Source organism: Salmo trutta, chromosome 23, assembly GCF_901001165.1.
Source record: "Salmo trutta chromosome 23, fSalTru1.1, whole genome shotgun sequence".
NCBI lineage: Eukaryota > Metazoa > Chordata > Actinopteri > Salmoniformes > Salmonidae > Salmo > Salmo trutta.
Window position 1 is genome coordinate 40,669,285 of NC_042979.1, and position 72,089 is coordinate 40,741,373.

The window sequence follows — 72,089 nt, forward strand, 5'->3', positions numbered from 1 at the left end:
TACTGAACAGTACAGCTTGGGCTGGTCTACTATTATCCTACTGAACAGTACAGCTTGGGCTGGTCTGACTGTGAAAGACCCATATGAACAGTACAGCTTGGGTTGGCCAGACTGTGAAAGACCAATATGAACAGTACAGCTTGGGTTGGCCTGACTGTGAAAGACCAATATGAACAGTACAGCTTGGGCTGGTCTGACTGTGAAAGACCAATATGAACAGTACAGCTTGGGTTGGCCAGACTGTGAAAGACCAATATGAACAGTACAGCTTGGGCTGGTCTGACTGTGAAAGACCAATATGAACAGTACAGCTTGGGCTGGTCTGACTGTGAAAGACCAATATGGAATTCATCGTTTTAGGTCATTCAGAGTGTATGTCACTGTTTGTCATAGAATTTTTCACACAGGGTGCCTTTCCTTCGCCGGGTGGGTCGTTTGGGAAGTGTATACCCAGGCACCACTACACCACACTTGTCTCAAAGCAACTGTAAGGTTCTGTATTTATTTTCTTAGTCAACCTTGTGTTCTGTTTCGTTGTGTTCTTGAACGTAGCCCTGTCTTTCATTTTTGTTCATTGATTTCACCTGTGTTAGTTAATCACCTGGTCTCATCAGCTCCTTATTCTGTGAAGGCGAAATAAACACCTGCCGCGCTCTGCGCGTGAATATACACTTTTTCTTCCTGAGTATTCATTACAGCAACGTAATAACGCTGTCCCAATCATAACGGTGCTGAAATTATGGTTGACCACACACGGCTATTGCTTAAAAGTATTTAAAATGGTTGAATGACTTTGGGAGTTTCAGTAAGGGTTGTTCACAATTTACAGAACGGTTACCTGGAGGGAAATGGGTGAAGGATCATGCTTAGGGTTTAGTTATTTTTTTAAATGTAGTCCAGGGAAGGGTCATGTAATTTGTTATTGATGAAATGTCAATATTTCTCAGTGTTTTAGAATTTGTTGCTAATATTGATGTGTTCCCGATGCCCCTCTCATCTTTGATTCTCTGCTGGGCACACAATATCAAATGTGCCTATAGGCTATTTAGTGTGGTCTCAATCAAATGATCCATAGCCTATGTTTAGAACTGCCACGAGGATGGTAACAGCCTAGTAATGGGCGCTGCATAGCAACCATCATTATGAAGCCTCAAATCTCATGAAAGGGAAAGCGGGTACCTGTGAACGCATATTGCTTACATCGGACTTAGCAACGACTAGTCTTATTTTTGGTTGGTGCAACAGGTGTAAATTCTGATTCTAAAATCGGACATAACTACGCCTGACCTAGCAATTAAGACTAAATGTTTTCCGCCCAACTGGTGCAAACGATCGTTGATTGTTAAAGGAAGGATTGGAGAAGGGTAAGCTGATCCTAGATCTCTGCCTATAGGATCACTTTCTACCCAGAGCCCATACTAAAGGGCTGCAGGTAGGCTATCTGCGTGGGATGTGATGAAGTTGCCTATAAGTGCTGATCTAAGGTCAGATTTGTGTGTGACTTCATAATGATTACCTCTATCTCTGATCTAGTATCTCTATTACGTGAATAACTCATTTTTCTACCAATATTTCAGACAGACTTACCAAACAAAGTGAAGGCCAGGCTGTTTAAATGACAGATTTCGCATTACAAACATAAAGTGATGAGGGGACATTGGACACTTCAGAAGAGATCGAAAGATCCCTACAGAACCCCAAATTATTACTCTCATTCTCCTCTCTCTCATTCTGCCCATAAAATATATCTGAGATGACTCTCTGCAGTGCCGTGTGTGTGTCAGGATTTCTGATAGCCGGTAATAGCCAGATTTTTAAAAAACGAAGAAAAGAAAAGCATATAAATAAAATTGTCGTTGGCCAAAATCCCGTTGCGAAATAATGCTTTTTAGTCTATTCATTGATTATAACACCAGTCGATGTAATGTGAGAGCCGCTGCTACAGCTCATCAAACCGCTGTTCGTTGCTGCTGGAGTGAAACATGCTTTTATAAGCCCAATCATTGTGCAACAAATTCTAAATACAATGACGTGTTAAAAACAATGTCCATGATTAAAAAGTGCTACTATTTTCAGTGGCGTGTATTCATTGATGCCATGGGAAGCCAGGCTTCCACAAAACACTTACCAAGAAAAAAAAATTTGATTTAACTATTTATCTTTCGTCTCTCTGTGTTTCATAATTTTCCATAAAGTCGCAAGAGGCTGAATATATCTCACCGTAGAAAGCATCCAAGTGAGCGAAACAGCACCCCTCTGTCTCTGCATGTATAGCCAATCTATTTGATGCTGGCTCTCTGGTCAAAAAGAGTATGATATTGTTGTAGCCTGTAGCATTGAATGCAAAGGAAGCCAATGAGCATTTGGTCTCTCTTGATACAATAATAGCCAATCAGCGTTGAGCTCAACTGAGTGAGCTCAACTGTGAATGGTCCTGGTGCACCAAAAAAAGTGTCAAGGGCAGCCAGTTTGGATTTGGCATCACAATCACACAGAACAATGAGCTTTGCCAATCGCATTACATCAAAACCCAACTTCATTTACTTCATTGACAGAAAAAAACTTCATTGACAGAAAAAAACTTGAATTGTTACATCTCGTTGTGTTGTTGTCCTCCGGCGGCTAGCTAGCTAGCTACATTTAGCCATTTCCTAAATTAGCCATGGGTGGAGACAGGGATTTGGACATAATTCTCCATACTGGCCAATGATTATAATGACAATTCTGATCCAAATGTAAATTCAAACATTGTGCCTCTGGCCTGAGAGGATAGAAGTTCAATATGTAGCTAGATGTAGTAGGTTAATGTTAACAAGCTGGTTAATCGTTGCCCATGAAAATGAGCCTAGTACAACAAAAAACAAAAAATGTCATAAACCATTTCAGCAACATGAAAGAAAGGAGGATGACATTGGTGTTTCTCTACAAGTAGGATGAGTCGACAAGTTTTTTCTACTTACGCACACACACACACACACACACACACACACACACACACACACACACACACACACACACACACACACACACACACACACACACACACACACACACACACACACACACACACACACAAAAAAAAATCAGTACCATTGAAATGGTGAAATGGTGCTGGAATAGTGGAGGCAGCTCCTGTTTTCTTTGCAATTTGCCATAACTCTCCGGTGACCTAAATCAATAGTTGTTAAGTAGTCAGAAAATGTCAGAAACATTAACTTGTTTGACCATGCTGTATGTCATGTAACTGTTTACTACATGTAATATGCTTTGTGGACTTCACTGGACAGAGGTTGCTCTCCGGTTTTGTGATAAAACAAAGGTGCTGTTGAATATATTCTGCCATTGTCTCAACCTTAGCCCTATATACCACAGAGGCAAGGTATATAAATTACAAGTTACAGAGCAAACAACACAATTATCACAACACATATGTTGTAATATGTTTTACTTCCTGGCTTGGTTTCCCCAGTGATTTTACCCACACACTGCCACTGACTATTCTTTATTTCTCAACTGGTAATTGAAGCGCACTTCCCATTTGCCATTCAAGTGCATAAGCATCTAGGCAGGCTTTAGTGAGTCACACACCACTTTGCAATGAGCTGGTTTTTATATTTTTTAAATGTATTTTAATTTAACCAGGCAAGTCAGTTACATTTTTTTATTTACAATGACGGCCTACCCCGGCCAAACCCTAACCCGGACGACGCTGGGCCAATTGTGTGCCGTCCTATGGGACTCCCAATCACGGCCGGTTGTGATACAGCTTGGAATCGAACCAGGGTCTGTAGTGACACATTTACCACTGAGATGCAGTGCCTTAGACCGCTGCGCCACTCGGGAGCTGATGATCTGGAGGCAGTATGCATTTTTTAAATATATACTTAATATCTTTGAAACCTGAAAGTTTTACTACATATTATGAGGCATGTCTTACCTTGCTTCAAAGTATCCTAGCCAAAATCCAACCAAACGTGCAGGCCATTATTTTATAAAGACATGTTCTATCGGTATTCAAATCAACTTTCTTTCATTGTCCAGTCGCCAAAGGCACAATCCTAGTCATAATAGCATCCAATGCTAGTTGTTGCATCTTTAGATCTCCCGCCTTTCTACATTTTTATCTCTGTTTCATGAAATCGCTCGCATGTGCGGTGCGCTTTTGACAACAGTGTTTTCCGGCTAATTGCATTATGGAACAAAGCCTACTGCCTTGTGCGCATTGCTGCACATTTTAAGCTAAACATTCTTTTCTGTTGCATGAGCCTCCTTGTTTTTTAACGTTTATTTTTTATGTGGCCTAGGCCTACTGGTTGAATGAATTTGGGATCTATCGTCCCACAACTGTCCCAAGAGCCTGTTTGGAATAGGCTAGCTTATTTCTTTCTCGAACAGAACGACAAGCTGACCAATAGAATAGGTAAACGTTTCTACTACGGGGGATAGTAGATTGACATAGGCTAGGGATTTTTCTGTTTGTTACTCATCTTGTTGGCTGAGGAAAAGTTCATGTGGACAGTTATTCTAACATCTTCAAATTGTACATAGGAATTTGGTAAGGATGCATAGCGCACTGCATATGGAGCTGGTAAATTAAAATGCTGCCGGTCAAATGTCCAGAGCCACATTTTCCTAACAGAAACCCTGGTGTGTGTGTGTGTGTGTGTGTTTGTGTGTGCATTTCATCAGAGCTGAGATGCTATTAGCTGATCAAAGCGTCATCTGATCCCAGGGATGTGCCCTTTGAGCAGACGCTGTGTTTGTCTACATAACTCACTATGACTAACCCACCAGCATGACCCAGTCTCCCAGCTCTTCTCAGACAAGATTGGCCTTGATGGACCCCATTGCAACAAATAATCTTCCAATTAACTGATCCATTTGATTAAATTGTTGCAACTTCTCTCAAGTGGGCCCCAAAATAAACGGATTTATGTAATGTGTTGCCCAGATATTCACCCACATGTAGCTTAACTTGGTGTTTACACGACTGTCCCTTCAGGTCAATTACTTTGACCTTGTCACCCAACAAGGTCAGATCCCAGTAGGTTACATGAGCTGTACGAAGACAATTTGATTGACTGATTGATTGATTGATTGGTTGGTTTAATTTCCTTCCAATGTAACATATGGGCATTGTCATGCCTGCTCCTGCTCTTCCCCCCTGGCGCTCGAGGGCACCAGGCTCCCCAGCACTACGCACTCCTGCCACCATCATAACGCACACCTGCCTTCCGCCCGTCACGTGCATCAGTGATTATTGGACTCACCTGGACTCTATCACCTCTGTCATTACCATACCTATATATGTCTGGTTCCTCGCTCTGTTCCCGGCTTCAGTATTGATTGTCGTATGTCCTTGTTTACCCATGTGCCGACGCTGTGCCTGTCTTGTTAGCTGTTTGTTCCTGATTAAATGGTCCTTACAGAATGCTGAAGCCACCATACGAAGCATCGGGGAGTGCTGGCGTTCCGGTTGGTGGTGACGTCGGGTCCGGGGGCCGACACCGATGGAACCGAGGGTGCCTAAGCCAGCTCGTCGGGATGTCACACCCTATATGGCTCAAAAGGTTCTTGCCCCGGTTGGCTCCGAAGGCACCTTTCCCACGTCGGGCCTCAGCCGGATCGTCAGGTTTTTACGCCTAGCCGGCTTGTCAGACTGCTACGTCTCTGCCAGTTCATCGGGCTACCACGCCGCAGTGGGATCGACAGCCATTCACGCCTCAGCTGGATTGTCAGGATTCTATGCCTCAGTCATCTCACCAGGCTCCCATGCCTCTGCCGGTTCGTCGGGAGTTTACGCCCAGCCGGCTTGCCCAGCGCCTGTGCCTTGGCTTGCCCGTCAGGCTCGCCCAGGTGGGACGCCGGGTGGCGCCCCTAGAGAGGGCGGGGGTACTGTCACACCTGCACCCGCTCTTCCCCCCTGGGGCTCGAGGGCACCAGGCTCCCAAGCATTGCGCACTCCTGCCACCATCATTACACACACCTGCCTTCCCCCTGTCACGTGCATCAATGATTATTGGACTCACCTGGACTCAATCACCTCTGTCATTACCTTCCCTATATATGTCTGGTTCCTCGCTCTGTTCCCGGCTTCAGCATTGTCATATGTCCTTGTTTGCCCATCTGCCGATGCTGTGCCTGTCTTGTTAACTGTTTGTTCCTGATTAAATGTTGACTCCCCGTAACTGCTTCTCATCTCCGGCGTCAGTCCTTACAGGCATACTTATGTTTCATATCCCTTAAATTTTCCTTCACGGAACTGACCCAAACTTGGCGAGAGAGAAAGAGGTTCATAGAGCGTTCACAACAACTAATAATGGCAGGCTACATCAAGGGTTTACAGAAATGCTATTGACTACAGGAGGTTGGTGGCAACTTAATTGGGGAGGGCAGGCTCGTGGTAATAGCTGGAGCGGAATGATTGGAATGATATCAAACATGGTTTCTATTCCATTTGCACCGTTCCAGGCATTATTATGAGCCGTCCTCCCTTCAGCAGGCTCCACCGCTATTGACGTAGACTGTAACTAAACAAATCATCAAAACCACAACATTTTCCAGATTTGTGAGGCGGCTGGAAGAGCTCCCCCTTTAAACAAACCCTCAGAGAGTTGGGAAATGACAATAATCCATCACCAAACTCTATGGGGGGTTAATCTATGAATAATGGGCATCTGGTTTGGGCTCTGTCTACCACATGATGTCCTGAATGCCAAAAACAATAATCAGTCTGTTTAGGGGTGTAAGGGGCTTTAGATAGACTTAAATATTCTAAACACCACAACATTGAGACCCCCTGGTGAGTAAGGTCACTTCCACCATAGAAATAGTGTAGTTTACAATTGAGGTATTCTATCGGTGCTGTCTGGGGTAACACTGGTACATGTAAAGCATTGAATGGAGCATGCAAGACCTCAGTTGGGTATGCAATTCATACTGAAATGCGGTGTATTTCGAGACAGTTTTCAAATCAACTTTGTTTTTGTAAGTAAAGTTACAACAGACCTGCTCTGACATGATCATCATTGGCTAGCAACATCATGTACAGTATGTTACCCAGCAGGAAATGCTGTATTCACCATGAGCAGTATGTTACCCAGCAGGAGATGCTGTATTCACCATATGCAGTATGTTACCCAGCAGGAGATGCTGTATTCACCATATGCAGTATGTTACCCAGCAGGAGATGCTGTATTCACCATATAAAGTATGTTACCCAGTAGGAGATGCTGTATTCACTATGAGCAGTATGTTACCAAGTAGGAGATGCTGTATTCACCACATAAAGTATATTACCAAGCAGGAGATGCTGTATTCACCATATAAAGTATGTTACCCAGCATTAGATGCTGTATTCACCATATAAAGTATGTTACCAAGCAGGAGATGCTGTATTCACCATATGCAGTATGTTACCCAGCATTAGATGCTGTATTCCAGGTCAATACCAAAGACCTGACTGTGATAGATCTTGAGCTAGTGGAGGAACCTGCCGAGATGAATGACCTATTGATTATGTGTTGGAGAGAGCGAGAGAGAGTGTGTGTGTGTGTGTGTGTGTGTGTGTGTGTGTGTGTGTGTGTGTGTGTGTGTGTCGTACCGATGGATTCCATTCAGAAGTTGATCTGCTTAGCAGGCTCTTTTTCGCCTGTATTTCTGTCTCCTTCTCTTCGTCGGCCCAGGGGTGTATAGGAGGCTGATGGGCACAGCAGTCATAGACAAGGAGCAGGGCGCATTAATAATTCATGGACAGGGCTGAGCGTTAGCTGAGCATCAGGACTGCAGAGCGCTCATGATTTGGGGAAACCCTCTCCCACAGAGCAGAGTGGGATGAATGCTAATAGGCTAATGTGCTAAGTTGTTAGCAACGCGCTAAGCTATGCCACGCTAGCTAGGCGTGCATTGGTTTTTCCCTCCATTTTGGTTGTATTTATCAAACCTGCCAATCAAATGATAGAATGTAAATTATGTAAGAAAGAACATTTCTCTACGTGAAATATACTAGCTGCCCGTCTCGTGATATGAAGGCATGTGGGTGTTGTCAAGTTGCACATTTTCCCTGCAGAGTCCAATCAATACTTTGCTTCTCCAGATCCTGCTGTAGCTTCCTACATTATGCGTGTTGCTGTGGGTCTGGGGGAATCGTATATCCATATGAGCGCTTGTGGGAATTAACGTGGCCAATGTGTGCATTCATTCCAAGGTCATTGGCGATTTTGATGCCAGATAGTATGTCTAGACTATGTTGTAGTTTTTTCTGTCCGGAAACGATTTCATCGAAGGGGGTATATAAGACCTTTACAGAATTGCTTCAGTAGTGTTAAATGATACACAGTAGATATCAATTAACTTTGAGGAGCACAAGCAGAAATGTGACCTGTTACTTACCACGTGTACATGGTCGCAGGAAGTAGTTTGGGGGTGGGGGTGGCTGTATCAGACCACTAATACAGGTCTAGTAAAACCCTAGGGCACAACTTCCGTGAGATTGTTTGTTGTTGTCCCTCTCAAAGAATATTGTTGAATTAATATATTTTTGAAATGAAGATTTTTCAGCCTCAGCACCCTTACATCCCGTGGCACGTATAGCTTATCTTAGCCTAGCTACAATGGGCCAAAAGCTCTTGTCTTTAGTCAATATCTACTAAAGTGTTCTCCTCCTATTGCAAAAAGCAAGTTTTGTTTAGTAATGGTAGACTAGTAGCCTAGCACGAGTAATACACTGTATAGAATATCATTGCTGTCAATTGTTGCATGTAAAAAACGGGGTGGATATTCATCATACATCACATACTGTACTGTGCATGCAGGTATATGATCCGAGCCCATTACTCTTCATATTGATTGAAACTAGTTAATGTAATCAATGTTATTGGGATTTTCACCACCCACCTACCAACAACCCCTCCCCCCAAATAATACTATCTGTCTGGGAGGCATGCATGTTTGTCCCCTATGATAATCATTGATTAAACTATACTCTGCAAATCCCTGCATAATCCTATTTGAGGCAGATTATGCTCTTTGGTCCTGCCAGCGCTAGATTGACTGATAGTTCCTGAGAGGCCTCTTCATCAAGGCAGGCCGAATGGAAGAGGGGCATTGATCCTGTCCTGCAGCCGCCTCCATGTTACGCACTGATAGCTCGGTGAATGCACAGCTGGCTTGCGCTAATGTTACTGGTGTACAGCGCATTAAGAATCCATCTGCGCTAAGGCTAGGCTAGTGGAGTGCAAACATGTTAATTATCTATTTACAGGGATGCTATCTATCACTAATGCTAGCATGAAGCGTATTTTATTTATTTATTTATTTATTTAACTAGGCAAGTCAGTTAAGAACAAATTCTTATTTACAATGACAGCCTACCAAAAGGCAAAAGGCCTCCAGTGGGGACAGGGGCCTGGGATTAAAAATAAAAACAATATAAATATAGGACAAAACACACATCACGACAAGGGAGACAACACAACACTACATAAAGAGAGACCTAAGACAACAACATAGCAAGGCAGCAACACATGACAGCACAGCATGGTAGCAACACAAAATAACAACAGAATGGTAGCAACACAACATGGTAGCAGCACAAAACATGGTGCAAACATTATTGAGCACAGACAACAGAACAAAGGGCAAGAAGGTAGAGACAACAATACATCACACAAAGCAGCCCCAACTGTCAGTTAAGAGTGCCCATGATTGAGTCTTTGAATGAAGAGATTGAGATAAAACTGTCCAGTTTGAGTGTTTGTTGCAGCTCGTTCCAGTCGCTAACTGCAGCGAACTGAAAAGAGGAGTGACCCAGGGATGTGTGTGCTTTGGGAACCTTTAACAGAATGTGACTGGCAGAATGGGTGTTGTATGTGGAGGATGAGGGCTGCAGTAGATGTCTCAGATAGGGGGGAGTGAGGCCTAAGAGGGTTTAATAAATAAACATCAACAAGTGTATACAGAGATGACCAGTTTACAGAGTATAGAGTGCAGTGATATGTCCTATAAGGAGCATTGGTGGCAAATCTGATGGCCGAATGGTAAAGGACATCTAGCCGCTCGAAAGCACCCTTACGTGCCGATCTATAAATTATGTCTCCGTAATCTAGAATGGGTAGGATGGTCATCTGAATCAGGGTTAGTTTGGCAGCTGGGGTGAAAGAGGAGCGATTACGATAGAGGAAACCAAGTCTAAATTTAACTTTAGCCTGCAGCTTTGATATGTGCTGAGAGAAGGACAGTTCACTGTCTAGCCATACTCCTAAGTACTTGTATGAGGTGACTACCTCAAGCTCTAAACCCTCAAAGGTAGTAATAACACCTGTGGGAAGAGGGGCATTCTTCTTACCAAACCACATGACCTTTGTTTTGGAGATGTTCAGAACAAGGTTAAGGGTAGAGAAAGCTTGTTGGACACTAAGAAAGCTTTGTTGTAGAGCGTTTAACACAAAATCCGGGGAGGGGCCAGCTGAGTATAAGACTGTATCATCTGCATATAAATGGATGAGAGAGCTTCCTACTGCCTGAGCTATTTTGTTGATGTAAATTTAGAAGAGCGTGGGGCCTAGGATCGAGCCTTGGGGTACTCCCTTGGTGACAGGCAGCAGCAGAGACAGCAGATTTTCTGTCTTTATACACTGAACTCTTTGAGAGAGGTAGTTAGCAAACCAGGCCAAAGACCCCTCAGAGACACCAATACTCCTTAGCCAGATGATTTTTTTGGGGCCAAGTTTAAGGAGCTCCTTTAGCACCTCGGACTCAGTGACTGCCTGCAGGGAGAAACTTTGTAGTGGGACAGGGGAAAAAGAGGGAGAAGCATCGGGGATAGTCACATTAGAAGGGGTGGGAGATGAGGAAATGTTGGACAGGCAAGGAGGCATGGCTGAGTCAAATAGGAATCCTGACTTAATGAAATAGTGATTAAAAAGCTCAGCCATGTGCTTCTTGTCAGTAACAACCACATCATCAACATTAAGGGACATGGGCAGCTGTGAGGAGGAGGGTTTATTCTCCAGGTCTTTAACCGTTTTCCAGAACTTCTTGGGATTAGACCCACAGAGAGATAACTGCTCCTTAAAGTAACTAACTTTGGCCTTCCAGATAGCCTGAATGCACTTATTTCTCATTTGCCTGAATGAGAGCCAGTCAGCCTGAGTATGTGTGTGCCGAGCCTTTCGCCAAATGCAATTCTTGAGGTGGAGTAACTCTGCAAGATCACGGTCGACCAGGGGCTGAACCTGTTTTTAATTCTAATTTTCTTTATGGTTGTGTGTTTAACTGAAAATATCAAAAAAGAAGGTCCAAGCATCTTCGACAGAGGGGATCAAGCTGATTCTATACCATTTTGCAGAGGCCAGTTCATGAAGGAAGGCTTGCTCATTAAAGTTTTTTAGCAAGCGTCTATGACAAATCAGGACAGGTCGTTTCACTGAGCAGCCATTATGAACACAGGCTGTAAAACAGTGATCACTAAGATCATTACAGAAAACACCAGACTGATACCTATCAGGATTATTTGTGAGGATAACATCAAGGAGAGTAGCCTTTTCTGGGTGTTTGGAGTCATACCCTGTGGGATTGGTAATAATCTGAGAAAGATTTAGGGAGTCCCATTGCTTTAGGACTTGGTCAGGTGGTTTAAGCATGTCCCAGTTTAGGTCACCTAGCGGGACAGATTCAGACTTAGTTTAGTGTAAGGGGCCAGGAGAGAGTTTAGGGCAGGTAGGGTACAGGCCGATGCTGATGGAGGACGATAGCACCCAGCAACAGTCAACAAAGAGCTATTTGAAAGTTTAGTGCTTAAAACCAGCAAATCAAATTATTTGGGGACAGACTTGGTGGAGACAACCGAGCACTGAAGGTGATCCTTGGTAAATATTGCCACTCCCCCACCTTTGGAAGATCTGTCTTGTCGTAAAAGGTTATAACCAGAAAGGTTGACATCAGTATTCAAACAACTCTTCGTTAACCACGTCTCAGTAATGACCAACACATCTGGATTGAAGCTGTGAAATCACACTTTCAATTGATCCATTTTAGGTAATAAGCTTCTACTGTTAACGAATAAGCTTCTACTGTTAGCGTGCAGAAAACCCAGGCTTTTACGAGAGCAGAAATCAGTGAAGCAGATATCAGAGCACAAGTCAGAATTGGGGCTAGCAACAGTAGGTGGGCCAGGGTGTACATGCACATTTCCAGATATCATCAACAGTAATACAATCAAGGCACGGCATAGTACAGGGAGAGCTCTGTAGTGCTGATTTATGACATCTGAATGTGCATCAGATGGCAAAAAGATCATATTGTACAGCAATTTCATCAGGTAACATGAATACAAAGCCGGCGAGAGGTGGTTACAATAAGATGGGAGGCCAAAAGTCTGTGTAACCAATAGAGAGTCAGAGTCCCGAGTGTGGGAACAAACAATGTCTGTTCCACGGTTGGGTAAAGAAAGTTTGTAGTCAACAAGGTATGCAGGATTCATGAGGCAAATAGCAAAATAGCAAAATGCACAATATTTGTTTTATATATATAACGCCTTGGGGCTAGCCATTGTAAGCTCAGTCACTCGCCCCAACAGTGCGTGTGTGCTGGAGGCGAGCGAAAGCAACGCAGCAGGCAACGGGAGTAGGTGTCACACCCACTTGGGAGAAGCTTTTATTTCTGGAGGCAGATTTCTTGTAGAATATGCCAGTGAATGGTCTTTGAACAGCAGGTGGGGGCTTCCAGAGGACGCTTCAAAAGCTCCTGCCACTTGTTGGGCCAAAAAGCCTCGACACTTTTTACTTCACACCTTAGTGCTAATTGAAGTTGTATCTGGTCTGTCCTTGCAAGCCTGGCAGGCTTAATTCAGCATTCGGTCCGCATAAAGTAAAATATATAATTGTAATGTCCTTTTTTTATTTGTATTATTCTTGACCTTCAAAATAGCATCAGACTAAACACTACTCACTGAGTTCCAGGTTGGATGGTGTCCTCAGGTCTCTGCTGTTTGTTTTGTCTAGTGCACCCTCCTTATAGCTTGGAAAAAGGAAACCTTGGAAGCAGTAATCTTTCCGGTTAATTTTGGTCAAAATTAGGTTGTAGGTTTGGAGTATGATACCCCGATAGGATTATATCTGCATGGCGACATGCAGGGGACTGCAATATTAGGTCAAATATAGTTTATGGGTTTAAGAAAACATTGGGATAAGTTTGATATGATGCGTTTATCGCATATTGTTGAACAACGATAAGGTAGGAAACCAACAGTCTACATGTATTGTCGTGTACACTCATGATCAATTCCATATTTGTATTTTCCATGCAAAATAAAGAATCTATTGCATCATGACTGTGGAGATTGCTCCCTTGTTCAATGGAAGGCGTCAGGCAATAGTGTAGCTGGTACAGGCTGAGAGACTACAAAATAATCACATTACTGTACAATGAGAGCCCTGAAGGCCTTGGCAAATCCATGTAATCTCCACAAAACCCAGCAAACATGGGAGAAATTCTCCCTAGGAATTTGAGAAGTCAATACTAGCAATAGGTAGACATGAACTCACTGGCATAGCAACTGATAAACCAGCATAGCAACTGATAAACCAGCATAGCAACTGATAAGCCAGCATAGCAACTGATAAGCCAGCTCTTAAATTGAAGTATCTACCACCCACTTAGAACCCTGAAATTCTTGTGATTTGAATTGAAGAGAGATTCAACGCAGCATGAAGTCATCCACATTTCATAAATTACGTTGTCATAAATAATTCAATTTGAACCGCAAAATGCATTTTAGAGTGTTACATTTAAAAGCACAATTTTTTCCCTCCTTTTTTGAATGAAAGAGAGAGCATGAAAATTGGAAACCCTAAGGCCATTCTATTCAAACAGTAGTGAGTGATCGGGATACAGTAGTACACACACACACACACACACATTACCCATCCCAAGGACGGGAGGCAATCTTCTTCCATTGTAGACATGCACACACACTCTCTCTCTTTCTCGCTCTCTCTTTCTCTCTAGCTCTCTCTGTCTCTCACACACACATACACACACACACTCGCACACACACACACACGCACGCACGCACGCACGCACGCACGCACACACACACACACACACACACACACACACGACCCATCCCACTGTGGTAGACCCTCAGTCAAACAGACACAAATCACTTGTTTAATGGCCTGTTAAAGGAGGTGCTCTCCTGTTTGTGTTTCTCCTAGGCGTTGTAAACCTGGAGCGTCCAACCATCTAAAGATCTACTATCACAGCACTTTGAGATACTTCACACTTGAATCAAATAAGGAGACGCTAAAGGAAATCACAAACAAAATCACAAACAACAGGTAGCTGGGGACCGGTTACATCATGTGTCACGACTTCCACCGAAGGTGGTTCCTCTCCCTGTTCGGGAGACGCTCGGCAGTCGGTGTTGCCGGCCTACTAGCCATCACCGATCCTTTTTTCCTTTTCCGTTTGTTTTGTCTGTGGGTTCTTCACACCTGTTTTCATTTGCCTTGATTTCTGTGTGTATAATTACCCCTGTTGCCTGCCTAGTTTTGTGCGGGATTATTTTCATGTGAGGTTGCTCGTTTAGGTTGTGCCTTATTTTGTTTTTGCGTGTTATACAAAGTGTGTATAAGTTTAGGAGCGTTGGGTTCTTTCCCTCCTTCCGTGAGTAACTGGTTTCACTGTTGTCAAGGGCGTTAATTTTTGGTATTGTACCTGACCTGTATGTTTGTTGGACTTGCCTATTAAAATACGCATCTCGGACATCTCTGCTCTCCTGTGCTTGACTCCTTCACCTACCTCCAACCACAATCTCGTCACAGAATCCCGCAACCTCATGATGCGCTCCCAACATCTATGGAGGAGCGCGTTCAACACCACACAGCAGTCTTTCACCGTATGGGGACCGCGATGGATCAGGTGATGGCGACGATGGAAAGATGGGAGAGAGGTGGCCTTCCTACACCTCCACCAGCCACACTCCAACCAGTCCCACAACCCTCTTCTTCATCGCCTGGTCCCAGTGGAATTCGGCTCGCGCTCCCGAGGGAGTACGATGGGACGGCGGCTGGGTCCCAGGGGTTCTTACTCCATACCTGGCAACCGTTCACCCGGCTCCTTCGGGAGGTGAGAGCGTGAAAGCCCTCGTCTCCTGCCTCTCAGGCAAAGCCCTGGAGTGGGCCAACGCGGTGTGGAACGATCCAGACTTGGCGAGGGACCACTACCTACAGTTCACCCGCCGCTTCCGGGCCGTGTTCGACCACCCACCTGAGGGTCGAGCGGCGGGTAAACGTCTGTTCCATCTAAGGCAGGAGACGAGGAGCGCACAGGACTTCGCCCTAGAGTTCCGGACCTTGGCCGCCGGCGCGGGATGGAACGACAGGGCCCTGATCGATCACTATAGGTGCAGTTTGTGCGAGGACGTCCGTAGGGAGCTAGCCTGTCGAGACAATACCCTCACCTTGGACCAGCTGGTAGACATGTCCATTCGGCTGGATATCTTGCTGGCGACCCGCGGACGTCCGGATCGGGCCCTGTCAGTTTTATCCCCCAGCCCCTCCGCTCCAACGCCAATGGAGCTAGGAGGTGCTGCAGCGAGGGCAACCGGAGGAGGAGCCCTTTCCTGTACCAGCTGTGGTCGTAGAGGACACACTGCTGACCGGTGCTGGAGGGGCTTTTCTGGGAGACGAGACGCCAGGCCGAGCACTGTTCAGACACCCCAGGTGAGTTGGCACCAGGCTCACCCAGAGTCCCCTGTTGGTCACATGTATGTGTTGATTTCTTTTCCTGAGTTTTCCCCTCATTCCCGGCATAAGACGCTAGTAGATTCAGGCGCAGCAGGGAATTTTATTGACCGTGGTTTTGCGCATAGGTTAGGGATCCCTCTTGTTCAGATTGATAAACCCTTCCCAGTGCATGCCTTAGATAGCCAACCATTAGGGTCAGGGCTAGTCAGGGAGGCCACGGCTCCACTGGGCATGGTTATGCAGGAGGGTCATGAGGAGAGAATTAGTCTCCTCCTCATTGATTCTCCTGCGTTTCCGGTGGTGCTGGGGATCCCCTGGTTGGCCTGTCACAACCCTAAAATTTTGTGGCAACAGAGGGCTCTAAAGGGGTGGTCAGAGGAGTGCTCAGGCAGGTGTGTAGGGGTTTCCATTGGTGCAACGACGGTGGAGAGTCCAGACCAAATCTCCACCGTGCGCATTACCTCAGAATATACTGATTTGGCAATCGCCTTCTGTAAAAAGAATGACCAATTACCACGTCATCGACGAGGGGATAGTGAGATAAATCTCCAGGTAGACGCTGCACTTCCCAGGAGTCATGTGTATCCCCTGTCACAGGAGGAGACGGTGGCTATGGAGACATATGTATCTGAATCTCTGGGGCAGGGGTACAATCGGCCCTCCACATCACCTGCCTCCTCGAGTTTCTTTTTTGTGAAGAAGGAGGGAGGTCTGTGTCCGTGCATTGACTAGAGAGGTCTAAATTCCATCACAGTGGGGTACAGTTACCCGCTACCTCTCATCACCACGGCGATTGAGTCATTTCACGGGGCACGCTTCTGCACAAAACTGGATCTCAGGAGCGAGTATAACTTGGTGCATATCCGGGAGGGAGATGAGTGGAAGACAGCGTTTAGTACCACATCCGCCCATTATGAGTACCTCGTCATGCCGTACGGGTTGAAGAATGCTCCTGCAGTCTTCCAATCCTTTGTAGACGAGATTCTCAGGGACCTGCACGGGCAGGGTGTGGTGGTTTATATCGATGACATTCTGGTCTATTCCGCTACACGCGCCGCGCATGTGTCTCTGGTGCGCAAGGTACTTGGCGACTGTTGGAGCATGACCTGTATGTCAACGCTGAGAAATGCTTATTCTTCAAACAGGCTGTCTCCTTCCTAGGGTATCGCATTTCCACATCAGGGTTGGTGGTGGAGTGTGACCGCCATGCAGCCATGCGTAATTGGCCAACTCCAACCACGGTAAAGGAGGTGCAGCGGTTTTTAGGGTTTGCCAACTACTACCGGAGGTTTATCCTGGGTTTTGGGCAGGTGGCTGCTTCCATTACATCACTGCTGAAGGGGGGACCGGTGCATCTGCGGTGGTCGGCTGAGGCGGACAGAGCTTTTGATCGCCTGAAGGCTATGTTTACCTCGGCTCCCGTGCTGGCTCATCTGGATCCCTCTTTGGCATTCATAGTGGAGGTGGACGCGTCCGAGGCTGGGATTGGAGTCGTGCTCTCACGGCGCTCGGGTACGCCACTGAAGCTCCGCCCCTGTGCTTTCTTTTCGAGGAAGCTCAGCCCGGCGGAGCGAAACTATGACGTGGGGGATCGGGAGTTGTTGGCTGTCGTCAAAGCTCTGAAGGTGTGGAGACATTGGCTTGAGGGGGCTCAACACCCTTTGCTCATCTGGACTGACCACCATAATCTGGAGTACATCCGGGCGGCGAGGAGACTGAACCCTCGCCAGGCAAGGTGGGCTATGTTTTTCACCCAATTTAGATTTACTATATCATATAGACCAGGTTCCCAGAATACTAAGGCAGATGCACTGTCCTGACTGTATGATACGGAGGAGCAGTCCATCGATCCTACTCCCATACTTCCGGCCTCTTGTCTGGTGGCACCGGTGAGGTGGGAGGTGGACGCGGACATCGAGCGGGCGTCGCGTGTAGAGCCTACTCCACCACAGTGTCCAGCTGGACGGGTGAACGTTCCACTTGAGGTTCGTGACAGGTTGATCTGGTGGGCTCACACGTCCCCCTCCTCTGGTCATCCGGGCATCGGTAGGACGGTGCGATGTCTTAGTGGGAAGTACTGGTGGTCCACTTTGGCCAAGGACGTGAGGGTTTATGTGTCCTCCTGCTCGGTGTGCGCTCAGTGCAAGGCTCCTAGGCACCTGCCCAGAGGGAAGTTACAACCCCTTCCCGTTCCACGGCGGCCTTGGTCACACCTGTCGGTGGACTTCCTGACCGATCTGCCTCCATCACAGGGCAACACCACGATCCTGGTCATTGTGGATCGGTTTTTTAAGTCCTGTCGCCTCCTCCCTTTGCCCGGTCTCCCTACGGCCCTACAGACTGCGGAGGCCCTGTATACTCACGTCTTCCGGCACTACGGGGTGCCTGAGGACATCGTTTCTGATCGGGGTCCCCAGTTCACGTCCAGGGTGTGGAAGGCGTTCATGGAACGTCTGGGGGTCTCGGTCAGCCTTACCTCGGGTTTTCACCCCAAGAGTAATGGGAAGGTGGAGAGAGTGAACCAGGATGTGGGTAGGTTTCTGTGGTCGTATTGCCAGGACCTGGCCAGGGGAGTGGGCGAAGTTCATCCCATGGGCAGAGATGGCCCAGAAATCACTCCGCCACTCCTCTACGAACGTGTCGCCCTTCCAGAGCGTGTTGGGTTATCAGCCAGTCCTGGTACCATGGCATCAGAGCCAGACCGAGGCTGCTGTGGTGGACGATTGGGTGAGGCGCTCGAGGGAGACCTGGGAGGCCACCCAAGAGTACCTTAAACGGGCCGAAGGGCGGCAGAAGGCAAGCGCTGACCGCCACCACAGCGAGGCCCCGGTGTTCACACCGGGGGACCGGGTCTGGCTCTCGACCCGAAACCTGCCCCTCGGCCTGCCCTGCCGGAAGCTAGGTCCGCGGTTTGTGGGGCCATTTAAAGTCCTGAGGAGAATAAATGAGGTGTGTTATAGGTTACAGCTCCCCCTTTATTACTGTATTAACCCCTTGTTTCATTTGTCTCTCCTCAGGCCGGTGGTGGCTGGTCCGCTTCAAGAAGCTGAGGTGTGGGAGGTCCCTCCGTCCCCCCTGGACATCGAGGAGGCCCCGGCGTATGCAGTTCGGTCCATACTGGACTCGAGGCGTCATCGGGTGAGGGGCCTTTCAGTACCTCGTGGATTGGGAGGGGTACGGCCCGGAGGAGAGATGCTGGGTGCCGGTGGAGGACGTATTAGACCCATCTATGCTGAGGGAGTTTCACCGCCTCCATCCGGATCGCCCTGCGCCTCGTCCTCCGGGTCGTCCTCGAGGCCGGCGTCGGCGCGCTGCAGGAGCCGCGCGTCAGCGGGGGGTACTGTCACGGCTTCCACCAAAGGTGGTTCCTCTCCCTGTTCGGGCAGCGCTCGGCGGTCGGCGTCGGCGGCCTACTAGCCATCACCGATCCTTTTTTCCTTTTCCGTTTGTTTTGTCTGTGGGTTCTTCACACCTGTTTTCATTTGCCTTGATTTCTGTGTGTATAATTACCTCTGTTGCCTGCCTAGTTTTGTGTGGGATTATTTTAATGTGAGGTTGCTCGTTTAGGTTGTGACTTATTTTGTTTTCGCGTGTTATACCAAGTGTGTATACGTTTAGGAGCGTTGGGTTTTTTCCCTCCTTCCGTGAGTAACTGGTTTCACTGTTGTCAAGGGCGTTTATTTTTGGTATTGTACTTGACCTGTATGTTTGTTGGACTTGCCTATTAAAATACGCATCTCGGACATCTCTGCTCTCCTGCGCTTGACTCCTTCACCTACCTCCAACCACAATCTCATCACATCATGTAACAGAGAGTACAACATATACTGATCAAAGAATATAAACGCAACATGTAAAGTGTTGGTCCCATGTTTCATGAGCTGAAATTAAAGATCCCAGATATGTTCCATATGCACAAAAAAACGTATTTCTCTCAAATGTTGTGAACACATTTCTTTACATCCCTGATAATCCATCCACCTGACAGGTGTGGCATATCAAGAAGCTGATTAAACAGCATGATCATTACACAGATGCACCTTGTGCTGGGGTCAGTAAAAGGCCACTCTAAAATGAGCAGGTTTGTCACACAACACAATGCCACAGATGTCTCAAGTTTTGAGGGAGCGTGCAATTGTCATGCTGACCGCAGGAATGTCCACCAGAGCTGCTGCCAGAGAATTGCATTTTAATTTCTATACCATATGCCGCCTCCAACATCATTTTAGAAATGTTGGCAGTACGTCCAACCAGCCTCACAACCGCAGACCAAGTGTATGTTCAGTATAGATGGCAGTGTCACAGACTTCTGAATTGTCTACCACAGAAGGACAGGATCAAAGTTGTGAATCTAAAGGGGTGAGTTTACCTTTGTGCCTCTGCCATATCATGCTAATACATGTTGCCTAATGTGTGACGTTCCAGCCAAGTACCAACTAATTACTGTGACTAAAGGATACAAGCATATCTTAAACCTCACCCTAAATCTCATCAGGTATAAAGTACATTCGGAAAATATTCAGATCCCTTGCCTTTTTCCACATTTTGTTATGTTACAGCCTTATTATAAAATGGATTCAATTGGTTTATTTCCATATCAATCTACACACAATACCACGTAATGACAAATCAAAAATAGGTTTGTAGATTTTATTGCACATATATAAAAAAATAAAAAACTGAAATAATACATTTACATAAGTATTCAGACCCTTTACTCAGTACTTTGTTGAAGCACATTTGGCAAAGATTACAGCCTCGAGTCTTGGGTTTGACGCTACAAGCTTGGCACATCTGTATTTGGGGAGGTTCTCCCATTGTTCTCTGCAGATCCTCTCAAGCTCTGTCAGGTTGGATGGGGGGGGGGGTGGGGGGCGTTGCTGCACAGTTATTTTCAAGTTTCTCCAGAGATGTTCGATCGGGTTCAAGTCCGGGCTCTGGCTGGGCTACTCAAGGACATTCAGAGACGTGTCCCGAAGCCACTCCTGTGTTGTCTTGGCTGTGTGCTTAGGGTTGTTGTCCTGTTGGAAGGTGAATCTTCACCCCAGTCTGAGGGCCTGAGTGCTCTGGAGCAGGTTTTCATCTGTACTTTGCTCCGTTCATCTTTCCCTCGATCCTGACTAGTCTCCCAGTCCCAGCCGCTGAAAAACATCCCCACAGCATGATGCTGCCACCTTGCTTCATCGTAGGGATGGTGCCAGGTTTCTTTGAGATGTGACGCTTGGCATTCATGCCAAAGAGTTCAATCTTGGTTTCATCAGACCAGAGAATCTTGTTTATCATGATCAGAGTCCTTTAGGTGCCTTTTGGCAAACTCCAAGCATGATGTCATGTACATTTTACTGAGGAGTGGCTTCTTTTATGGCCACTCTACCATAAAGGCCTGATTGTTGGAGTGCTGCAGAGATGGTTGTCCTTCTGGAAGGTTCTCCGATCTCCAAAGAGGAACTCTGGAGCTCTGTCAGAGTGACCATCGGGTTCTTGGTCACCTCCCTGACGAAGGCCCTTCTCCCACGATTGCTCAGTTTGGCTGGGCGGCCAGCTCTAGGAAGAGTCTTGGTGGTTCCAAACTTCTTCCATTTAAGAATAATGGAGGCCACTGTGTTCTTTGGGACCTTCAATGCTGCAGAAATGTTTTGGTACCCTTCCCCAGATCTGTGCCTCGACACAATCCTGTCTCGGAGCTCTACGGACAATTTATTCGACCTCATGGCTTGGTTTTTGCTCTGACATGCACTCTCAACTGTGGGTCCTTATATAGACAGGTGTGTGCCTTTCCAAATCATGTCCAATCAATTTACTTTACCACAGGTAGACTCCAATCAAGTTGTAGAAACATCACAAGGATGATTAATGGAAACAGGATGCACCTGAGCTCATTCTGATAGCAAAGGGTCTGAATGCTTATGTAAATAAGGTATTTCTGTTTTTTATTTTTAGTAAATGTGCAAACATTTCTAAAAACCTGTTTTCAATTTGTCATTATGGGGTATTGTGTGTAGATTGATAAGGGAGAAAAGTTATTGTATCCATTTAAGAATAAGGCTGTAATGTAACAAAATGTGGAAAAAGTCAAGAGGTCTGAATACTTTCCGAATGCACTGTATATAGAGGTTAAACAGCTACAGTAAAATAGATTGTTGGACATCTTCAACATTATTTATGGTGAAACCTCAGAGTATGGACATAACTATGTTTCAGCATCCTACTACTGGACTTCTGAGGAAGAATCGGAAGCCTGGTTTACAATTACAACCACAGTTCCCGGAAGCATGCAGGACAATATAAAAGGACAATAACAGGGCCAACGCGGTACAGTTTGGGTCGGCGCTAGTCTGAATCAGGTATGCGAGTCAGCATGTTAACTATTGTCCCAACAGTTACACAAACCCCAGAGAGGGATTACTCATCCCAATGACTTTTCTTACTAATAGAGTAGCCTACTGGCACAGTGGTGTGTGTCCTTGACTAGATGGACAGGCAGAGGCTAAGTAATACATAACTAGAGTTAACCAAGTCTTTGCTGTTGATAAGATGGGAACGTTTCTCGATCCTCCTGACCTAACTACAAGTCTGGTCTTGTTCATGATAAGGTCCCTACTTCCAAAAATATCCCCCCAGGGTTCGTACTGAGAGTTAATCTCAAAGCATATCCAGCCCACTTGAGACAGCAAGTCCCGCCTCCACAATTCCAGATACACATTACTTATGAATATTAATTATGTAGTAATGAGTTTCCATTTCTAAAAACCCATATCTAAACAGAATCAGAAGGCAGACACTTTTTATTGTAAGCTGTGGAACAGTGAGCTCAGATTTCATCGTTGATTCCCTTTGTGTTAATGTTGGTAACATTGTTGACATTGTTGAAATTAGGCATAATGTTGTTTTGGAGTCTAGACATAAAAATGTGACATTTAATTTGCTTTGTTTTATCAGGAAATATCACTTATTTCAACAAATACTCTTGAACAGGGAATTTTCAGTTCAATTGTTTGCAATCAGAACATACCACGTGTCTCTTTAAGGTCAAGGCTACAAACCACTGTACTAGTCGACACTTTACACTGCTGTTAGTAACCATGCTGCAGAAAAAACATAGTCCATTGGGATAAACTCCAAGTTGACACTCCATGACCAGCAGTAAGCTCATCAATCACAATAACCCTTTACATCTTGCTCTCTTAGGTAAGAAGTAAAGTCATTGTAACTATCTTCAACTCCACTATGGATGTTGTTGAACAAACACCAAGAACAAAACACACTTAAAGGAATATAGTTTGCTTTACCATGCCAATGACTGCACCTCTTCTTCCTTGGCTTTATATTCAAAGACCCTCCCCCTTAGACTCAGTCCTCCAAAAAATGTAGAGTGATACTTTAAAAGAAAGGGAATATAATGTATGCTTGTACCTTTAAGTAATTAATCAAGTTCAATAATGAAATTGATGAGCGAGATTATGAGGCAATCATTATAAATGTAACCATGTACAAATGTGGACTACAGTCCTGTCCTAATAAATATTTATTATGAAGGCTATATAATACATCTACGAAATTCATGCCTAGAATTAGAAAATGGTACTAGTTGTTATATAGATAGGCCTTGGATGAGCAGTAATAATGTAGTGCGTCAGTGTAGCGGTAGCCTAGCGTGTAGTCTGCTGTGGTCGCTCTCTCTCTCTCTCTCTCTCTTTTGCACACGCACACACACACGCACACACACACACACACACACACACACACACACGAATCGGCACGCCCCTTTTAAATGCATATTAGACGCATTGGAAGCCCCGGGTGCAGGTAGTGTGTAGTCAGTCATCCAATGTAGGCTAGATGGTGCAGAGCATACGCAGAAATCCACTAGCAGTTGAGAAAGAAGGAAGAGTTGTACATGGTTCACCGATAAGGCGGATTACAGTTCTACCTCTAAAGATGCTCGATGTCGTCATTGTGTAGCAGCATTGCGTCCCTGTCAAATATGGACAAGCATTCGCTTGGAATATGGACTAAAGCGGTAAGAGTCACGTTATTGGTACTTCACGGTTCTTTCAACAGATATCGACATAAGGAAATACATTTCAGGGGATGTAACATTCTATAGTAGTCTATCCTAAACTATCGTTTGCATCTCAAGCGTCCTCTGTCCTCGCATCCCCATGTTCTAGCGTTCATCTACTCATTGGCAAACTATGGATGCATGCTTAAGCTAATCACGGGAAGGACAGATCATCATGCAATGATTTTGAGCGCACTTCACATAGCGACTGCGTCCATACTCCATACTGGATCGATTACAATTCATTTACGTTTTAAAAGCAATTTTACACTTCGGTAGCCTAACGCAATTTGGATGTGCTTAAAATGCGCATCAAATGTGTTTGAACTCTACCATCATAACCTATAAGACCATCATTAATAGTCAGCATCTGTCCTATTCACAACCATATAGACTACCAACTCATCTGTTTTCACCGAATAGGCTACTGCTTACTGCTGCATTTTGCATTCTTATGGAGAGGTCAAATATCCTTAAATATAGCGTTCTTCATCCGCAATAAAACCATCTGGTTCCCGTCATAGCCTGTTTCACATCTGGAATTGATAACGTGGGACCTCACACCTCGACGAATTCAAAGCATGTGCAGTCATGGTAATAACCTTATCATCCCCCAAGCACGTAGCTTTACTACACTGTTACTACACAGTAACCACGTGACTGAGGGAGGAAAAAAAACAAGCTTCATGGGTTTCCCAACTGAGATTAACCTCCAGCTAAGCATGATGAAATGGCCTGCACAGGTCACGTTGTGCTGGATGCTGAGACTCAATGCATGCCTTGCCTTGCAACAAGAACAGAGTGTTATAGGGCATAATGCATTACTGGGTGCAGTCAATGAAGCATAAAACTCCAGGAGGTATGATGCCTTTTTCTTGGCTCAATGGCCCATCACTGTTGAGTATAAATTATTCCATGTTTAGGCTACAATTGAGAGATCAGTTTTAAGGATAGGTTTGTAGAAAAGGTGTGTAGCCGCCATGGTCGTAATACATCCACAGGCAGTATTGCTGTTGACCGTGAAATGATATTCGCATAAAATATGCAATATGAATAAGTACACTCAATGCCATGATTAAGGATATCGAATGGATGGACTGTGGTATTTAAGAAAGGGCCAGGCCAGCTTGCATCAGTGGCAGTGGACTAGCCTGGTCCCAGATCTTCTTGTGCTGTCTTTGCAACTCCAATGGTCATTGTTTGGCCTGGCAATAACCATAGGAGTTGGCAAGACAGCACAAACGGATCTGTGACCAGGCTAACAGTGAACAACCAGCAATGTGAAGTGACAAATGGCACAGGGCCAACATTGCAATGGACCTTTCTAGAGTAAGTGAAGTCCTACTATCGATCACTAATGGCATTTTTAGCAGATGTTCTTATGAATTAAGTGATACTTAGTCACACACACACACCACAGCCAGCATGCTTTTTTGTAGGGTGCCGTGCACACCTTTCACCATGGATGAAGAGTAGATTTCATTTGTCTTGAGCAGGGACGGATAACCGAATGGGCACGCAGGGCTGGGGCCCCCCTGGAAGTCTGGGGGGCCCTCAGAGAGCATATGGAATTACAGGAAATTAGCTTTTAAACTGCAACATTTTCTCTCAGCCTCATGGCAAAATGTGTATAACAGCAGGAAATGTGCGTATTTCCAAAAATAATAGTGAAAAACAAACAAAATATTAAATTATTTTTTGGGGGGTGGGGGAGGTCGGTGTCAGGGGGCCCCAAATGCGGTAGTCCAGCCCTGGTCTTGAGTTCTTTTTGTAAAGTTTGTTAAAATTCTTAAGTAATATTTTTATCATAATATGCCTAAGTGGTAGATGGTATTATTAGTGTGTTTCTCTGGACTCAAAGTGTCCCTTGAGGTCAGCATGTGAAAAATGATTGTTCTTCATGTACACTACACATTGACCATCCATGCCCACATGAACTCACACGTGGCATGTGACGGACAAACGCACGCACACACACACACACACCCTGCTTTTGAGTGATTCCTTATGAAACCCAAACAAAAAAAGGCCATGATTTTGGGGATTTTCATCAAATGTAATCCATAGAATAGTCCTTTGGAGGAAGGATTGTTGACACGTTTGACATTTGTATCTAAAAGCATAATTGAGAAATAATAAAAGTTGGCATATTAATTACATTTTAGCCTGACCTAGGCCTCTTTTAAGACTCCATAATGTTTCATCTGTTGATGCTACAAAGAAAAAATTGGTGTCATAAGATGCTTTACCGCTTGCTCTGTAAAATGATTTAGTATTTGGATTTAAATAAAACAATTTGTACATTAGTTTATGAATAGGAAAATATAAAAATGAATATAAACTCAGCAAAAAAAGAAACGTCTCTTTTTCAGGACCCTGTCTTTCAAAGATAATTCGTAAAAATCCAAATTATTTCACAGATCTTCATTGTAAAGGGTTTAAACACTGTTTCCCATGCTTGTTCAATGAACCATAAACAATTAATGAACATGCACCTGTGGAACGGTTGTTAAGACACTAACAGCTTTCAGACGGTAGGCAATTAAGGTCACAGTTATGAACATTTAGGACACTAAAGAGGCCTTTCTACTGACTCTGAAAAACACCAAAAGAAAGATTCCCAGGGTCCCTGCTCATCTGCGTGAACGTGCCTTAGGCATGCTGCAAGGTGGCATGAGGACTGCAGATGTGGCCAGGGCAATAAATTGCAATGCCCGTTCTGTGAGACACCTAAGACAGCGCTACAGGGAGACAAGAAGGACAGCTGATCGTCCTCGCAGTGGCAGACCACGTGTAACAACACCTGCACAGGATCAGTACATCCGAACATCACACCTGCGGGACAGGTACAGGATGGCAACAACAACTGCCCAAGTTACACCAGGAATGCACAATCCCTCCATCAGTGCTCAGACTGTCCACAATAGGCTGAAAGAGGCTGGACTGAGGGCTTGTAGGCCTGTTGTAAGGCAGGTCCTCACCAGACATCACCGGCAACAACGTTGCCTATGGGCACAAACCCACCGTCGCAGGACCAGGCAGGACTGGCAAAAGGTGCTCTTCACTGACGAGTCGCGGTTTTGTCTCACTTGGGGTGATGGTCGGATTCGCGTTTATCGTTGAAGGAATGAGCGTTACACCGAGGCCTGTACTCTGGAGTGGGATCGATTTGGAGGTGGAGGGTCCATCGTGGTCTGGGGCGGTGTATCACAGCATCATTGGACTGAGCTTGTTGCAGGCAATCTCAACGCTGTGCGTTACAGGGAAAACATCCTCCTCTCTCATGTGGTACCGTTCCTGCAGGCTCATCCTGACATGACCCTCCAGCATGACAATGCCACCAGCCATACTGCTCGTTCTGTGCGTGATTTCCTGCAAGACAGGAATTTCAGTGTTCTGCCATGGCCAGCGAAGAGCCCGAACCTCAATCACATTGAGCACGTCTGGGACCTGTTGGATCGGAGGGTGAGGGCTAGGGCCATTCCCCACAGAAATGTCCGGGAACTTGCAGGTGCCTTGGTGGAAGAGTGGGGTAACATCTCACAGCAAGAACTGGCAAATCTGGTGCAGTCCATGAGGAGGAGATGCACTGCAGTACTTAATGCAGCTGGTGGCCACACCAGATACTGACTGATACTTTTGATTTTGACCCCCCCTTTGTTCAGGGACACATTATTCAATTTCTGTTAGTCACATGTCTGTGGAATTTGTTCAGTTTATGTCTCAGTTGTTGAATCTTATGTTCATATAAATATTTACAAATTTTAAGTTTGCTGAAAATAAACGCAGTTGACAGTGAGAGGACGTTTGTTGTTTTGCTGAGTTCATGAATACACAAATATGAAATTGTTAATTTGGCAAATTTTCCAATATATCGTTGAACATAATGTACTCTATGGGCATATCAAAGTTCTCAATCCTTCTCAACTCATAACCAGTAATACATGATGTACTCTAACACCTTAGAATTAACATAGGCCTAACCTCTTGGAAACCCACGAAGACCATGTGATCTTGAACATAGCCTCACTGTACAGCTGTGATGATTTATTTTTCAGTCATTCATTCCTTCATCCATGTTGGCCTAGATATCACTGTCTCACACATAACCCAGTACATGAAAGCCCTGATATTTTCCCCTGTAGCTGGCCATGTCTTTATGTTCAGCTCTAAGGATCATGGAGCACTGGCGATGTTTGGTTGACTGCATGGCTAAATTAAAATGGGCTCCATGTTGCTAAGTATCCGTACCATTTATTTGAGTACAGCTCAGTTGCTAATGGTTAGCCGCTAGCCTGACTCACTAGGCCAGCTGAACTGCCTTGTGGGCTGGAGTATGCCATGTAATGTGTGTTTCTACAAAGTGAAAAACATGGCCTTCTGTGTCCTTCGACCCTACCCTGCTGTGGCTTAATAACAATGACACATCCCCACTGTTTACAAGCTTTATCACTGGGCAAAATGTTTCCATATCAGGGGATATCTTTACATGACACATTTTTGATATTCTACAGAATACAGACCATTTCCAATGCATATTTTACATTTGTGGATTTGCACCATTTCCTGACAAATTCTGACTCCAGATGTGTCTTTTAGACATATATGATATTGGGATTACTCTGAATATCACACATGGACATTTCCTGTGGCCGGATATAGACTCATTCAATATCCTGAGATATGAGACATCCTATGTTCTCTCTTCATGTTGACAAATACTGACTGTATACATCGCATATCTTGGTTTTCTCAACACATTCAAGATATGAAGCTAGATTGATTCCAGATATGCTTCTCTTGGTTGAGGTCCATATCTGGATATTGATATGCTTTTTGATATGCTGAAAATAAGGAACATTTCTGATGCATTTCTGAGTTTTCAGCACATGCTCAATCCATATTTTTGCACAAATTAGTTTTAAATTCCCGTTGGATATCATACATGGTATGGACGGATATTGACTTATTAGATATCTTCTGATAGGCCTATGTGGACATTTTATTACTGACAGTAAGCCTACAAATACTGACAGTAGGTCTACATAGTATATTTTCTCAGCACATACAATACATATGCTCTTGACTGAGGTCCATATCAGGGTCTTGATATGCATTTTGATTAGCTAAATAAGGACAAATTAATTTGACCAATATGACATTCATATAATTCTTTCAGACACTAGCTGTAATGTTTGTTTTCCCTCTGGATAAAGACGTGTACAAACCACAAGCTAAAAGCATTGTAACTGGTAGCCTAGCAACAAGAATCACATATTTTCTGCTGTGGAGTTCCAACTGTCATTTTTTTTATTTGGGTGCCACAAATCAGTGTGTAAAGAGTGTGTGCTCAAACTGACGACTGGAGAAGAAACAAAGAAGTGAGAAGCTGTTCAGAAAATACCTCAAAGAGGTTAACGCTAAAGTGAGTAGCTAATGTGAGATGTTTTATTTATCTTAGTAACTAGAATCAAGAAATGTAGCTAATTTGGCCAGCAGCCAGTAGGGATAGCTAGCTATCTAGACTTGTTTGGGAAGTAAAAGCTAACTGGTAGCCTAGCTAGCTAACAAATAATGAAATTGCCTTCCCTTCAGGGAAAACCATTTTTACGTGACAGCTAACATTTTAAAAAGTTTAGGCGTATTTTTGTATTGCTAGTTAATATAAGATAGCTAGCTAGCTTGTTCCAGTTAGTTTCTCGTCATGAGAAAGCAGGTAGATAATGGTTATGTGAAATGACAATATTTTCTTGCAATATCGACACAATTTGGATTCATGTTTTATGCATTGACAGTTTGGAGCGGATCACAGACCAACACTACCACCACGTTGGATCTGGACTGCGAGGGACCATCGCTGACGACCCATTCAGCATCCATCGTCCATAACAAACAGGGCAGGCAGGGGGATTGAGGCTGTGCAACTTGTATTTTCTGTTAAATAAATAAAATACAATTTTAGCAAAGATTGGCCTACGTTTGCATCTTTACAGAAAACGTGTTGTGATTGGAGCTCAGGATTTGCTATGCTGCATTTTTTAAACACAAATAGTGGTACTTTGGAAATATTTACTTAGATTAAATATGACGATGTTTGCCTTTCTGTGCCTTGTATAGTCTACTACTGAATATGGTGCAAATGTATGCTCAGATATATCACCTTCATGTGAAGAAGGACTATGATTTTTGGCACCTGAACAGGTCAAATAATTTGATGCGGATGAATAGTACATATCATGTAAGGATATCTGTAGAAATTATTATTTTGGGGGGTGGGGGGGTTTCCAATACTTAAATGATCAGGTAATGATACATTTCTGAAAATATGTGGATTTGTTCATGCCTAAGTGTAAAGGCTTATATATGCATCTAGTGGCGCAGCGGTCTAAGGCACTGCATCTCAGTGCAAGAGTCATCACTATAGTCCCTGGTTTGAATCCAGGCTGTATCACATCCGGTCGAGTCCCATAGGGCGGTGCACAATTGGCACAGTGTTGTCCAGGTTTGGCTGGGGTAGGCCGTCATTGTGAATTAGAATTTGTTCTGATTTGCCTAGTGAAATAAAGGTTAAATTGTCAGGCGGTGGGTGGAGCTGGTGCATGAAGTCAGGCGCAGGAGAGCAGAGATGAGTGAACAACGCACTTTACTATAGAAAATAGCACAAAGTAACACAACCAATGTGCGAACAATGCCATATAACACAGGTGAACACAGCACCCGGAACAAACCAGCCGGAAACGTACCAACCCTAACAATAAACAAACATACACAAAGACATGGGGGAAACAGAGGGTTAAATACATGACCAGTAATTGGGAAATGAAAACCAGGTGTGTGGGAAACATAGACAAAACCAATGGAAAATGAAAAGTGGATCGGCGATGGCTAGAAGACCGGCGACGTCGCCAGCCGAGTGCCGCCTGAACAAAGAGCGGAACCGACTTCGGCGGAAGTCGTGACAGTACCCCCCTTGAGCAGCGCGCCGACGTCGGCCTCGGGGACGACCCGGAGGGCGAGGCGCAGGGCGATCCGGATGGAGACGGTGGAACTCCCGCAACATTGAAGGGTCCATCACGTCCTCCACCGGAACCCAGCATCTCTCCTCCGCACCGTACCCCTCCCACTCCACGAGGTACTGAAGGCCCCTCGCCCGACGCCTCGAGTCCAGTATAGATCGAACTGAATACGCCGGGGCCCCCTCGATGTCCAGAGGGGGCGGAGGAACCTCCCGCACCTCAGACTCCTGGAGCTGACCAGCCACCACCGGCCTTAGGAGAGACACATGGAACGAGGGGTTAATACGTTAATCGGGGGGAAGCTGTAACCTGTAACATACCTCGTTCAGTCTCCTCAGGACTTTAAATGGCCCCACAGGACCTCAGAAACCTACCCACATCCTGGTTCACTCTCTCCACCTGCCCGTTACTCTCGGGGTGAAAACTCGAGGTAAGGCTGACCGAGACCCCCAGATGTTCCATGAATGCCCTCCAGACCCTCGACGTGAACTGGGGGGCCCGATCAGACACTATATCCTCAGGCACACCGTAATGCTGGAAGACATGTGTAAACAGAGCCTCCGCAGTCTGTAGGGCCGTAGGGAGACCGGGCAAAGGGAGGAGATGGCAGGACTTAGAAAAATGATCCACAACAACCAGGATCGTGGCGTCACTCTGTGAGGAAGGAAGATCGGTCAGGAATCTACCGACAGGTGCGACCATGGCCGTTGTGGAACGGGTAAGGGTTGTAACTTACCTCTGGGCAGGTGCCTAGGAGCCTTGCACTGGGCGCACACCGAGCAGGAGGACACATAAACCCTCACGTCCTTGGCCAAAGTGGACCACCAGTACTTCCCACTAAGACAGCGCACCGTCCGACCGATACCAGGATGACCAGAGGAGGGTGACGTGTGGGCCCAATAGATCAGCTGGTCGCGGACAGCAGATGGAACGTACAGATGCCCAGCTGGACACTGGAGGGGAGCGGGCTCTGTACGTAACGGCTGCTCAATGTCCGCGTCCAGCTCCCACCTCACCGGCACTACCAGGCAGGAGGCCGGTAGTATGGGAGTCTGATCCATGGGCCGCTCCTCTGTGTCATACAGCCGGGACAGTGGGTCTGCCTTTACATTCTGGGAACCTGGTTTGTAGGACAGGGTAAACACAAAGCGGGTAAAGAACATGGCCCACCTTGCCTAACGGGGATTCCGTCTCCTTGCTGCCCGGATGTACTCCAGGTTACGGTGGTCAGTCCAGATGAGGAAAGGGTGTTTAGCCCCCTCAAGACAATGTCTCCATGCCTTCAAGGCTTTAACCACAGCCAACAGCTCCCGGTCCCCCACATCATAGTTCCGCTCCGCCGGGCTGAGCTTCTTCGAGAAGAAAGCACAGGGGCGGAGCTTCAGTGGCGTGCCCGAGCGCTGAGAGAGCACTGCTCCTATCCCAGCCTCGTACGCATCCACCTCCACTATGAACGCCAAAGAGGGATCCGAGCCGAGGTAAACAGAGCCATTAGGTGCCCAAAAGCCCTGTCCGCCTCAGCCGACCACTGCAAACGTACAGGACCCCCCCTTCAGCAGTGAGGTAATGGGAGCAGCCACCTGGCCAAACACCCGGATAAATTTCCGGTAGTCTTTGGCAAACCCTAAAAACCGCTGCACCTCCTTTACCGTGGTGGGAGTCGGCCAATTACACGGCTGAAATGCGGTCACTCTCCATCTCCTCCCCTAATGAGGAAATGCGTTACCCTAGGAAGGAGACGACCTGCTGAAAGAACAGGCATTTCTCAGTCTTGACGTACAGGTCATGCTCCAACAGTCGTCCAAGTACCCTGCGCACCAGGGACACATGCTCGGCGTGTGTAGCAGAGTATATCAGAATGTCATCGATATACACTACTACACCCTGCATGTGCAGGTCCCTAAAAATCTCGTCAACAAAGGATTGGAAGACTGATGGAGCATTCATCAACCCGTACGGCATGACGAGGTACTCATAATGCCCTGAGGTGGTACTAAACACCGTCTTCCACTCGTCTCCCTCCCGGGTATGCACCGGGTTGTACACGCTCCTGAGATCCAGTTTAGTGAAGAAGCTCGCCCAGTGCATTGACTCAATCGCCGTGGCGATGAGAGGTAGCGGGTAACTGTACCTCACCGTGATTTGATTGAGACCTCGATAGTCAATGCACGGGCGCAGACCTCCCTCCTTCTTCTTCACAAAAAAGAAACTCGAGGAGGCGGGTGAAGTGGAGGAACGAATGTACCCCTGACGCAGGGATTCAGAGATATATGTCTCCATAGCCTCCGTCTCCGCTTGCGACAGGGGATACACGTGACTCCTGGGAAGTGCAGCGTCCACCAGGAGATTTATTGCACAATCCCCCCATCGATGGGGTGGTAATTGAGTCCGCTACACACGCCGAGCATGTGTCCCTTTGTATACCCCCCGAATATGCCAAATGGGCATATTCGTTGGGAATGCGCATGGTGGAGACCTGTAGTAGTGTATATCGATGACATTCTGATATACTCCGCTACACACGCCGAGCATGTGTCCCTTTGTATACCCCCCGAATATGCCACGACTGTCTAGGGCGCGAACTGGGAAGGGCATATCCACTGGAACAATGGGGATCCCTAATCTATGGGCAAATGATCTGTCAATGAAATTCCCAGCTGCGCCTGAATCGACGAGCGCCTTATGCTGGGAATGCGGGGAAAACTCAGGAAAAGTAACGTTCAAACACATGTGGGCAACAGAGAGCTCTGGTTGAGCAAGGTGCCGGCTCACCTGGGTTGACGCGAGAGCGCCCTGCCTGCTGCCTCGACTCCTAGAGGAACCTCCCCAGCACCGACCGGCAGCATGCCCTCTGCAGCCACAGATGGTGCATGAAACGGAACCTCCTCCGGTCTCCCTAAGCGCAGCACCTCCCAGCTCCATGGGCGTTGGAGCGGTGGTGCTGGGGGATGGAATCGACAGACTCCGATCTGGACGTCCGCGGGTAGCCAGCAGGTTATCCAACCGAATGGACAGGTCCACCAGCTGATCGAAAGTGAGGGTGGTGTCCCTGCAGGCCAACTCCCGACGGATGTCCTCGCGCAAACTGCAAACCTCGCGCTGTCGTTCCATCCCACACCAGCGGCCAGGGTCCGGAAGTCCGAAATGCCACAAAGCAGGACTACATGTATTTTTAGATCTCGCCCCCCCCCCCCCCCATCAATGCACCGGAAGCCGTCATAGGGTGTATCATTCAGCGTGCAAATCCCTGACCTGCCTTCCTCCTGGGCAATTATATGTGAAACACATCTCACTGTCCTAGAAATGCCTCAGATATGATGAAAACAAGCCCAGATTCCCCCAGGGTGAAATTCCCCTTGAAGTGGGGTTATGGGTATCTGAACTCCAAACATTTTGTACAACATTTAATAACTGAACAAACTGATTTGAGCTCTTTTGAACATATAGAAAATGACACATATGCCAATAAAAGGCCCATCTGGAATGTACAGTGCATTCAGAAAGTATTCAGACCCCTTTTCCAGATTTTGTTACATTACAACCTTATTAAATAAAAACATTTCCCTCATCAATCTACACACAATACCCCATAATGACAAAGCGAAAACAGGTTTTTAGAAATGTTTGCAAATTAAAAAAATGAAGGGAAAAAAAGGAAGTATCACATTTACGTAAGTTTTCAGACCCTTTACTCAGTACTTTGTTGAAGCACCTTTGGCAGCGATTACAGCCTCGAGTCTTCTTGGGTATGACGCTACAAGCTTGGCACACCTACAAGATTGATAAAGGGGAAAGCTTGTAGATTGATAAAGGGGGAAAAACCAATTTAATCCATTTTATAATAAGGCTATAATGTAACAAAATGTGGAAAAAGTCAATGGATCTGAATACTTTCCGAATACACTGTATAATTCTGAACTCCTTTCGAGGACAAGTCCATTGACGCAGTCAGCATGAGTGATCACTAGGACAACCAGATGTAAAACTGATGCATTGCACCTTTGAGGATGGGAAACTCTGGAACAGAAGCATGGCTGAGGCCGCCACACGCCACGCTTTGGAATAAAAACTATGTGGTGGTTAAAGTAAGAAGATGATTGGATCATGAGCTTGCAAACCTATACAGATGGAGAGAATATGAGATTACGTCAAGGTTGCGCCCATTAATATGTTGTCCCTTTGTAAGAGATGTACCATTTGTATACCCCCCACATAGCTTCCACTGTAGTACACAGCACAACAGCTTGTGCTATCCAGCTCTCACAGATAGAAAGGCTGAAACACACTTGTATTGTTGGGCCGCATATCTACATACCTGGATTATCACTGCTAATATATAAAAAATGTATTATCACTTGACTATAAAGAAGGTCCAAGCCTTAAATTGGCCATTGAAATGCTTTCAATGGATATACCGTACATTGCCACAGTATGACAAACCTGGCGCCATAGTGATATTCTGTAACGAAGAACCCGGTTTTGGTGCTATTGATTTTACAATGAAGTGTGGTTCAATCTCAATATCTGACTGTTCTATTTATACACTTTCAGTGTTTCCTCAACCACTCTGTTGCAACTTGCCATCCACCTAAAAGAGCTCGGATGTTGCATTGGGGTGTCTTTGCGCCACGCCTGGAAAGCAATGTTAGGGGAAAGACTGGAGTGGCGTTGGGTGCCTTTGCTCGGCGTTCTTAGTGGGTTTGTTTAGATGAATTCATGCAGTACCCGGGGCCTCTGGCTGGATTAGACAGATTAGAAAGTGGAGGGGTGGATTGAGTGACAGGGCAAATATTTGGATGGGACGAGCCTCCGACGGGGCAGATAGAACGCTGTCAGGGAGTCTGATTGCGATGGAATTAACAAGACCAGTTATGGGCTGCAGAAATGGGGCAACTGGGGAATGAGATGGGGGGATAGATAAAGAGAGAAAGAGGGGGGCAGAGAAAGACAGGGATATGGTGATGGAAAGAGAGAGTGAAAGAGAGAGAGGCCTTTGGCAATGCATGGACTGTTAGGCCACGAATGACATCTCCACAGATGACGCTTTCGTAGAAAGACCATCCAGTGTGTCCTCTGCGTGCTTAGCCCCAAAATCAACGTTAATCACTCATTCTCATCTGTTGTTACCCAGCCAGCGGTGACACAAAGCTGTAGCTCTTGTGATGAAGACAAGACAGGCATTAGCTAATGCCTTAGATGTCTCAGAGTATCAAGACGACGAGATGATGAATGCGTTGCATTGCTGTTCTGACGCATCCATTCACTAACAAAGGTGATAAGGGGGTTGAGGTTGATGTACTGCTTATAATAGAGCATCTCTACTCCAAGCTAAAAGTTCTCTATCAAGAGATCTCTATGTGGGTGATTCTCATGAAACACAAAACATGTTTGTCCATAAATCATAAAAATGGTATACTAGTTGAAGTTTACGTTAAACTATAATATTTATTATATACAAACACAGTGTCTGTGGACATGTATGTCATTAACGTAATACTTTTTCAAGTTCCTGTAAAAACCAATCAGTTTTTAAATAAAGTTTTGTTTACCCACGATGCATCATCTAGTGGAGTAGTAGAAGCTAAGTTAGTTTATTTATATGCCTTCAGAATTAGGTTATTATTCTCAAACACCCCCTTCACCCCACTTCTCATTACCGAAACAGCTAAAAAGTCAAATTTGGAAGAAAAAAAAGTCTGATTTCATTTTATTAGAATTTCATTTGAAAAATGTATATTTTCAGTGTTATGTTTAACTCAGGCCTTTTCATTAGGGAAACAATGTTAAAAAATACAAAACATGTATTTGTTTTTAACTTTTTTGGACTGTTACATTAATGCAATTATTTGGGAAATTGTGATAGGACATTTTTTTTTAAATGAGACCTCAGAATGATAGTAGCCTTGCATGTTAGACTAGTCAACAAACTACTGATATCATGTAAGTTTTGATAAATTAGAACACTGTGTGTGTGTGTGTGGTGGGGGGGGGGTGTTGAGACAGCAGATGTCTTTTCGATTACAAGTCATGCTTCACAAATACACTTTAGAGTGACTGCCCACTAGGCCCCCTGGACAGCTGTCGCAGTTAAGTGACATATTAAGCTCTGGTGATTGAACATTTCCCCATCCTGTATATGAGCCTAGCTCTTCTAAAACTGGTTCACGATCGAGTGGTACCTTTTCAGAAAGGCTCTCTCTGCTTCTCAGCAAGCAGTTTGTCCACTCTGTATGTGGACTACAGTCATCGTAACATCATGTGTTGTAATATTGCATGTGAGATGGCTAAGCAGAATGACAACCAGCTGGAAGATGTTACACATCAAGACAGAAGTACTTCTCCGACTCACAACTTGACAAGACAGTCATACTGTAGCTGTGAAGGGCCAAGCTCATTGACATTACACGAGGCCAGGGGGGACTATTCTTGAGGGCACGATGTCACAGAAAGCTCCTATAGAGAAATACATGGTGTAGAACAGACATGGTTCACTGTCATTTAGAATGAAGAAGTGTCTCACCTCGATACATTAGCCTACATTCATATCTGCATAATTCTCTGCACACCTGCTAGAGAAGCTGCAGGTGCAAAGAAGTGACTGTGGAAAGGAAATACTCCACACTACACTACATCTTGCTGTGTTACCATGGTCAGAAGCTCAGACACTCAGGAGTTTTGATGAAAGCCACTGAATGAAAAACATGTCTCATTACAGTCTGTGTAATGTTGGAGGGAGATTTCCTGTTCCCAGTATCTGCAAAGCTCTGAAAAGTTGTACTCCACTGAATAAGCCCCAGGTGTTATTAGGTAAATAAAGGTTTAGTTGTGTTGTTACAATGGCAAGGTTGTGGGTTCAATTCCCACAGGGGACAAGTATGAAAATGTATGCACTCACTACTGTAAATTACTATTTAAAGTGTCTGCTCATGTGCATTTGATGATGGGTTGTATGGTGGGTGTGGTGAGGAAGAAGTCCCAGGTGTTCCATTGTTTAGGTCCCCCTGAGTCAGGCTAGAGGTCAGATGAGGTTTAGGGTGTGGTGTTAGAGGGAGGGGTGGAGTGGCTGTGATTTGTCACCAGGCAGACCAGCATGGCCAGATGGTCCTATGAAAGATCTGACAGGAGGGAGCCAATAATAGGAGGACATTGGAGAGGCACTTATCAGCCTTCCACTGATGGGACTCCTATAGTGTCCTCACAAAACATCCCATTGCACCATTCACTTGTTTTTTGCTTCTTTCAAACGATTCCCACAAAATAGAATTGCATAGAATTGCAAATTCCCATACGACGAGGAAGTACTGCTAGTCCTTATTGTGCCCCCACTGTTTTGTACACAGTGAAGGTCCAGGTCATCACACTTATATAGATAGACAGTATGTTGTAATTGTGAGCAGGGCTTGGGTTCTATGCCATTCACAGGGCTGGCCATTGTGCTATCTTACAAATGGGCGGGCTACACAGGAATTGCTGGAGAGCCAGGTCTTTCATGGAGCGGGCCTGTTACTTTGACACTCAGCTCATTTGGCAGAAAGAGGTTAAACAGTATGCAAGGCTGCAGATTATTTAATACACAGTGGCACCAGACAGAAACATGTGCACGAGGAAGTGATGATGGAGGCTTTCAGATCCCACTATTAGCTATCCGCTGCTATCTCATCATTGTCATAGTAACTAGTCAGTGCCGCCCACTTGTAGCGTTTTTTTGCAGTGTTAAAATTAATTACCTGCAATTCTACACATTATGCCATGGTGTGTAAAGACAATGTTGCACATTTCTAGGGGCGAGAATTTCCTGCAATTCTACACATTTTGCCACGACTTATGCCATGTTCATATGATATCTGTGTGCAAGTGACTAACAAAATCAATGGGGGCCCCCTGCAGGCCAGGGACCCTGAACACATGCCCTGCATGCCTGGTCGGTAATTTGGTGATAATTAGGCCTAGTACAAGGTTTAGATAGCTGGCTAGACTAACTTATCTTTAGATATTTTTTGACATAGCTAGTTGAGTGACTACCATAACAAGTGGGAAACTACTGATCCACTACCACATTTCAAAATGGCACCTTGTGTATTCAACTTTTCTAATTCAACAGGGGGGTCGTGGCCCTACGCACAGCTCAATGTCTGCTATAGGAAGAGGCAGCTTTGTAAGTAACTGTCAAGTGGTGGGGTCGACTTTGTTTGGTCATTTTTTCGAGGTTAAGTTTCTTACATTCTGTCCTCATATTCATGAAAGCACAGCTGACATCTTGTTCAAAATGCAGGCTGCTAAGTCTAAATTTGGCCAAGATACAGTATATGAAAATATTTGGATCTTTAAAATTGGGGGGAGCTGCTACAATGAGTGTCACTCATAGCACTTTATCTTTCCAGATGTGTTACAAAGCTCATCAGTGTCTAGTGGATTTGAATGAATGGTCTAACACAGAAACAGGTGAAGGCCGTACTACTATGGTTGGCAGGGGAAATGCTTAGGGAGACTGAATGCTCCAAGTGCACTAGTCTTTCAGTGTTACACATTCAGATGGATAAGGGGCTTTCATTGGAGCCATTGATTTGACTCCCTGGCTTTGAATCGTTACAGCCTTTGCCTTTCAACAGGAACGTGATGCCTCTTGGGGACTTAAGGGCTGCTAGTGTCTTCACATACTGTAGTAGCACACAGCTGGGTTCAGCAAGTTGTGGAAGAGACCATACAAACCTAGTCCTTAGCGCGTCCATTCTGGGCTGTGTTTTCAGCTGGCGTTAAGGAGGCGCAAGTGTCAAACGCACGTTAGTTTGCATTTTCGACCCGTTAAAGACAGCGATCTGCTATTTTCGACCCGTTAAAGACAGCGATCTGCTATTTTCAAAATGTTGCGCAAGGATTAGTAATTGACCTGTCTTATAGCAGCTCGTTGGCTCTCAGATGGGAGGGGTGGAACTATTTGAGGTGTGTCCTTAAGAACATGATCCAGAGTGCTAATTTCAGGCAGCGCGTCTTGGGTTATTTAATACCAACCAAAAGCTGGTTTTAGTGGTAATGCGGTTGGTTTTGGCATGAATTTTGACATCGGAAACGCAGCCTAACCAGTCAGGACACACACTGCCCATATGCACATGGAATAATATGCTTTTGGTGCTTGTATAATTCGTATTTAGAAACTGCTACCCTTACCCCAGGCCTACTAGAATGAAGGCTGGTTCAACAGCATTGGCTAGTGTTTTTTTTTATCTTGGCGATATTCTGATATCATTACATTTCACATGTATTTATTGTTGTAAAAAAAAAAAAAAAAAGTGTTTGTTTTTCTTTTAATTTATTACAACCAAACATAGAATGATTCACCTTGGTTTTATGGTGACACGTATACAATGCAACTTCTGGAGTTGTGTGAATGGGATCTGATCTGTAAAATGGTTCCCATTATGTTCATGAAACATTTGGGAGCAGGACAACGGTGAGTGGACATTCTCCCTTTCTCTTTATATTGGATCCTTTTCCAGCTGTGAAATGTTTGGATGTGCGTGAAACCCTCCACCGTCTGTGTTGTTTAAATATTAAATGCCCACATGGAGAAATGATGGTGCCTGTAAGTGTGATATTTAAAACAAGTTGTTATTTCGTTTCTGTAAGCTATTTAACAAACCATATCGGACTGACATTGGAATTGGAGTTGATTCCAAGGCAATACATAAAAGACCGCAAATACACAACTTGAAGCAACTTGGAGCACTATCTGATTGGCCAACTTGTTTATTTATCAAAATTCAGCCCTTTTGCACCAATGCCAGCAAATCCACCGATAATTGTGGTTGTGAAAATAGCACAAATATTTCTGACACACCCCCGAACCAGTAGCTCTACCGCCAACGCTTAGATTTACCATTGCGTTAGAGGTTTGTTAAAATAGAGCCCTCTGTGTCAATGCGTAGGCCTATTTCTCCTTCCATGTGCTGAATGACGTGAACATCTGCTGAGTTCGCTTTACACACCACTGCTTGTTCACAAAAGTGACATCACTGCATTTCTTACTAAAGCTCTTTGTTTTACGCGGTCCCTTAAGATTGAGAGACAAGGCTCTTATTCATATCTTCGCTGTTTAGTTTGTTAGCTTGTTTTTCAAAATGTTTGTGTCACATGCTGTTATGGGGACAATACTGTACAAAGAATCTGCCTGCATGAGCTTGGTACAGACATGGTTTCAATGCGGGTGCATTTAAATGTATCCATATGGCATTGAATACATGTTCAGCAGCAGACCACTTAGTCCTCTCTCCCAAAATAGAATTTTGGAACGAGCAGGTTTGTTGTAATAATTGGCGAATAGGGATGGTGCACATGCCAGATCAGCGTAGCGATTGTATATGAGCCGTGTAGAGAATTTTGCTCATGAATGAACTGCACAGCCAGGAAGAATCTTAGCTGAATAATTCATGTCCATCTGCGCAGGCAGAGGTATGGGCAGGTAGACTCAGCTGGTACCTGCAACCATTCACACACATTCACACGATCACGTCAGATGTGAAGACCCCAATAAAGCACAGTGCCGTGGAAGAGAAAGGTGGAAGGAGAGGCCCAGTAGTGCTATGATAGAGTAGTAATAGAATGAGCTAGACCTTAAAGGGATACATCGGGATTTTGGCAATGAAACCCTTTATTTAGTTCCCCAGAGTCAGATGAACTCATGGATACGATTGTTATGTCTCAGTATCCAGTATGAAGGAAGTTAGACGTAGTTTTGCGAGTCAATGTTAACTAGCGCTAGCAAAATGACTGTAAGTCTATGGTATCAACTAGCATGCTAGCAGTTACCATAGGCTTCCAGTCATTGCACTAAAGCTAGTTAGCAACTTCCTTCCTGGAGGGGTCCGGGGGTAGAATCTGAGGAAGATATGTAACTTGTTGTAACTTGTCACTCTGATGTTAAAAGCGAGTCTTAGCAGAAATTAAAACAAAAAAAAATAATAATAATTGCGGTGGCGGCAACTAATTTAGTGGAAACACTGACGTCACTACTAATACTATTACAGTGCATTTCTCTCTCCTTGCCAACTGTGTCTCTGTCATTCACTTTTATGTTCCAGTTGTGCTGAGCCATTTAAAACAGGGCGAGATAATCCTGTTACGAGAGCTGAGAATGCATCCTTCTTCCCGCGCTGGCACATGCAGCCGTATTCATGAAAGATCACGTGGGGATTCCGTTGTGGATCGGTGTGATGCATATAGGGTTGTTATAGACATTTTTCTTTGCAGAGGCTGAGTGCTGTCGGCCACGTGATGGTCACGTGATCTTGAGGGATCATGAGAAGCCGCCAAGTGAGACTCACCACGGACTGGATTAACATAATCCTGTAGGGAACGTGTGTGATGCTTGATGGTCTTCATTTACATATCCCTGAGGTTGGACCAGAAACACAAAACAATATGAGCATCTTGTTCCTCACACTTGAGCGTGTTTTTAATGAATGCCGAAAACAGTTAACCCTTAAAGGCTAGAAAGAAGGGGGGGGGGGGGGGGTTGGTTTAAGCCTCCCTCTCTTGTAGACAGAGGACAGCGAATTTAACCCAGTTTTATTTTTCATCTTGTGTGTCACAGTAACACAGTTGCAGCTTGTGGTTTGGCTGAAGGCATTAATAGGAGGTACATGACAAGTATTGTCTTATTTATCATTTAGCCATCAGCTTTTTCTGTAAGTCTTCACCTTACAGCAAACATTAATGCTTTTAACCATAGGTGTATCATGTGTATCATAGTGTATCATGCTTTTTGATGTGCTGGTGAGGCATTTCAGGTATATCTAGATGCTGTCTCTCAATGAACTTGTACATTATACCAAAAACAATCATGTGTCCTTTAGGTAGAATAATGCACCTTGGTTTGCATGTAGCAGCGGTAACAGTTTCTGGTTCCCTTACATGGGGCCCCATAGGAGTTACAGAGCTGGTGTTGTTGCGGTGTTGCTATGTTGCAGGTGCCCATATGAACGTACAGCGAATGTTTCACTGCATATCTGTCTAGACTGAGGAAATGGATTTAGCACCAAGCTGTGGGAACACCTGCATTTACACATACCCTAATATGACTAGACCCCCATTGACTGGGAACAAAGGTTATCTGTAGGTCAAATCCTTTCAACATGCTATGCTTCCAAGTATTTAATTAAATCATAAATCCATTTTCTTTGTCCGTTTGTCCGTTGTCAGATAAATTAGGAATGTTAGTGAGCTCAGTACTATTTCAGGCGTTTGTAAATCGATGGTGTACTTGCACTTTGGTGTACTCTTGATGTCACGGTTGTTGTCGTTAGTAAATGAGATTGTTGTCCCGTCTCTGGCAGTGGCAGCTTGGTCCCTTGACATTTAGCTAAGACAAGATGAAGTGAAAAGCCTCAAGAGAAACTATTTTGAGCCTTGAATCCATTTCTTGCTGTTCTGCTGTCAACTGTGATAAGAACAAGTAGTTGAGAAAAGTGTTTTAATGAAGTTGTGCAAATGGAACGTTTAGTAAGAGAAGTTACATCTTTTGAAATGGAATATTTACAGTTTAGGAATATACAGCAGTTTATATTAATCTAGGGATTCGATAAAAGTTTATAAAACAATCTACATTTATACACAAAATATTCATCCTTTATGATAATGGCAAAACAGTTGCAGATGTAACACATTGATACCATTAATGTTCCATCCACACGGCTTTGATATTAGTCATTACGTAGTCATTACAGGCCTGTTATGAATCAAACCTACTATGCAATACTCAAACAGAAACATTACGATTAAAATGCATGAAGAAATGTTTACTAACCCTCTTATTATTTACGTCTATGGGGTTTTAACTGGCATTCTATTTACAAACATCCTTAACTCATCCGTAACTCATTTCATCTTATTTTGGGATTTGACAGAATTATTTACGCTGGTTTATTTAGTGTGAAGCCTGTGTGGGTGTGTGTTAGCGTAAACAAGGCCCAGTTAGATAGACAGTGTTGACTGCTTGCTAGATCTCCAATCAGTCTATCTATGGGGATCAGGATTAAGATAGCTCTCAGTGTGATTCTCCTGTACACCGTGGGCAAAACGTGTTGAGTAATGTTTTATTTTAACCTTAGGGCTAGATGCAGTGTCAACAGCAAATGCATGTTTATCTAGGATATCTTTGATTTACCAGTAGAGATTTTCAATCTGTGGTAATTCCAGTTCTTTGTCTATGTGAGTGTACTATATAATGGTCCCACGTTTTACGTCAAGCTCTTCACCCTCTACTCTGTCAATCATCCTTTATGAATTTGTATATTCAATACATGTGATGCATATTACATTGCACACATGAACATGAATTTTGCTTACACATGTTTCTTTCTTTTTACCTCTGCAGGGAACGTCAACCTTAAATCAACTTGATGGGGAAAACTAGGAGAGTCCCTTTAAGATGACACGCACAGACCCGCCTGACATACTGGTATCGACTGTGTATAAAGATATAAAAGTGTTCCCTGTTTCTTCGCACTCCAAGTCCTCCCAACCCCCCGAACAATGTGATTCCCCAAACCGAAGCACACTGGACAACAATCAGGATAACAAGAGGCACTGCCGTTCCTTTGACTACAAGTCACTGGAGTACCCCAAACACCACACGTTCTCAATGGAGCACCCTTACAGGAGGGCTGATAGGCATGCTGCTAATCCAGACATGGCCTGGAATGCCTTGGGCCACCAGCAGGGATACCGTTTTTCTGCACCAGACATTTTCAGCCACAGACTGACCCCTCAGCCATTGGTCTCAGACATGGCTAGTGAGGTGGTTGTTCCAGTGCAAAGGAAAAGGACCAGGTCAAAAAGTGCCCCCAGAGTCCAAACTAACCTTACCCCTGTGTCCTTTGAGGAGTCCCCTTCCATGGGGAGGAGGGGTAGGGAGGCCCGGAGGGCACCCAGGGACCCTAACTGGAGACCAGAGGTGTCACCACGTAGGGAGTGCTCCTACGCCGCAACCAGGGCACTAATGCATGAGGTGCATCCCATCAAGCTCCAGCCACAGAGGAGTGATGCTAGCCGATATTCACCCCTCTATGTTGCTGACCATGTAGAAGAGGGAGGGCCGGACAAGCCAGCCACCAGCCCTCACGTCAGGTGTCGGGTGGACATCAAACCAGATGTGGCTGTCTTGCAAAATGCTGGACGGAAGCCTGCTACACCCAGAGTTGACATACCTTGGCAGAGGTACCCTAGTGGAGGAAGCAGGAGCCTGACAGTACCTCGCCATTTCACCTTCTCAAGGACCTCAACTCCCACTGACTCTTTTGGTGGTGAGTATGGGCAGGCATACCAGTATTCCCGCAGCATGCCAAATAGTTACATTCAGCCCATGGAGATGCCTCTGCAAAGAATGCCTTCCCCAGGTGATTACTATGGCAGGGAACGCAGGGCTCATTCCAGCCCCAATGTGCCAACTAAATTATTTTATGCAGACGACCCTGGGAGGTATGTGGCCACAGCCCCTCCCCAACCAAGGACTTACTATCAGGATGATCGCTATAGTATGCCAAGTCAAAACCTCACTCCCAAAATGCAGTATGTACAGGATCCAAGGACCCGCGTGGTGCATACTGTACCAGCCCGATCCTATTACACAGAGGTAGAGCCTTACCCATACCCAGTTCAAGCTGCATATCCGAAAGCCTATGCAGCAAGTGAACCAGGGCCATATATCATTCAGACCCCGCCGGCAAGAACATTCTATGGAGATGATCTAAGGACTTATCAAATTCAGTCTGTTCCCCCGCGGATATATTACGCAAATGAGATGTATACACCTTCACAGGAGCATCACATTCCAGCAAGGGCATATTATACAGAGGGGCGTCGACATGCGCGAGTCGTCCAGCCTCAACCAGATGACTGGTATGGCTCTGAGGTGTCTGGTTATTCCACCCATCACCCTGCCTCATATGGCTCTCAGGTCACACCGACCAGAGCTGTTAGGCAAGAGCCAGTGCTAACACCATGGTATGCTAACCCATGCATTGAGCCGCCACGAATCAGCACTGATTCCAAACCTTACTCGAGGTCTTGGGATAATATCCTCAACTCCCGTGTGGAGAGGGAGCAGCCTATTCCAGTTCAGCGGGGTCGGAGTTATGAGAATCTTATTGCCCAAGCAAAGCGCACTGCGTCCGAAGACGACAGACCACAGCCAGTAGTTGTCAACCTTTCCAGTTCACCGAGACGTTATGCAGCCTTGTCTTTGTCTGATAACTCTCTAATTGACAAAAGCCCAACATCGGAGTCAGGGAAGACCACCTCTAGTAAGCTCTGGTTCGTCGCCCCTGAGATTACCATCACTGATAATGACATTCGACCAGGCAACCTTAACAAGTTCGAGGCACGAAGAGCCAGCTGGGATGTGCTGCACTCTAAAAGTGCTGTGGTTCCAGAAGCTTCTCAGCCAGACACTATGTCCTGCTCTGTGGACTCTACCAAAGAAAAGACGCACAACAGCGCCTCTCTACAGCAAAGCCTGGAGCAACTTGATGAGCTTCTAGCTGATCTTGTTACTGACTACAAACCCCCTGCCACTAGGAGGCCAAGTGAGGATTTGCTGGACCAACTCAAGAAGCTGATCGATGAAGAAGAAGCAGCATCTCTGTCCAGAAAGGGTTCAAAGGCAGGGTCAGAGGAACCACCCTTGGACAAGCAACCCACCTCTATAAGAATGAACCCTGATGCCCTTCGAGATATGGACTGCAGCAGTGATGCCCTGAGGAGTGCAGATGAGTGCTCCCCAGACCAGAGCCCAGACGAGGACGACAGCATGATGTGCTCAAACAACAAATGCCGACGGACAGAGACCCTATTCAATGCTTGCCTCTACTTCAAATCCTGCCACAGCTGCTACACTTACTACTGCTCCCGCAACTGCCGCAGGGAGGACTGGGACATTCACAAAGAGAGTTGCCTGTATGGCCGAATCGGCAGCGTGTGCCGCCATATCATCAAGCACTGCCGGGAGACTGTCGAGGTCCACAAAGCCTTCTCGCGCATTGCCAAAGTTGGCTTCCTTTCCCGGGGAAGGGGAGTGCTCTTCCTGGGATTCCCAAACCCAGGGTTGTCCGGTAACTTCCTACAGTACGGCCTGGAGAGCCTCCAGATGTCCCCGACTTACCTGTCTCTACGGGAGCTGGACGGCTTCAAGGACAACCTGGGGGAGTATTGCAAGGAGCTCCAGGAGGCAGGCAAGGACTATGACCCAAACGAATGTTTCCTCTTGAATGTATCCATTGCCGTCGGCGAACAAATGCCTGACGGACCTTCACCAAGGAATCAAGCCCCAACTGTCAGGAAATATGCCAAGGTGGCGCTCGCCTCCTACAGCCCGGAGAAGAGTAAGGTTCACAAGAAAGAGAGGGATATGGAGACGTTGATCCTCACGCCACCCCCTGGAATGGCTGACATCGACAATGAGGGAGAGGAGGGCAGGAAGGCCAGGGAGATCTGCTTCATCAACATCCAGCGGGAGCTGCGAATTCGAGGGGTTTTTCTACGCCACGAATATCCAAAGGTATACCAGCAGCTCTGCGAGTTTGTGGAAAGTAACAGGAGGTTCACCCCCACAACCATCTACCCCATTGACAAGAGGACTGGTAAGCAGTTCATGTGCATGATCATGGCTGCTTCTGAGCCCAGAACACTGGACTGGGTAGGCACCCCCCATCTCCTCGATGACATTATTTAAGTGCACCTTTGGTTGTACATATATATGTATAGAAATACATATATATTGTTATACATATCTATATATCAAGCCTATTTATTATAAATGTTTATAGATATGTATTTTACTATTGAAAAGAGATATATTCATGTCTGTGGGGTCAGTATTATTCATTCTTGGAATATTGCCTGTCAGATGCGGATATGAGTACAATAGGCTCCATTATTTATTTATTTTCATCTTTGAACTTAATTCACCATTTAGTAAATGTATTCACAACATTAATCTTTTATTGGTGCCAGGTCATTTTCTATTCCATTATTCTGCATTATTCTTTTTGGGGTAGGATTTTTGGTAGTAAAACTTTTTTTTGTATTAATTAAACATTTCTAAATGCATTTATTTGAGGCTAAGTAAAAAGTGACTAAGTAAAACGTGACTATTTTTCATATCTGATTAAAGTGGCATATAATGCAGAACATTTTAAAACATGTATTATTTTCTTAGCTACTCAAATACTTTCTATGCAAAGGAAAATGCTTATTGGGATAATTTCCACATTCTAGTAAAACTGTTATTTGCGCTTGATAAAAGGATACAGAATTACTATTTATATTATATTATACAATATTATATTATATTATCCAGTATCCACAGGACATAACTATCCTTTTAGAATTTCACATATTTTATTAACTCTAACAAAAATAAACAGTTTTTGATGTAATTGAAATGAATGACATTAACAAAATACAATATTTTGGGTGGATTTAAACTAGTTCCTCAGAATGCTCAGAAAGACACTGTTTAATGAAAAAAAGGAAAGCTGTGCAAATCTAATCCTCTTAGAAAGGGGTTTCAAAGTCTCACTGCTTAGATTGGTAGTGCTGTAAATTGTTACCTTTTTCCTGAAAGTGGTTTTATTGACGTGAGTTTCAATATAATTAATTCAATGGTGCTTTAATGTATGCTTGGTAGAATTACTGGAGCAATAACGGACTTGAAGATTAACGTAAAATGATTGATATGGTACCAGTCGTGTGTTATACACAATAGGTGTTGGCTTGTACTGTTCAATTTGAAACACTGTGAATAGTAAAATAAGTCAATCATTCATCAACTTTAGACATGGTTGGTACCGTGGAATCATGCAATCTCATATAAGCTAGTTTATAAATTGCTATTTTTACATAATTTACAGAGCATAATATATATGAATTAGCGAGCGAGATTTGCAACAGTTATTGTCCTTAGAAAAAGGTGAGCCAGGTTTGGCAACAGTAGCTGTATGGTATGTAAAGTTTAAATGCTTGAAGAAGTTAGTTGTGTATTTGTGCTGCACTAGGTTGATTACGTGTGTGATATTTTTTTGTATGAGAATGAGAACCTTCAAAAAGAAAAGGGGATATGAACAGCTATGTTGTCTCATAATTATAATTTTATTTAACCTCAGTTTGCAGATTAAAATATCAAACAAAACCTCAGTATCCAGGAAATGTTACAAAGATTTCTCTAAAATGTTATTTTAGACAGATCTCTTTGACAAGGGACTTACATACATATATATTGTTTCTGGGTGAAATTGAAAATTTTTCATTACTCTATGAATTCTACAGTTTATTTTAAACCAATGTTCAGTATCTACTGCTCTTTTGAGCTCAAATATCTGTCAGCAGCAGGTTTACATAGAGTTCATTCATATCATAGCTCAACAGTTTCTGAGGAAGGACTATTGTTTATAGCCTGTAGCACATATTTCAGATATACTTGTTTGGCTGACTGGATGTGTACAGATGCAATGAGAAGTAACTGACTGCATGTAATTGTATTTTTTCCCCCAGCTTTATCATAACCTCAATGATGACAAAATACAATAACCTGCTTGATGATTTGATATTTAAACATGGTTGAGAACTATTATACTATAGAAAAAAATATTGATATTTTTTATTGTGTCAGCCATTCAAGTGAAAACAAGGAAATAAAGAGACCTCAAATTAAAAATGTTTAGAAAATGTTGTTTGTTGTATTTTTTCTACTTTCATCATATGTATCTGAGTATGTGATATTTATAAAGCATATCTAATAAATGGAATGGGAACACTGGTCAATGCTCTCTGCCTGTTTTTTAGGTGGAAATTCAACCACCTGATTCTGTTGTGATGGGCCACATCACTTTGGCTAAAATGTTGTTTGTGAGTTCGTGTGTGAGTGTGTGTGTGCGTGCGTGCAAGTGTGTCCGCTTCAGTCATTTAAAAAATAAAGAGCGAGCTCCTTTCAGCTCAGTCTCACACCAGCCAATAGCAGGCCAAGCAAACCAGTTACCACTTTTACCCGTTGCACCATTTACCCTTGTTACCCAGCTCCCCTGCAAAGCTACCATAGATATCCCCAAGTGGCTGATCACTAAGTGGATGGCCACTGGGAGTGAGGTAAAAATGCAAGTGGAGGGTTAAGCTAAGTGCAGGCTGGCATGGGGCACTAGTCCCACTCATTAGTTCATGAAAGGAAGTGAACCCGTTTGATCAACAGTGGCCCGTGTGTGTGTGTGTGTGTGTGTGTGTGTGTGTGTGTGTGTGTGTGTGTGTGTGTGTGTGTGTGTGTGTGTGTGTGTGTGTGTGTGTGTGTGTGTGTGTGTGTGTGTGTGTGTGTGTGGGTCCCCAGAGTATGGGTGAGGGATGCCTGAGAGGATCTGGGCCAGAAGAACAACCCATTCAATGCCTTTGAAACTCATGCAGTAAGTGTACTGGGCCCATTCCTTTCATGAGCCTCCCTAGCACCAAAGGCTATGTCCTATTTCAAGTATCCAACATTTGCAGAGTTTTGGCCTCAGGAGAGGTAAGTTGCCCAAAGACGTAGCATTATAAATGATGTTTGAGATGTAGTGGAAAAATGTCACTACTGATACATAATGATTAATGTACTCAAAAAGAGACTGTTCCTATATTAATGTAATATAATATTCTATATTGTAATATCTTATATTAATGTTATATAATATATCATATTAATGTTATAATACATCATATTAAGTCGAGACACTAGTAAAATGTAGATTCCCTTGCCTATGAAGAGCCTGGTTTGGTCATTGTACTACACCAAGTTCTTGATACAGTTCAAGGTTTTTATTATAATTTTTTTTTAAATTTCACCTTTATTTAACCAGGTAGGTTCTCATTTACAACTGTGACCTGGCCAAGATAAAGCAAAGCAGTGTGACACAAACAACAACAGTCCCGAGCCGCGTCCTCCCAGCATCCCTAGCCGCGTCCTCAGAGCATGCGCAGACCAGCTGGCTGGTGTGTTTACGGACATATTCAATCAATCCCTATCCCAGTCTGCAGTTCCCACATGCTTCAAGAGGGCCACCATTGTTCCTGTTCCCAAGAAAGCTGAGCTAAACGACTATCGCCCCGTAGCACTCAATTTCGTCATCATGAAGTGCTTTGAGAGACTAGTCAAGTACCATATCACCTCCACCCTACCTGACACCCTAGACCCACTCCAATTTGCTTACCGCTCCAATAGGTCCACAGACGACGCAATCGCAATCACACTGCACACTACCCTAACCCATCTGGACAAGAGGAATACCTATGTAAGAACGCTGTTCATCGATTACAGCTCAGCATTTAACACCATAGTACCCTCCAAACTCGTCATTAAGCTCAAGACCCTGGGTCTCGACCCTGCCCTGTGCAACTGGGTTCTGGACTTTCTGACGGGCCGCCCCCAGGTGGTGAGGGTAGGAAACAACATCTCCACCCCGCTGATCCTCAACACTGGGGCCCCACAAGGGTGCGTTCTCAGTCCTCTCCTGTACTCCCTGTTCACCCATGACTGTGTGGCCATGCAAGCCTCCGACTCAATCATCAAGTTTGCAGATGACACTACAGTGGTAGGCTTGATTACCAACAACGACGAGACGGCCTACATAGAGGAGGTGAGGGCCCTCGGAGTGTGGTGTCAGGAAAATAACCTCACACACAAGGTCAACAAAACAAAGGAGATGACGGACTTCAAGAAACGGCAGAGGGAGCACCCCCTATCCACATCGATGGGACAGAAGTGGAGAAGGTTGAAAGTTTTAAGTTTCTCGGAGTACACATCACGGACAAACTGAAATGGTCCACCCGCAACAGCGCCTTCAACCAACCTCAGGAGGCTGAAGAAATTTGACTAGTCACCAAAAACACTCACCTCTCCAGAGGGTAGTGAGGTCTGCACAACGCATCACCGGGGGCAAACTACCTGCCCTCCAAGACACCTACACCACCCGATGTCACAGGAAGGCCAAAAAGATAATCAAGGACAACAACCACCCGAGCCACTGCCTGTTCACCCCGCTATCATCCAGAAGGCGAGGTCAGTACAGGTGCATCAAAGCTGGGACCAAGAGACTGAAAAACAGCTTCTATCTCAAGGCCATCAGACTGTTAAACAGCCATCACTAGCACTGAATGGCTGCTGCCAACAAACTGACTCAAATCTCTAGCCACTTTAATAATTAAAAATGGGATGTAATAAATGTATCACTAGTCACTTTTACATACCCTACATTACTCATCTCACATGTACAAACTGTACTCTATACCATCTACTGCATCTTGCCTATACCGCACGGCCATCGCTCACCCATATATTTATATGTACATATTCTTATTTATTCCTTTACACTTGTGTGTATAAGGTAGTTGTTGTGAAATTATTAGATTATTTGTTAGATATTACTGCACGGTCGGAACTAGAAGCACAAGCATTTCGCTACACTCGCATTAACATCTGCTAACAATGTGTATTTGACCAATAAAATTTGATTGATTTGATTTGAGTTACACATGGAATAAACAAACGAACAGTCAATAACACAACAGAAAAGTATATATACAGAGTGTGCAAATGAAGTAAGATTAGGGAGGTAATGTAATACATAGGCCGTAGTGTCGAAATAATTATAATTTCGCAAATAAACACTGAAGTGATAGATGTACAGAAGATGAATGCGCAAGTAGAGATACTGGGGTGCAAAGAAGAAAAAAAAGAAAAAATGTAAATAAAATAAATAACAATATGGAGATGAGGTAGTTGGATGGGCTTTTTACAGATGGGCTATGTACAGGTGTAATGATCTGTAAGCTGCTCTGATAGCTGATGCTTAAAGTTAGTGAAGGAGATATGAGTCTCCAGCTTCAGTGATTTTTGCAATTCGTTCCAGTCATTGGCAGCAGAGAACATGAAGGAAAGGTGGCCAAATGAGGAATTGGCTTTAGGGGTGACCAGTGAAATATACCTGCTGGAGCGCGTGCTACGGGTGGGTGCTGCTATGGTGACCAGTGAGCTGAGATAAGGTGGGGTTTACCTAGCAAGGACTTATAGATGACCTGGAGCCAGTGGGTTTGGCGACGAATATGAAGCGAGAGCCAACCAACGAGAGCATACAGGTCGCAGTGGTGGGTAGTATATGGGGCTTTGGTGATGAAACGGATGGCACTGTGATAGACTTAGACTGCATCCAATTTGCTGAGTAGAATGTTGGAGGCTATTTTGTAAATCGCCGAAGTCAAGGATCGGTAGGATAGTCAGTTTTACGAGGAAGCCAATTCTAGATTTCATTTTGCATTGGAGATGCTTAATGTGAGTCTGGAAGGAGAGTTTACAGTCTAACCAGACACCTATGTATTTGTAGTTGTCCACATATTCTAAGTCAGAACCGTCCAGAGGAGTGATGCTGGACGGGCGAGCAGGTGCAGGCAGCGATCGGTTGAAGAGCATGCATTTAGTTTTACTTGCATTTATGAGCAGTTGGAGGCAACGGAAGGAGAGTTGTATGGCATTGAAGCTCGTTTGGAGGTTAGTTAACACACTATCCAAAGAAGGGCCAGATGTATACAGAATGGTGTCGTCTGCGTAGAGGTGGATCAGAGAATCACCAGCCACAAGAGCGACATCCTTGATGTATACAGAGAAAAGAGTCGGCCCAAGAGATGAACCCTGTGGCACCCCCATAGAGACTGCCAGAGGTCTGGACAACAGGCCCTCCGATTTGACACACTGAAATCTATCTGAGAAGAAGTTGATGAACCAGGCGAGGCAGTCATTTGAGAAACCGAGGTTGACGTGCAAACTAAACGAGACATTAAACAAGCACACCCACTGGTCACATGAAACACTGCATCGAATGCGAACTACTGGAATGTCATTTTACACATATTCCTACTGTGAGAAACAATACACAACTCAGTCTTCCAAAGTATTTTTTTTTGCTGTTAAGGTTTTGCATAAATTGCAATAATATGGTATATTAGTTCACCACTCAAAGGTTTAGTCCTTGGTTTAATGACAGCACTGTCCCAATGCCTTACATTTCAGACATGAGAGAAAAGTCAATACTGACGTGCATCATACACCAATTTGGGATTCAATTTGGTTGGAAGTCTTTTTCTCATTTGGAATGCTGGGATGTTTATGTTTGTGTTGATATGGGACTTTGGCACCCCCTGGTGGTAGAATCACTAACAGGTTTTTACACAACCAGAGAAATTTCAATACATTTCCCCCTCTTTGCAACACACCCCAGGTCAGGTGTTACCAAACTTGTTTGGTCCACGACACTATTTTGATATCAGAAAAGTATTGCGACCCCACCATGTAAAAAAAAAACAGCAAGTGTTTATTTTTTTTATTTGGGGCTATGACAGTTATAACAAGTCAGTCTGACAGTATTTTTGACAGTATTTCAATCTGAAGGAAAATACATTAAAAACAATTATGTAATGCAGCCGAGAGGTAATGGGAAGATCAACGTCTAATTTTGATTCACATATGACTGAGTTGTCTAATGGGAATTGAACATTAAATTAAAAAAAATAACCATGTCATTAGATTTAGGTTAAAAGTTGGGTAAAAAAAAGACAAACATTCCCGAAATGTCTTTACATTGATGACTGTTTGCAAATCCAATCAGTTTTCCACGTTGATCGAATGTCATCACATTGAATATTTTTTTTGTAGTTGTTGAAAGTTTTGATTGTTTAAATTTCAATATTAGACGTACAAGGACAGCGACAGTGATGTTTTATAGATCGAGCTTGATAGTTTATCTGCATCTGAGTCTGAGTATAAACCTGATGACAGGGACAGCTTGAGTTCCACATGTTCTCCACTGAAAAGGGATTCAACAAAGTAGATTCATCCAGTTTGTGCCCACTGGTTTTTACTTCCAACCGTTCAAAAGTAACAGCCAAATTTGTAGGAAGTAAACAGAAACCATTTCGTTCGTCCCAACCACTAATAACAAGATTCAGAAGGTTACTCATGTAACCATGTGAGTTTCTCCGGTGACCCCATTTTCAAATTAGGACCCCTTGTTTGGGAAATATTGCCCTAAAGGGGTGGCAGGTAGCCTAGTGGTTAGAGCATTGAGCCAGTAACTGAAAGGTTGCTAGATTGAATCCCCAAGCTGTTCCTAGGCTGTCATTGTAAATAAGAATTTGTTCTTAATTTGTTCTTAACTGACTTGCCAAGTTAAATAAAGGTTCAATAAAATAGGGTGTCCTTTTCCCATTCCGGTCCAGTGTAATTTGTATATAGAATGTATTTGTTGTAGTTATGATTGATGTTATCATGTCTTTATATTTTAATTTTTTTTGTTTTACTGCTGGTGACATGTTGCCCTACCTAGTTTTCCCCAATTGGAGACCAGCCCTTTTCGTGTGCATGTATTACTTATTTAGGAGTTTACAGTGATCTTAAATTAAATTCATGTATTTTGTGTGCCTTATTCTAATTTGCATCAATTTCTATGGTTTGCTGTGCCTCTTCATCTTTTTGTGTTTTCTAATTGATGTATTGTAGACTCCTCCCCTTTGGCTGGTCTCCTTGGAGACGGGAGTTAGTCCAGGTCTGCCACACCTGGGCCTGATCAACTAACAAGCTACCTGAGCTCCTTAAAATGGAGCTTCCAGTGCACTGTGGTCAGCTGCTGGAGGAGAAAGACTAGCGCCCAACTACTGCTGCCACTATCTAGGGACTTTGATTATCTGAATGTGCCGGTGGACTTCTGTTAAGAACACTTTTGTGATGGGAAATGGCACTCATCCAAGCTCTAGGCCTCAGCCAGAAGAGGTAGTAAAGAGCAGTTTACATTGCTTCTCTGTAGCCAAACACCAGGATCGTTTTTGCAGAGGAAGTCAGCTGGTCACACCAGCGCTTCATAGTGAGGGATGGAGACACTACTAAAGCATTGTCTCCAGGGATGGAGAGGTCTTGGATCAGGCAGTATCAGGGAGGCCTTCCTAGATGAGGTGGAGCTCTGTAACTTTCATCTGGGGGTCAGACATCCTAGCTGAGCTGCAGGACACAGATTTTTGTAAGGTGTGGGTATGGATGTAGATCAACAGTGCCTTCACAAAGTATTCATAACCATTGACTTATTCCACATTTTGTTGTTACAGCCTGAATTCAAAATCATTTTTTTCTGATAGTGAAAACATTTTTATTCCTGCAAATGTTTTAAATACAGAAATCTAATTTACATAAGTATTCACACCCCTTTGCTATTACAGTCCAAATTGAGCTTGGGTGCATTAAATTTCCTTTGATCATCCTTGCGATGTCGCTACAACTTGATTGGAGTCCGCCTGTGGCACATTCAGTTGTTTGGACATGATTAAGAAAGAAACACACCTGTCTATATAAGGTCCCACAGTTGACAATGCATGTCAGAGCAGTCCAAGGAACTGTCTGTAGATCTCCAAGATAGAATTGTGACTAGGCATATATCTGGGGAAGGGTATTAAACAATTTCAAGAGTGTTGAAAGTTTCCAAGAGCACAGTGGTCTCCATCATTGAGAAATTGAAAAAGTATTCACATCCCTGCATAGAGCTGGCTGTCCAACCAAATTGAGCAACGGGGCAAGAAGGACCTTGGTCAGGAAGGTGACCAATAACCCAATGACCACTCTGACAGAACTACAGAGTTCCTTGGCTGAGATGGAAGACCTTGCCAGAAGACAACCGTCTCTACAGTAATTAAACAATCTGGTCTTTTTGGGAGAGTGGCCAGACGGAAGCCACTCCTGAGAAAATGGCACACAACAGCAAGCCTGGAGTTTGCAAAAAGGCACGTGAAAGACTGAGATCATAAGGCAAAAGATTTTGTTGTCTGAGGAGACGAAAATGTAACTGTTTGGCCTGAATGCAAAGAGCTATGTCTGGCGAAAACCAGGCACAGCTCATCACCCGTTTAACACCACCCCTACCGTAAAGCGTGGTGGTCGCAGCATAATGCTATGGGGATGCTTTTCAGCATCAGGGACTGGAAGACTGGTAAGGATAGAGGGGACAATGAACCCTAGACCCACTACAATATGCATACCGCACCAACAGATCCATAGATGATGCAATCTCTATTGCACTCCACACTACCCTTTCCCACCTGGACAAAAGGAACACTGTGAGAATGCTATTCCATGACTACAGCTCAGTGTTCAATACCATAGTGCCCTCAAAGCTCATCACTAAGCTAAGGACCCTGGGACTAAACACCTCCCTCTGCAACTGGATCCTAGACTTCCTAACGGGCCGCCCACAGGTGGTAAGGGTAGGTAACAACACATCTGCCACGCTGATCCTCAACAGGGGGCCCCTCAGGGGTGCGTGCTCAGTCCCCTCCTGTACTCCCTGTTCACTCATGACTACACGGCCAGGTACAACACCATCATTAAGTTTGCTGATGACACAACAGTGGTAGGCCTGATCACTGACAACGATGAGACAACCTATAGGGAGGAGGTAACAGACCTGACCGTGTTGTGCAAGGACAACAACCTCTCCCTCAACGTGATCAAGACAAAGGAGATGATTGTAGACTACAGGAAAAATAGGACCGAGCACACCCCCATTCTCATTGACGTGGCTGTAGTGGAGCAGGTTGAGAGCTTCAAGTTCCTTAGCATCCACATCAACAACAAACTAACATGGTCCAAGCACACCAAGACAGTTTTGAAGAGGGCACGACAAAACCTATTCCCCCTCAGGAGACTGAAAAGATTTGGCATGGGTCCTCAGATCCTCAAAAGGTTTTACAGCTGCACCATCGAGAGCATCCTGACCAGTTGCATCACTGCCTGGTATGGCAACTGCTCCGTCTCCGACCACAAGGCACTACAGAGGGTAGTGTGTACGGCCCAGTACATCACTGGGGCCAAGCTTCCTGCCATCCAGGTCCTCTATACCAGGCGGTGTCAGAGGAAGGCCCCCCACCCCTACGCTTCTGCTACTCTCTGTTATCTATGCATAGCCACTTTAATAACCCTACCTGCATGTACATATTTACCTCGACACCGGTGCCCCCGCCCGTTGACACATTGACTCTGAACCAGTACCCCCTGTATATAGCCCGCTATTATTATTTACTGCTGCTCTTCAATTTATTTGTTTTTCTTATCTCTTACTTTTTTTGGGGGGGGTGGGGGTATTTTCTTAAAACTGCATCGTTGGTGAAGGGCTACTACTCCTGTTGTATTCGGTGCATGTGACAACATTTGATTTGATTTTGAAAGGACCCAAATACAGGCCAAATCTTGATGAGTACCTACTTCAGAGTGTAAACGAACTTAGACTGGGGCGAAAATGTACGTTTCAACAGGACAATGGCCCCTAGCATATAGCCAAAGCAATGCTGGCATGGCTTCGGAACAAGAATGCGAAAGGCCTTGAGTGACCCTGCCAAAGCCCAAACTTCAATCCCACTGAAAATCTGTTGAAAAGCTTAAAGATTGCTGTTCACCGCCACTCTCCATCTAATTTAACAGAGCTTGAGAAAATCTGCAAGGAAGAATGGGAGAACAAAAAAAAACAAATCCAGATGTGCAAAACTGGCACAGACATACCAAAGATGACTCAAAGCTGTAATCTCTGCAAAAGGTGCTTCTAAAAGTATTGACTCAGGGGTGTGATTATTTTTGTAAATAAGATATTTCTATATTAAATTTTCAATAAATTAGCAAAAATGTCTAAACATGTTTTCACTTTGTCATTATGAGGTATTGTGTATAAATGGGTAACACAACAAAATGTGAAATTTGCTGTAACACAACAAAATGTGGAATAAGTCGAGGGGTATGACTACTTTCTAAAGGCACGGTATATGGTCAGTTTAACAGTGGTAAGACAGCTAAATAAGGAGAAATTATGGTGCTGAGAAAAGAACACTTTTTTGGTGCAAACACTGATTGTCTCCTCATCACCATGGAAATAGAATTAGACTTGGACATGGATTCTATTTCTATGCTCATCACCCGGTATGATCAACCTGTCAAGTGAAAACAAAGACTTCAGAAGCAGCTGGCTGATTTCTTTTTGAGCGGATGGTCAGGGGGCTGGAACATAATTACAAATATGAAAAATACTAAAGGCTGATCTGGGAGGACCATGTACACTGAACAAAAATATAAACGCAACATGTAAAGTGTTGGTCCCATGTTTCATGAGCTGAAATAAAAGATCCCAGATATTTTCCATATGCACAAAAGCTTATTTCTCTAAAATGTTGTGCAGAAATGTTTACATCCCTGCTATTGAGCATTTCTCCTTTGCCAAGATAATCCATCCACTTGACAGGTGTGGCATATCAAGAAGCTGATTAAACAGCATGATCATTACACAGGTGCACTTTGTGCTGGGGCAATGAAAGGCCACTAAAATGTGCAGTTTTGTCACAGAAGACAATGCCACAGATGTCTCAAGATTTGAGGGAATGTGCAATTGGCATGCTGACTGTAGGGATGTCCACTAGAGCTGTTGCCAGATAATTTTATGTTAATTTCTCTACCATAAGCCGCCTCCAATGTTGTTTTAGACAATTTGGCAGTAAGCCCAACCGGCCTCACAAGCGCAGACCATGTTAATGGCGTCGTGTGGGCGAGCGGTTTGCTGATGTCAATGTTATGAACATTGTGCCCCATGGTGGCAGTGGAGTTATGGTATGGGCAGGCATAAGCTATAGACAACGAACACAATTACATTTTATCGATGGCAATTTGAATGCACAGAGATATCTTGATGAGATCCTGAGGCCCGTTGTTCTGCCATTCATCCACCGCCACCGCCATCACCTCATGTTTCATGTTCCATGTCGCAAGAATCTGTGCACATTTCCTGGAAGCTGAAATGTCCCTGTTCTTCCATGACCTGAATACTCACCAGACATGTCACCCATTGAGCCAGTTTGGGATGCTCTGGGTCGACTTGTACGACAGCGTGTTCCAGTTCCCGCCAATATTTGGCAACTTCACACAGTCATTGAAGAGGAGTGAGGCTACAATCAACAGCCTGATCAACTTTATGCGAAGATGAGTCATGCTGCATGAGGCAAATGGTCACACTTGATACTGACTGGTTTTCTGATCCATGCCCCTACTTTTTATTTTAAGGTATCTGTATTCCCAGTCATGTGAAATCCATAGATTAGGGCCTAATGCATTTATTTCAATTGACTAATTTCATATTTATGAACAGTAACTCAGTAAAATCTTTGAAATTGTTGCATGTTGCGTTTATATTTTTGTTCAGTATAGAACAGGCAGTAGTGAGAGCTCTTAGGTGCTAATGGATAGGGTTCAGCCACCACAGGTCTGTCCGGCAAGAACAGGTCTTGAAAATGTTGTAAAACATCACAGTACAATTGAAAAATATATGGCACCTGGAAACCAAACAAGGGTGGTCTATAGTGATAGGTGGGATGGGTCTTGATGTATTCAGAACAGATTTATTCAGATGATGGGTTCACCACACCAAACTCCTTGAGTACTGACTGCTCACAGAAAGTGAAAGTGTAAAAGTGGTTCTATGGAAAGATAGGAGAAAATTAAAACCGAGTATTGGCTTACAAACAATATACAGGCCTGGTAGATAGTGAGGGTGTACATGCTAGTAGCTAGAATACACATGACATACACAAATAATGCAACAACATCTAATTTCCCTGTCAGACAAGGATTTGCCCCACTTTCAAGAATCCCTGAGCTAATCTCTACACATTTTGCTGAGACAGAGAAAGTGTTAGTTTTACAGCTAATTTCCTGTAAATAAATGTTTTTATCATGGTTTATGACGTTTTCATATGCTATATGGTGGCTAAATGTCGCCATCGTGTGATGAAATATACAGACACACAAGAAATAAGAGCAAAGTGACGATATTTATTTATTGATTTGTATTAGGGAACGAAATAATGGAATGGATTTTGGAGACCGATGCACGTGATGAAAGCTGTCAATCAAAATACGTTTGACGCGGAGTGCTGATTATGACGTAAACTGCGTCCCCCATTCTATTTCTAGGGTTCCATAGACGCAACATTCTAGACGCGCTGTAAATTCCACTGTTTTACACACAGTGGCTCATTAGCTAAGTTGCACTTTCTGCTGCTACATATGAGTTTAAAGATTGCAATAATTACTGTATGAATTGTCCAACAAGACTCGGGTAAGTAGAAGGCAACATTTGATTCAAAAAGCCCGGTTTTAGTCGGGGTTTTTCGACGCATCATCTTGTCATTCTATGCTGATTTAAACTAAAAAATGCGAGAAAAGTTTCCACGAGGAATACTCAATCAATGAATCGGAAGAGAAATTGGTAAAAACTTGCTGTAGGACCCAATGTTTGCCACAGGTTGACACTGTTGTCTAGTTTTGTGTTTTAAGTAAGATGAAGTTGTCCATGACAACACTGACCAAAGGTGGGTTTAGTTTAGGCCTGGCATTTGAAATCAATCTCTTTATTTTTCTCACAGTCATGTCTAGAAGAAGTGCAAGGCTTCTTAATGGAGGGTACTATGACCAGTCCTCTGACGATGAATCCTCTGGCTCCATTGTCTTCTACAAGGAAAGCCCTGTGCCTAGGTGTGTGAGTGAGAGTATTGCTGTGTGTACTATGATGCTTAGTGCACTTAACTGTGTGTGTATCAAATCAAAATGTCTCTCTCTCTCAGGGTATTCAACAAGAAGAAAATGAGAACTGGCGGCCATAAGGGAATCCAAAATCCAAATCAGCCAATCAACGGCGATGAATTAATTGGTATTGCAAACATCACTTCCTGCCTGCGCTAGGGGTTGTCCAGATTGATAAACCCTATCTAGCCTCTAGTCCCTTGTTCTGTCTTGCCAACTCCATGACAATGATCATATGAGTTGTGACAGCACAGGATAAGTCCCTAGTCCCAAACCTGGGTTAGACACTTTTGTAGATTGGAAATCATATGCAATGTATTCCTAAAGTTCTCCCTATCTTAACCCTTTTTTCCTCTCCATCTTGTTCCCTCTCCCCCTCTGTCAGGCATGGTGCCAACTGTGAGGGCCATCCAGAGAAGGCAGACCTTCCTGTCTCCTACTGTGGCCCCTGTTCCTGTGACCCCCGCTGCCTCTGTGGCCCTGCAGCCCAGCATGACCTCCTCCAGCATTGGCTTCACCAGAATTGACAGCTCTGGCTACTGCTCTGATTCTGAAGAGCCAGTGAGGGCCAAGACATGTTCCACCAGGAGACTGTCCAGCGGGATAGGCACTAGGGCCAGCACTAGCTGCAGTGAGTTCAGTGTGTCTGTCTATGAGAGACAACATTAGCTTGGCATTTGCATGTCTCTATATGCTTGTAAAAATAAGAAGAGAGAGAAAAAGCTTGTTTGTTAGCATTAGCTTAGCATCAGTGTGTCTCCAATTTTAAATTTACTGTAAGGGCTTTTTTAATTTAAGTGTGTGTCTCTGCTTGTAGTTTGTTAGCATTAGCTAATCTGAAGTCTTGTGGCTGGTTTGTGTGCATTAGCGTAGCGTTAGCTCGTCATTTTGCTTTTGTCTTGTTTGTTAACATTAGCATTATCTTTGGCTCTGTGTCCCTGTAGGCTGGTCATGTTTCCCGACTGGTTTGCCATCCTGGTTTGTCATCTTCCTCCTGCCCGTTCTCCTGACCTTCCGTGAGTGTGACGTCACATTCAAATCAAATTAAATCACATTTTATTGGTCACATACACATGGTTAGCAGAAGTTATTGGGAGTGTAGCGAAATGCTTGTGCTTCTAGTTCCGACAATGCAGTAATATCTAACAAGTAATCTAACAAGTAATCTAACAATTCCACAACAACTACCTAATACACACATCTAAGCAAAGGGATGGAATAAGAATATATACATATAAATATATGGATGAGCGATGACCAAGCAGCATAGGCAAAATGCAATAAATGGTATAAAAATACAGTATATACATATGGGATGAGTAATGCAAGATATGTAAACATTATTGAAGTGACTGACTAGTGATGTATTTATTAAAGTGGCCAATGATTTCAAGTCTGTATGTAGGCAGCAGCCTCTGTTAGTGATGGCTGTTTAACAGTCTCATGGCCTTCAGAGAGAAGCTATTTTTCAGTCTCTCGGTCCCAGCTTTGATGCACCTGTACTGACCTCGCCTTCTGGATTGTAGCGGGGTGAACAGGCAGTGGCTCGGGTGGTTGTTGTCCTTGATGATCTTTTTGGCCCACACATTCATGTTCACACATCTAAATATCCTCCTATACATCTGTCCTCTGTGTGACCTGTACCACAATGTCTTCCCTGCAGTATTTGTCTTTCCGATCGTGTTCCCCACCATGAACCTCAACCTTCCAATGAACCGCCCGACTCAACCTGACTCTTCACTCGACCTGACTCCAAAGGCTACGGTAGGACCTCTTGTTTTTCATCTGTCTTCTGGTGACGTCTCACATGGCACTCTATATAGTGCCCCACTTATGTGGACTCTGGTCAAAGGAAGTGCGCTACATAGGGAATAGTGCCATTTGGTACAGACTGTTATCTATGTTTTGATTGGGTGAATGCTGCAATGAAGCTACGCATGGGCAACACTCTTGTTGACTATTTAAAACTCTTTCTACAGTATGGAACTCCTATCATGGATTCAGCTCTCAAAAACAAAATGGACACCATCCAGGTACAAAACAGAGAAGGGGGGCTGGTTGGAGAGAGAATGCACAAAATGTTTGGACATATTCATTTATCTGACTTGTGCTTGTCTTGCAGAGAGAGCTTGAGATCCTTAAACAGAAAGCACACCAGCGCCAAGGCATTTCCCAGGTGAGAATACTCTATCTATCCCTTTGTAACAACATACCAAGATAAAAAAAGGTTTAAAACACAGGTCTAGCTATGTATTTTGTCTGATATTCTTACTTTCGGATGAGAGAGTGGAAGTACCAGGGATGATTTTCTTTTGTATAGTATTGCCAGTTTGTCATTTGAGAAATGGTGTCAATAATTGCCCTTCTGGAATGAACAAACACATTGAATTGAATAAACTTTGTGTCCACCAGCAGATGGTACAAAGACTGAATATAGACATGAGTGGAGTAAGGCGCGAGATTAACAACGTCAGAGGGAAAGTGAACAGGTGAGTGTGGACCAGTCTTGAAACAACCCATATAGTCCCTAGCCCATTAAAAAAAACAAGACAAAAGTTATGTTGTATTCTATTCTAGAAGACAAATCTCTGATTCTCCCAAAGTAGAAAATAAATGTATTTTGTGTTTCATTCTATTCTATTGTAGTGTCTCTATTTCTGTCTCTACTGCCGGAGAGCGTCTGACCCAGGACGCTGCCGAGTTCAGCAGCAAGATGTCTGATTTCCAAGAGGAACAATCCATTACCAGACAGAGGGTCAGAGCCCTGGAGGACACCAGTGATACGGTAACACACGTACACGCAGGCACATGTGCGCACACACACACACACACACACACACACACACACACACTTCTCCTAATGTGCGTGATCTCTGTGTTCTCTAGCTGCAGCAACAGGTGACCTCTATTCAAAACCAGCCTCCCCCTGCTCCCACACCAGAAAACATCCACCTGACACCTGCTTTTAAAGAGGCCATGGAGAAATGGCTGAGTGACCGACTGGCCCAGGTGGGTTGATTTTATTTTCTGGTAAAATAAACAGAAGATGTGATGCGTTTTTTTAAAGTTGACCATGTGTGATTGTGTCTCACAGGATGAGAGATGGGACGTGAAACAGTTGATAAAGGATTGCAGTCGTCCATTGGCGGACCGACTGCCTGACTTTGCCTTGGCGTCTCAAGGTTTGTGACATCATCACTGTACTTCAGCATATTTTCTGTGTCTGTCACAGAAATATTCCCAGGATGCTGTATAGACTACAGTTGTGTGTGTGTGTGTGTGTAGGTGGCAGTATTGTAACCAGCAGATGCTCTGAGACGTATCAGACCCGTTCAGCCTGCGTGAGCTTCCTGGGGATTCCCCTGTGGTATCCTGCAGAGACCCCCTGGACTGTCATCCAGGTTGGTACCTCTCCCTTTGTGTCATCCAGGTACCTATATCTGTCTTTCTGAAGTCTGTCGTCGTGTTTAAATACATGTTAACCCTTCTCCGACAATTTTGTGTGCCTGCAGAAGTCTAATTAACATGATACAAAAATCCCCATCAAAATCTTTCTGTTTTACCTTTATCTGTTTTTTGTATGGATTGTGTCTCAATCCACCACATCCACCGATATCGCCCTTCCACATTCACGGTGAAAAGTGGCAGAGCTAGAGTGATGTTTGTCAGACCATGAGACTCCGAAAACCGGTCTTCTCACGAAAACGTCTGTGATGGTTTGGCCTACAAAATATTATGATGAGACTCTCATGAACACAATGGTGGTCTCTGTTTTGCTCTATGTCCCCCACAAGCGTCATGGGACTTGAGCATGTAATCGAACCCACAAATGCTGATGCTCCAGATACTCAACTAGTCTAAAGAAGGCCAGTTTTATTGCTTCTTTCATCAGGACAACAGTTTTCAGCTGTGTTAACATAATTGCAAAAGGGTTTTCTAATGATCAATTAGCCTTTTAACATGATAAACTAACACAACGTGCCATTGAAACACAGGAGTGATGGTTGCTGATAATGGGCCTCTGTACGCCTATGTAGATATTCCATTAAAAATCAGCCGTTTCCAGCTATAATAGTCATTTACAACATTAACAATGTCTACACTGTATTTCTGATCAATTTTATTTTAATGGCCAAGCTGTGCAATCTTCATAGACAAACATTGGCAGTAGAATGGCCTTACTGAAGAGCTCAGTGACTGTCATGGGATGCCACCTTTCCAACAAGTCGATAAGTCAAAATTCTGCCCTGCTAGAGCTTCCCCGGTCAACTATAAGTGTTGTTATTGTGAAGTGGAAACATCTAGGAGCAACAACGACTCAACCGCGAAGTGGTAGGCCACACAAACTCAGAACGGGACCGCCAAGTGCTGAAGCACGTACCAAGGTCCAAACTGCCTCTGGAAGAACTGTTTGTCGAGAGCTTCATGAAATGGGTTTCAATGGTCGAGCAGCCGTACACAAGCCTAAGATCACCATGCGCAATGCCAAGCATTGGCTGTAGTGGTGTAAAACTCACCGCCATTGGACTTTGGAGCAGTGGAAACAAGTTCTTTTAGAGTGATTAATCACACTTCACTAGCTGTCAGTCCGATGGCCTAATCTGGGTTTGGCGGGTGCCAGAAGAACACTACCTGCCACAATGCATAGTGCCAACTGTGAAGTTTGGTGGAGGAGGAATAATGGTCTGGGGATGTTTTTCATGGTTCGGGCTAGGCCCCTTAGTTCCAGTGAAGGGAAATCTTAACGCTACAGCATACAATGACATTCTAGACAATTCTGTGCTTCCGACTTTGTGGCAACAGTTCGGGGAAGGCTCTTTTCAGCATGACAATGCCCCCATGCACAAAGCGAGATCCATACAGACATTTTTTGGCGATTTGGTGTGGAAGAACTTGACTGGCCTGCACAGAGCCCTGACCTCAACCCCATCGAATACCTTTGGGATGAATTGGAACGCTGACTGCGAGCCAGGCCTAATCGCCTAACATCAGTGCCCAACCTCGCTAATGTTCTTGTGGCTGAATGGAAACAAGTCCCCGCAGCAATGTTCCAACTTCTAGTGGAAAGCCTTCCCAGAAGAGTGGAGGCTGTTATAGAATCAAAGGGGGACCAACTCCATATTAATGCCCATGATTTTGGAATGAGATGTTGATGAGCAGGTGTCCACGTACTTTTGGTCATTTAGATTAGTGCCTAAAGTAAAGGGTTAAATACATGTAAAAAAAAAATGAAAAAAATGATATTTTCTTTTTCTCTCAGATATAGGACAAACACTTCAGAACAAACATCCTTTAGTTTTTTTTTTGGGGGGGACTGTCTGTTCCATGTAGTGAATCTGTTATACAATGTATTTCTGTTATACAATGTATTTCTATGGGCTAATATCAGTAATGCCAAATTCAATGTTTCATCAAATAATTGTTTTATATTTTGTTTTGAAAATAAAAAATCTAATTGCTAAATGATCCTTGGTATGACCATCTTATAACAATTCCATATGTTAAAAAAAAAAAAAATGTATTGTAACCCTGCGCAAGCAGACCTGATTCAACTTGTCAACTAATCGTCAAGCCCTCAATGAGTTGACTGAGCTGTTTGTCCAGGGCTACAATGAAACGGTGTACTGTTTGGGTACTGGAGGACCAGGGTTGGTGTACTGGAGGACCAGGGTTGGTGTACTGTTGGGGGTCCTGGAGGACCACGGTTGGTGTACTGTTGGGGGGGGTCCTGGAGGGCCAGGGTTGGGGGGGGGGGGGGGGTCCTGGAGGACCAGGGTTGGGAAACACTGCTCTAGAGGGTTAAAGACCGATCATCTTTCATCCCCTCAGGGCCAGCAGGTGCTGCCTGGCAAGTGTTGGCCGTTTCCTGGGGCCCAGGGCACTATGACCATCGCCCTGTCTCACCCCATCCACGTGACCCATGTCTCTCTGGAGCACCTCTCCACTGCCATCTCCCCTAATGGGCGCATCGACAGCGCCCCCAAGGACTTCACCATCTACGTGAGTCACCTCTGACCCCAGGGCCTGTATTCACAAAGTCTCTGAGTAGGGGGTGGCTCTTTCCTTCCCTGATCAGCACTCCTACTCTGAGACTATTTCCTTTTTTTGTACCACAGAATTTACAGTGGGACGATTTGCACAGGGATGTTTTAGTGCTATGTTGAGTACCTTTTAATTGACTCCTTCACACTCTCTTTCTGTGTAGGGCATGTCTACTGTCGGCGAAGAGGGATCACTGCTCGGAATGTTTACATATGACCAGGCTGGAGATCCCCTACAGACGTTTGAGTTGCCTGTGAGTCAAATGCTGATAAACTATTAGAGATACTCATAGTAAAGATGCAGGCTAATGAGACAGGTAGATGATACCTTTTGGGGCCTAATGTGTATGCAAAACAATGGGTTGAATAAGACTTATCTCGAAATTAAATATGCTTGGACCTCTCTCGCTCTCTCTCCCCCCCTCAGAACCCTACCGCAGTGTATCGGTATGTGGAGCTCCATGTCCTCAGCAACTGGGGTCACCAGGAATACACCTGTGTGTACCGCTTCCGGGTTCACGGCAAGATGCCTTTCTATTGAGGGGGATCGGCTATCCATCTCAACCCCTGTGTTTGTGTGTGTCCACCCCAACCCCAGAATTTTCATTTTCATACTGGAGCATATATTTTGCTTCTAAATAAAATCTCTATTAGGCAGTGTTTGTATGGGTTTGGTCACAAGTTGGAACTGAGTGTAATGATGGTGGCCAATTCTCAAAGATGTATCTTATTTGCAAAACACATATTTACAGATGATTAAACCCCCATCAAATGGGATTATTTCAGCCATATTGGATTTTGGACACCATATTGGATTTTGGGAAAAATCCATGGTGTCCCCAAGGGTCGATAACCCTCCATGCCCTGAAATACACTAAGGAGCCTTTTGACAGGGGGGGGGCGCAGACTCAAGTTTTGGATACCCTGCCATACAGCATTGAATGGGAGTAAATTTTGACTTGGAACGTTGTCTTTTAACCAGCTACAAAAATTGAAGTCTACATTCGGTAATATTTCCGCCTGTTGTTTCTGTTAACAGGTTGATATTTCCACAATGCATCAAGATATCCTTTTGCTCTGTGTATGTAGGGCAGCCAGGCAATACTCTGCACTCTTTGGGTGCGTTCGAGCAGTAAGGCTAACGCTGCTGACTGTAGACAAGTCAACGAGTGAATTCGGAGGAAGTGCGTCTGCGACGTATGGAAATCAGTGTTGTGGTCATAGGGAAAGATGCTTTTAGTGGCCAAAAGGCCGTATTAGCCTCAGCGGAGTCACTGAGGGCTTCCACCATTTTAATGTAGTCAACTGGGTGGGACTTCCAACTTCATTGGCTGATCCCTGTTGGAGGGATCAGCCAATAGTGAAGAAGAAAATTGACTACTTCAAAATGGAGATTCCCTCAATGGCCCTGGCCATGCTGTAACAGGTGCTATAATGGCACAGATACAAATATGAGTGCCTTATCTATCTCCGTGGTTGTGGTTTCCCTACAGCAAGGCTCCATGCAACATGCCAGTGTTGCCATTGTTAATGAAAGTTTTTATTTGGAATGTCAAAATAAACATGTCTCCAGCCCCCATAACACACCCTCAAAAACAGTAAATATGTGTTTACATTATACCTTTGATCACATGGTTTTTGTGAAGTTCATGCAGTTGACATGCAGTTATCCCCATAATGCACTCTGAAAGGCAATAAAACAATATTTTTACACGACCATACATTTCATAAATGGGAGACATTAGAGATGTGAAAAAACATGATTGTGTTTTGTAACTTCTACCTTGGTAGGATTATCTCCAAAAATGTGGGGGTGTTGCCAATAGAGCTCACCAGCTTGTAGTCATAAAAAAACTGAAGTTATTTACCTCATGCTCCTTCAGTCATTCTTAAGGGGGAAAGAATAGGGTTTTGGGATAAATGCTGAAAATAAGGTCTGAGGTTAACACAGGCTTATGAGATCTTATACGTTTTGTAAAACTCTATAAAAAATCAATTTGTATTTATTATGGATCCCCATTAACTGCCAAGGCAGCAGCTACTCTTCCTGCGGTCTAGCAAAATGAATGCAGTTTATACAATTTTAAAAACATTACAATACATTCACAGATTTCACAACACACTGTGTGCCCTCAGGCCCCATTCCACCACGACCATATATCTACAGTACTAAATCTGTGGGTGTATAGTGCATATGTTATTGTGTGTGTGTGTGTGTGTGTGTGTGTGTATGCATGTGTCTGTGCCTTTGTTTGTGTTGCTTCACAGTCCCCGCTGTTCCATAAGGTGTTTTTTATTTCTGTTTTTTTTTTTTAAGTCAAATTTTACTGCTTGCAGTCATGGCTCTATGTAGTACTGTGTGCCTCCCATAGTCTGTTCTGGACTTGGGGACTGTGAATGTTTTAATGTTTTGTGGGGTATGCATGGGTGTCCGAACTGTGTGCCAGTAGTTCAAACAGACAGCTCAGTGCATTCAACATGTCGATACCACTCACAAATACAAGTAGTGATGAAATCAATCTCTCCTCCACTTTGAGCCAGGAGAGATTGACCAATCAAATCAAATTGTATTGGCCACATACGCATGGTTAGCAGATGTTAATGCGAGTGTAGCGAAATGCTTGTGCTTCTAGTTCCGACCATGCAGTAATATCTAACAAATAAACTAACAATTTCACAACAACTACCTTATACACACAAGTGTAAGGAATTAATAAGAATATGTACATATAAATATATGGATGAGCGATGGCCAAGCGGCATAGGCAAGATGCAGTAGATGGTATAGAGTACAGTATATACATATGAGATGAGTAATGTAGGGTATGTAAACATTATATAAAGTGGCATTGTTTAAATTGACTAGTGATACATTTATTACATCCAATTTTTTATTTATTAAAGTGGCTAGAGATTTGAGTCAGTATGTTTTATTGTGGCTCGGGTGGTTGTTGTCCTTGATGGTCTTTTTGGCCCTCCTGTGACATCGGGTGGTGTAGGTGTCTTGGAGGGCAGGTAGTTTGCCACCTGTGATGCATTGTGCAGACCTCACTACCCTCTGGAGAGCCTTGCGGTTGTGGGCGGAGCAGTTGCCGTACCAGGCGGTGATACAGCCCGACAGGATGCTCTCGATTGTGCATCTGTAAAAGTTTGAGTGTTTTTGGTGACAAGCAAATGACTTCAGCCTCCTGAGGTTGAAGAGGCGCTGTTGCGCCTTCTTCACCACGCTGTCTGTGTGGGTGGACCATTTCAGTTTTTCCGTGATGTGTACTCCGAGGAACTTAAAACTTTCCACCTTCTCCACTACTGTCCCGTCGATGTGGATAGGGGGGTGCTCCCTCTGCTGTTTCATCATCTTTGTTTTGTTGGCGTTGAGTGTGAGGTTGTTTTCCTGACACCACACTCCGAGGGCCCTCACCTCCTCCCTATAGGCCATCTCGTCATTGTTGTTAATCAAGCCTACCACTGTAGTGTCGTCTGCAAACTTGATAATTGAGTTGGAAGCAGGCATGGCAACGCAGTCATGGGTGAACAGGGAGAGCAGGAGAGGGCTGAGAACGCACCCTTGTGGGGCCCCAGTGTTGAGGATCAGCGGGGTGGAAATGTTGTTTCCTACCCTCACCACCTGGGGGCGGCCCATCAAAGTCCAGGACCCAGTTGCACAGGGCGGGGTTGAGACCCAGGGTCTTGAGCTTAATTATGAGTTTGGAGGGTACTATGGTGTTAAATGCTGAGCTGTAATCGATGAACAGCGTTCTTACATAGGTATTCCTCTTGTCCAGATGGGTTAGGGTAGTGTGCAGTGTGATTGCGATTGCGTCGTCTGTGGACCTATTGGGGCGGTAAGCAAATTGGAGTGGGTCTAGGGTGTCAGGTAAGGTGGAGGTGATATGATCCTTGACTAGTCTCTCAAAGCACTTCATGATGACGGAAGTGAGTGCTACGGGGCGATAGTCGTTTAGCTCAGTTACCTTAGCTTTCTTGGGAACAGGAACAATGGTGGCCCTCTTGCAGCTTGTGGGAACACCAGACTAGGATAGGGATTTATTGAATATGTCCGTAAACACACCAGCCAGCTGGTCTGCGCATGCTCTGAGGACACGGCTAGGGACGCTGTTCGACGCTATCCGGAACATGCATATTATTAATGTTAGCTCTCTGTGTACATTCAAGGGCCAGCCGTGGCACCTGACCATACGACCGAACAGTAGTCCAGGTGCAACAAAACTAGGGCCTGTAGGACCTGCCTTTTTGATAGTGCTGTTAAGAGGCTAGAGCCACGCTTTATTGTGAACAGACTTCTCCCCATCTTATCTACTGTTGTATCAATATGATTTGACCATGACAGTTTACAATCCAGGGTTACTCCAAGCAGTTTAGTCACCTCAATTTCCACATTATTTATTACAAGATTTATTTGAGGTTTAGGGTTTAGTGAATGATTTGTCCGAAATACAATGCTTTTAGTTTTAGTCCTAAATATTTGTAACTTATTCCTTGCCACCCATTCTGAAACTAACTACAGCTCTTTGTTAAGTGTAGCAGTCATTTCAGTCGCTGTAGTAG

The 72,089-nt window shown here is 44.4% G+C and overlaps 2 protein-coding genes across 3 annotated transcripts; both read left to right on the forward strand.

Moving 5' to 3' along the window:
* Positions 1 to 23,536: 23,536 nt before the first annotated feature.
* ajm1 (apical junction component 1 homolog) lies at positions 23,537 to 49,635 on the forward strand. The gene is made up of 2 exons (XM_029710318.1): positions 23,537 to 23,769; positions 44,197 to 49,635. Exon 2 carries the CDS (start codon positions 44,251 to 44,253, stop codon positions 47,548 to 47,550), a length of 3,300 nt encoding a protein of 1,099 aa, XP_029566178.1. The 5' UTR covers positions 23,537 to 23,769; positions 44,197 to 44,250; the 3' UTR covers positions 47,551 to 49,635.
* An 11,256-nt stretch (positions 49,636 to 60,891) lies between these two features.
* Positions 60,892 to 69,379, forward strand: LOC115160060 (SUN domain-containing protein 1). Of its 2 annotated transcripts, none has more exons than XM_029710319.1 (16): positions 60,892 to 61,018; positions 61,326 to 61,434; positions 61,524 to 61,609; positions 61,868 to 62,113; positions 62,427 to 62,498; positions 63,146 to 63,246; positions 63,462 to 63,515; positions 63,605 to 63,658; positions 63,895 to 63,971; positions 64,129 to 64,267; positions 64,369 to 64,491; positions 64,577 to 64,664; positions 64,768 to 64,883; positions 67,312 to 67,482; positions 67,688 to 67,777; positions 67,951 to 69,379. In XM_029710319.1, the coding sequence occupies exons 2-16, from the start codon at positions 61,328 to 61,330 to the stop codon at positions 68,062 to 68,064; spliced, it is 1,638 nt and encodes a 545-aa protein (XP_029566179.1). In that variant the 5' UTR covers positions 60,892 to 61,018; positions 61,326 to 61,327; the 3' UTR covers positions 68,065 to 69,379. The 2 variants fall into 2 exon arrangements, with proteins under 2 accessions (XP_029566179.1, XP_029566180.1); XM_029710320.1 differs by having other exon boundaries at positions 63,898 to 63,971.
* The last annotated feature ends 2,710 nt before the right edge of the window (positions 69,380 to 72,089 follow it).

Excerpts from the sequence above, each read along its gene's own strand:
- ajm1 (XM_029710318.1), top strand. The coding sequence starts at position 44,251 with ATGACACGCACAGACCCGCCTGACATACTGGTATCGACTGTGTATAAA.
- LOC115160060 (XM_029710319.1), top strand. The coding sequence starts at position 61,328 with ATGTCTAGAAGAAGTGCAAGGCTTCTTAATGGAGGGTACTATGACCAG. Across the intron at positions 63,516-63,604 it reads ACAAAATGGACACCATCCAG|AGAGAGCTTGAGATCCTTAA; the intron begins GTACAAAACAGA and ends CTTGTCTTGCAG. Across the intron at positions 67,483-67,687 it reads CCAAGGACTTCACCATCTAC|GGCATGTCTACTGTCGGCGA; the intron begins GTGAGTCACCTC and ends CTTTCTGTGTAG.